The sequence below is a fragment of the Trachinotus anak genome, unplaced genomic scaffold (assembly GCF_046630095.1).
Source record: "Trachinotus anak isolate AG129_WGS33_773 ecotype Australia unplaced genomic scaffold, CSIRO_AGI_Tana_v1 ptg000021l, whole genome shotgun sequence".
Taxonomy (NCBI): domain Eukaryota; kingdom Metazoa; phylum Chordata; class Actinopteri; order Carangiformes; family Carangidae; genus Trachinotus; species Trachinotus anak.
The window spans coordinates 7,853,727-7,915,702 of NW_027273872.1; the positions used below are offsets into that span (position 1 = coordinate 7,853,727).

At 38.5% G+C, this 61,976-nt stretch overlaps 4 protein-coding genes and 1 long non-coding RNA gene across 5 annotated transcripts in view; all 5 read left to right on the forward strand.

The window, feature by feature from the left end:
- Positions 1-568, forward strand: part of LOC139605913 (uncharacterized) — a 2,438-nt gene extending 1,870 nt beyond the window's left edge. Inside the window, exon 3 of the long non-coding RNA XR_011684500.1 lies at positions 459-568. This is a non-coding gene — a long non-coding RNA (uncharacterized lncRNA). The remainder of the gene's footprint in view (positions 1-458) is intronic.
- Positions 569-12,634: 12,066 nt separating this feature from the next.
- Positions 12,635-19,964, forward strand: tmem33 (transmembrane protein 33). The gene is made up of 8 exons (XM_071458006.1): positions 12,635-12,709; positions 14,497-14,564; positions 15,456-15,550; positions 15,675-15,862; positions 17,012-17,079; positions 17,392-17,525; positions 17,908-17,991; positions 18,881-19,964. Exons 2-8 carry the CDS (start codon positions 14,517-14,519, stop codon positions 19,008-19,010), a joined length of 747 nt encoding a protein of 248 aa, XP_071314107.1. The 5' UTR covers positions 12,635-12,709; positions 14,497-14,516; the 3' UTR covers positions 19,011-19,964.
- A 422-nt stretch (positions 19,965-20,386) lies between these two features.
- On the forward strand, positions 20,387-27,714 carry bbs7 (Bardet-Biedl syndrome 7). Its single transcript, XM_071457896.1, has 19 exons — positions 20,387-20,885; positions 21,372-21,437; positions 21,582-21,644; positions 21,750-21,925; positions 22,033-22,219; positions 22,305-22,377; positions 22,476-22,583; positions 22,827-22,957; positions 23,311-23,395; positions 23,646-23,748; positions 23,890-24,082; positions 24,210-24,284; positions 24,386-24,454; positions 24,729-24,868; positions 25,477-25,641; positions 25,864-25,973; positions 26,074-26,177; positions 26,994-27,117; positions 27,232-27,714. Exons 1-19 carry the CDS (start codon positions 20,850-20,852, stop codon positions 27,363-27,365), a joined length of 2,142 nt encoding a protein of 713 aa, XP_071313997.1. The 5' UTR covers positions 20,387-20,849; the 3' UTR covers positions 27,366-27,714.
- A 791-nt stretch (positions 27,715-28,505) lies between these two features.
- Positions 28,506-32,784, forward strand: ccna2 (cyclin A2). The gene is made up of 8 exons (XM_071457897.1): positions 28,506-29,115; positions 29,853-30,114; positions 30,215-30,321; positions 30,496-30,719; positions 30,822-31,026; positions 31,321-31,434; positions 31,835-31,968; positions 32,084-32,784. Exons 1-8 carry the CDS (start codon positions 28,903-28,905, stop codon positions 32,133-32,135), a joined length of 1,311 nt encoding a protein of 436 aa, XP_071313998.1. The 5' UTR covers positions 28,506-28,902; the 3' UTR covers positions 32,136-32,784.
- An 8,995-nt stretch (positions 32,785-41,779) lies between these two features.
- anxa5a (annexin A5a) lies at positions 41,780-60,548 on the forward strand. Its single transcript, XM_071458153.1, has 12 exons — positions 41,780-41,806; positions 45,196-45,280; positions 47,920-48,014; positions 49,995-50,108; positions 52,279-52,369; positions 53,692-53,771; positions 54,135-54,185; positions 55,281-55,374; positions 56,544-56,639; positions 56,864-56,922; positions 57,748-57,870; positions 59,989-60,548. Exons 1-12 carry the CDS (start codon positions 41,780-41,782, stop codon positions 60,046-60,048), a joined length of 975 nt encoding a protein of 324 aa, XP_071314254.1. The 3' UTR covers positions 60,049-60,548.
- Positions 60,549-61,976: the final 1,428 nt, after the last annotated feature.

A 61,976-nucleotide genomic window follows, 5' to 3' on the forward strand; every position in this document is an offset into this window, starting at 1 on the left:
AGTCTGAGTCATGAAAGCACATATAACCATGTTAAAATAATAATTGTAGTAGGCATTTGGCAGCAATAACAAAGCCTTTTATGACAGATCTATATTAATCTTATAAGGCAGAATTTTAGAGGGGTTCAGTGTACAAATAATAGCAAAACTATAAATCCCTAAAGGAATAAAGGAATATTCTGACTGATAAAAGCTGATAAGGTCACTGTAAACTCACTGATGGGTGCCACAGCCACACGAGAAGTTTCTGTGGGAATAAGAGAGGTTTATTTAAACAAACGTCGAACTAAAAAGAGAATTTGTATGGTAAAGCTAACTCTCCTATTTTCTTTTTCATCAAGCCTCAACAGTACCTATCCTATGTCGAATTTCCACTCTAGGCTTAACTTTTTTAATAACGATTTTTTTTTTCTCTTTTTCGCTTTTCTTTTTTTTTTTTGCCCCATCTCTCTGCACAGCCCTGAGCTCTCATCCTGCTCCAGGAGAAATAGGCGGAATCTGATTACAGACCTATTTTACAGCAGACGCCGGGGCGCAATAAAGGGAGAGAGAGCACGGAAACGGGACTCGGCCCATCAATTAGATCTCTATTAGCAGCCAATGCAGACCTCACCTCAGGAAACGCCGGGGCCCTGAAATTAAACAATTCTTCAAGCACGACAAGCCAGTCAACTCTGCTATGTCTTTGAGAAAAAAGGAGGAAGAGGAGGAGGATAAAAAGTATAATAGGAGAAAAGAAATAAAGCCTAATTGTGGTGATAAAAAGGAGCAAAAAGGCCTAAAACTCTTAAGGTCACCACTCATGACCAAGTGCAGACTATAAAGCCTTGTTTTAATCCTGTATAAATGTTGTATTAATATGATATTGGATATTTTGAACATCATAATCGAAACATCTCTATAGGCTGCAGAGACACTGTGAATGACATTAAAACCTGCTAAACCCACGAACAAACTCCAAATATATTGCATTATATTGCTATTGTTGTAATAAAACAATGAATTTTCCTTGTTTTCTTGTGCTATAACCTCCTTCCGGTGCCATTAATCTCCAATTGTTGACCCACTGACCTGAGGCGGGACAAAATGTCAATATTGGATAATTAGCTGCAGCATTAAGGCCAGTTAGAGAGGACACCTTGAGAGGCGTCTGCATGGCCATTAAATCATAATTGCTTTTCAGGAAATTAAAAGTTTTACTTTGTAATTTGTTTAAATTTCATTCCAGGTCTGGTCCAACCAGAGCTGCTGCTAGATGCCGGTTAATTGGGTTTCGGTCAATGGGATGTGGTATTTCCATGTTAACAGGGGTTTATTGGTGAGAAGACGTGCAGGGCTAGTGGATCAGCTTCCAGCAGTCCAGGGCCAAAGACTCCTATATGTTTATGGGTCCTAATCTGGTTTGTTACATCCAGTAACCTGGTAAGAAAGACCAGTATTACTGGGATGATATCTGGCACCAGTAGCTCAATCTCATATCTGTCAGTTGAGAAGGTGCCTTCATGCTCTTGCTGTTACTGTTGATAATTAAAAAGAAAGCAGACAAATACTAATTATTCAGCTAATAGTAGCCAAGCAAGAGAAGTGAGGTCGGGACTTTTCCGTATGGGTTTTACATAATTATAGACGTGTCCACAGAAGGTTCACCTTGCTCTCAAGTCTCACACATTTCCTCGGTTTTTGGGAAAATGCAGTTGGTTTTTCAGTCTAATGTTTCTGGTCGATTCATTTCTGATGATCTGATGCAAGACCACGAGTCCCCTCTCAACAATCTTCGCCTGTTTCTCAGTCCTGTGGCACGTATCTCTCTATTTGCTCAATCAAAGGATGGCCATTTATCATCGAGAAAGACAGCCTCGTATTTTCTACCTTGCCCGCTCGGTTCCAGGACCAAATTCAGCATTTTTATGGAAAACTGCAGTCATTTTGATTGATGAAATCCAAAGATGTCCAAAACAATCCGGGGGATCCCCAACTGTGGCGCACCGGCGGGGTGCTCCAGTGTTGTCATTGTTCCTCAGGAAGAAAGGAGCGCGTCCGGAGAACACCAGGGGAAAAAATCACGATTTTCAGTTCAAAAGGGCCAGAAAAGCAGCATTTCTTTACAGGCAGTGGGAAAGTGGAGGAAAACCTTTTCCACTTGCAGACGAAAACAATACTTGCTTGGCTTTTTTTTTCCCCCTCTTGATGCATTCAGCTATAAAGGCATGGGCTAATAGAAACGGGCCAGAATAATGAATTGATTATTTTACTGTGAGGGCTGATGTTATTTGTGTTCTCGCCTGTGCAGCTGAATGGCTGGTGCGACACATCCCCCTGCATTCATCCGATTTGCGCATATAGGCTCATTGTGTGTCATGTAGCCGCGAAAAGTAAAATAACTATTCCTTCAAACCGATTTCCGACCAGCGCCGCTCGCAGCTTTTATTTACCCGCGATTGTCTTGTTTGCAGTGATTCATAATGTCACTAGAAATGTCACCTGTCTGGCCTAATTGGCACCTTCTGTTATTAATACCGGGAGTGTGGCTCCCTTTTGCACCCGCGGAAATAAGCCTATATTGCGTACTTAATACAGCGTCACCCAAAGGGAGATTCAATAAATCTCCCTTTAACGGCGTTTCCCCTCAAAACTCCTTCAGGCGAGTGGAGGCCGTGTCAAGATTGCGATTGTGCGCCAGTGCTTAGGACCAGCTGCTCCCAGGACAGACAAGCCCTTGTCAATTAGGCGGTGACAAGCAGGTCCTCCAACTGCCTGCAGGCGCTCCACCAGCCAGCAGTGTACAGTCCCCGCAATTAGTATCAATTTCTGTCGAGACCTCCTTGGAGCGCGCAGACACAGGCCGGGTAAATGGCCAAACATTGTCCAAATAACACCAAGAGCCACAAATGACAACGTGTAATGGGCCAGTGTTAACCGCAGTGCGCGCCGCGGAGAAAGAAAAACGTTTGAATTTAGGAAGAGCAGAACATAAACCCAGGATAGTTTCCATAATAAAGGCACCAACCTCAAACCTGTGGCCCCCAAATTGACTTTAATTATCACCGCTCTTTAGGCTACCACAGTTTACCTAAAGCACTAATGGAATAATGATATATTGACTTTATTTAATATTGGATTGAATTATAATCTGGAGCTATACTCAGCACACACGCCCTGTTTACCCTGTTTATGCTGTTATAAATGTTGATAATACATTCTTAAATACTTGTGAATTTCTCACTTTCTAAGAAGCCATCGAGTCTGCAGTTATAATATATAACACATATATATAACGTTAACAAATCATTAATAGATGGTTTGTAGTTGTAACTGTTATAAGAGGTTAATAATTGGATTTTGGGTGCAGATGATCCTAAATTTAGTTCAGATTATCAGACATGGTGATTAAAACCCTTTTATTAACAACATAAAACAACACTGACTTTCATAACTACAGACTTGGGTTCATTAGAAAGTAAAATAAATATGGTACCACTTTCTAATAAAGCACTCTCTCGGCAAAACGTAAAGGTTATAACTGACGTCTTTCTTAATGAATAATAATGCTTTATAGATACGGTATAATGAGCCAATAATACGAACAAATTTGGGGTTGTCAGTTTGTTTCTGCATTCTATTAGGAAATGATGTATTTATAAATAATTATCTTAATCAATAAATGTTCATGGGTTCCCTGCCTGATGTAAATATTAATAGGTCATTAATAGAAGGTTTTACTGTCAAGTTTGCAACTGAAAGTGTTAATAAGGTTAATAAATAGATTCTGGTCCCAATAATCCAACCAGTCAAATGTAGTTTTCCCAGCTTGACAACCCAAAAGTTGTCCTCATTAATGTCTTATAAGTGATATACAAAGCATTAAGTTTTATCAACTATTAAAAACCCATCAGCTGTAACTGTCAAAGCCTTTCTAAGGAGTGCCCTGTTATAAGTGTTACCAGTTTTTGATTTACAGTAACAGCAGCTCAGAGGAATTGGAAGCAAACTAAACGTGGCTCAGTGCTTAGACCAAACATCCATTTTTTGGTCCTATGAGAGAGTAAATAAATGTCAGGCCAGCACTGTCACAACACTGACAACCCATAGAAGGATTGCTCACCAAGCCCCTTTTGTAAATGGTGTCACCGCAAGCAGCTGGTGGTGGCATTCCCGGGCCTTGGACGCTGCCCTTTGGCCCCTGGGGGGTTGGACTCCGGACAGGGCGGTCCAGCCGTCTCCACAGCGCCATGATAGCTCAGGTCAGCGGGGCCAAGTTTCCAGCAGGAGAAGCTGGGGCAAAGTCAGCGAACAAAAACCCTAGAGCTCACCAGGCCAGTGGGATCATTAGTATGAGCGTTTGTTTAACTAATTAGCAAGCTGGGCAGCCAGAGGGAGGCTTGTATAGGCGACATGGACGTCATATATGGCAAAGGTATATGGGCATCCGTCATTCTGCGTCAACAGAGGATGAATGCAGTGTGACTGAAGCGCAGAAATCAAGTGAAGATTGTATAGTGCTGATGTGAAAGCCTCAGCTTAGGGGGCATGAAGGAACACCTCATAATTCATCACATTGGCCAAATTGTGATGCTCTGGCTTTCCCGACATCCCTCTGCTTTCCAACAAATGAAGGAGTCTGCAAAATTTAGAGAACTGACTTCATGGCTTTGTGAACAATAAGTCGTTATTTTCGGGGGAAGATAGTTCCGCAGGGTTCAAAGTACAGGATGGGGACAGGGCAGCTCACTGAAGTTCAAGAACAGTGCAAACAGCACATGCCAACAAAAGGAGCCACAGAGCATTCAGCTGCGGTGGAGCAGAAGAAGCTGGGTGGGAGGGAGGCTGTGTGTCCCGCGTTAAATATGGGAAAGTTTGGGGAACGAGGTCGACAGGTCAAGAAAAGTCAACAAGAGAGCAGTCTTGATGACAGAAGGAATTTAATATCAAAAATACATAAATCTTCAACTGAGGGCAGGCGCATAATGGGCACAATGAAGGCGAGTGTTAGAGTCAACACAGATTTGTTGTTGGTGATTAAATGGATCGGGCCAAGTTGTTAACATTTAACACAAAACGTTGGCACTAGAATAGAGGTTGAGCAGAATGGAAGGGGGTTTCCTGGATGGAGCAGGACAGTCATGACATGTAGAAAGACAGCTCATGTGTTCGGACATATCTGCCGCTTTACCGCGCACATTTTAGGCGTTTGCCGTTATATTAAGATGAAATAAAACCATCTCAAGCCCTGTCTAACTTTGATTTGTGTCACTGAAATATAGCCCATTTGTTGATCATTTCATGCGTTGCTTCGTATGCTTGGCTTTGGCTTTGAGTCTTCCCTACAGCTAAGTGATTTAAAGGGGGCGCTCTTGTTGCGCATTTACGCACGAATTTTACGCATTTTGTGAATCCCAGGGGATCATGGGTAAACCTACTCCAGCTTGTTGAATCGCCCTATCACTGCGTGGATATCTTTCTTCTGGTATACTGTAGAAATGAATCTTCTCATCCTGTAGGAAATAGGCCTACATCTGTCTCCACATCCCCTCTGACTGCGGTGCCACACTGGACGCAGCGCTGAGAACTCTGTCTGACCTTCGCCCTGGCCCCTGCGAAGCCCTGCAAGTTCCCCGGCAGTCGCAAACAACTCTGAATTCCATAATTCTTCACGAAAAGGCACTATTAGGGAAAAATCCTTCCTTTTTGACAATTTAATAGTGCAAACTAATCATCTGGTTGACACGGGCCATTCATCTCCGTACAGACAGACAAAGACAAGGCCTTTTCCATAGGTTCGTCTGGATCCTGCAGTCAGACCAGCCTCTATTTTGAGATCAAGTGCACAATAAAAGCATTGTGACTGCTTAATGGCTATGTTTGTGAAGCCACCCAAAACCCAGTGTATTAAATGCATTTTTTACAAAGAATGAAAAATAGGCCAACGTGGACTAACTGCCGCAGAACTGAGAATAAACCGGTCTCAGTGAGAAGCAGAATGGTACCAAACTTTGTTTGGATACTTAAAGCAATCAAAACATGAAACAAAAGAAAAGATAAAAACTGGTCGCCACAAAATTGCTTAAACCCCCCAAGTTATGAATTCGTTTCTGAATCAATTTAGCGGTGCAGGCATTTTCCAAACATCCTCTTGCGGGAGTAACAAGACAGGGAAATTGATCCGGTGAGACCTCACCTCTCGGTGCGCCTCAATAAAAGAGACATCAGCCTCTCTCGACGACTGTATAATTTTTAATATATATGCAATAAATGTTCAATTTGTTTCCAGAAATGACGGGAAATAATAACGTCAAATTTTAAAGCCATCCATTACAGCCAAACAATGCTCATGCATACTTACTCTAACGCAGAGTGCTTTGATTAATTCACATTTTGATTGTGTTTGATAAAGCAATAAGTTTACAGCGCCTGATTTTGGACCAGTTGGGCGATTTTCCATCCTGGAAAACAAATATGATCGTGGCTGTGTTTTTTGTTTTTATATATTTATATATTTTTATATATATATTTATGTGTGTGTGTGTGTCTGTGTGTTGGACTATCCACACAAATTATCCAAATTATGAATGACATCTAATCATAGATGTGGCTATGTTTCTTTAGCAGTAGTCATCCAAAACTCTAAATCCTCAGTTGCAAAACCTCACCATAACAAATTCATCCATTTCTTGAATAGATAAAATTTGTTCATGCATAAGTAAAACATCAACCTTTAATAGATAAAGATCCTATTATATCTCTGTCCTCAGACAGAGAATCAAAACATTTTATGCTGCTTCTATGTCCTCTCAGTCCTCTGCAGAATCTCACGACAAACACATAATATCACAGATGTACCCTTATGAAAAAGTACAATAATGGCTTATGATATTACCTACATTTAAAATCAATATACTGAAATTATATGGGGTATTTTCACTGTAAACTTACTTTTGAAACACTACAAATGTTTAAGTGATAATTAATATATTAGTGATATAAGATATTTTTCAAGATCCATGGCATAAAAGGTCACAGTCAGTTCAGTTTTAGTGCCACATTAAATGTCCTCAGGAATATGATTGTGTTTTCAGTCTGGTTACTGCTTGTTTGTTCAGATGGAAGTGCAGGTAGCAGGAGGCTGGGGGTCTCAGATCGCTGTAGACCTTGACACAAAGTGCATTAAGTTGGCTGATCTCTCTCAAACCATTTGATTAATTCACTCCCATTCAAACCCAAGCGAGCAAGGAGTGGAGGGACGTGACCAATGACATAATAGGCTCTGTCAAACAGCCTTGCAAAACGCCCAGACCATTTGTGGTGACAATCCTGATGCCATCAGTTCCATTATAGGCCCCCATTCAACCCAGAAACAAACATAGCTTTACTCCAAAAAGGGAAAAGTCAGCTTTCTGGTGGATCCCCTTTGCTTTCTGTCAGTGGTTTTTGGCTTAGGGTTTGATCTGGGCATCAGATTCCCTCCGTGCTTTATAGCATTATAGTAGTGTTTCTTTTTTCTTTATCACCAAACATTAAATAAACAAGTATTAAATACAGACTAAGACCAACATTAGAACATTAGAGTGATTAGATGTTTTTTAGAGTATTATTTATTCACTATAATTTTGAAATGAAAACATTATCAAAATCTTTCCTTTCCCATTTCAAAATAAACAAGACTGCTCCTCTGACAATGCATTCAAAATAACAATACCATGTTTGTGCACTTCTCCTGTTAAGAGAAGGTAATTGTATTAAGATCCAACTCTTTAGATTCCAAAACATGCAGGAAGATCATTTCCTTTGTCCTGTGATCACTCCTGTGATAATTACATCAATCAAAACAAAGAAGAAGAGAATGAGAGGGTTTATATAAAGCTGTCTGTAAGTCTATAAATATGAACTGGAGCCTTTGCTATAAAATGGATGACCTGCATGCTGAGAGGCCAAGAGTACAACCTGCCTGAATCTGGTGACTGCATGACTATAACAGCCATGTTAACAGCCATGTTAGAGAATCAAACCGTCAACCACCTCTGCAACTATCTCCCCAAATAATGCCATGTTTTCCTCAAATCAAGGGAGAACAACTCGCGGTGTCAGTCTCCCACAAGACGGTCAAATAGAGTGGAGTAGCACAGAAAAGAGTCTGCATGTTGAATATTGTTATTGAGTGTTTTACATGTTACAGGGATCAATCGTATAAGAGGAGCAAGTAAGCCTCTCAAAAGATTTTGGAAAATATTGGATGTATAAATATTAAAATACACTTTGCTGTCCCTTTCTGGAAATGTATCCTGGTCTCAAACTTACTGCCACACAAAACCTGATTTGACAAACATACATAGCACCATCCATACAACAGTTACATTACAGTATATACATGTAACAGATCAAACTGCTCCGTGCAGAAATATAATGGATACGACCATGTTTATAACTTTAACCTCACAGACAGATTCCTGTCAGGAGCAACAGCCTGTTTTTTCTCGTTCCTGCAAAATGTATGGCAGACATCAACCTAGTAAAAATATATAAATAAATAAATAAATAAAACTGTTAAATCTGCAAAAAGAAAAAAAAAGAAAAGAAAGAAAAGAAAAGAAAGAAAGAAAGAAAGAAAGAAAGAAAAAGTTGATTGGTTTGTGCAGAAAGCTAATCAGAGCCTTGGCCTCCCTTCTGTGAAAATAATAGTTATGTTATTTGATAGGAAACTAAATAATATTTTTAAGAGGAATTTCAAAGACTTTTATCTGTTTTGCAAATAGTTGTTTTTTTTCACAAAAGGGCAGAAACATTCATGCAAAAGTTGCTTCTACTGATCAGCATCAGCTGAAGAACATTCACACGAAGTCCAGGGTTAAAATAGGTTTTATATATTCCCACATTGTCAGAAAAGAGCAGCTTTGATTTCATTTTTTTTATTCAAGTCCCAAAAAAAACAATAAGAATATATGAAAGTGTCTAAAGACCTTTTTACCCGCTCTAAATGATTCACGCAGCCGCCCATCATGAAATAATCTTGAGCGGGTTTGCGGCTCATGTGAAACGCCTTCTTACACCAGGCAACAAAGAGATAAAAGGCACAAGAAGTCTGTTGATAACTCGCTTTATTGTTTCTTTAACCAGTTTGAGGGAAATCCACCGTGTCCCTCTTTTCCACACTATCAAACCGACTCTTTCTTCCCGTCGTCTTCCTCGCTTGTCCCGATTTCCATCCCCTTCCACACCCTGTTTGTTTTGGCCGAATAGAGCCAGACACTTGGGTACACAGCCATCACAGGCGCTTTCACTCCATTATACACGACGGTTTCTTTCTTTTAGAGGGCTCTGGCTTTGGTCTCTCGCTCACTTCTCTTTCTCTTTTTGAAAACTGTTGACGCAGAAGCTTTACAGAAAGGGATTAGAGGCGGAATAAAGTGCGCTCAGGATGAAAACCTTTCTGTTTACACCGTCAGAAACGTCAGAAAGTGAGAAGCGAAGGGTCGTTTTACATCAGAGGGAAAAATATTACTGCTGTTATTAGGACTATTGTTATAGGTAGGTTATAGTAGTGATAGCAGCGCTGAGAACTTATCAATAATAATAGGTAATAATAATAATAATAATCATGGGTAGGCTAATAATAATATATTTATTATTATCGAGTTTAGTAAAATTTTCAACTTCAACAGTAGAAGTCCATATTACCCGTTCAGTATAATCTAATATACTCTGATATTATTTCTTTTTTAAGTAGCCTGTTATTATAAAATAAACAGTTAATATGCTGTTAATTTTTGTGGTTTTAGGTAGATATGTGACAGCCTGTCGTTTAGGCTGTACTAAGCAGTGTTTGCTGTAGAGCTTGAGTGATGCACAGAGGAGCAGAAACTCTCATAAAATGCTCGGTTTTGCTGGAAGAAGATGAAAACGAGATGGTTTCTCTCATTTGCTTTATTAAACGGATCGACTCTGGCATGAAAAGATATTCATACTACTTATAAGCTATACGGTAAAAAAAAAAAAAAAAAAGAATATATATATATATAGAAATATATTTCTGTCAAATCGTTTCATTTCCAAGAGGCTACAAACTGTATTTTAAGATAAACGGTATTTCAACATGAGTATGAGCTGATCCTTTAAAGCCCCGTCACCAGAACGCTCTGTGGTTCTGGCACTCAGCAGCAACACGGTGACTCTTTTCATTTGGCTTCAGCATCCCTTTCATATTCCTGTAAAAGCCTCTATATTTCTAATTTAGCAGTGCAGGGGATATTTCTCTCTGAAAAGGCACCAGAGCATCGCTCAGCTCCTCCTCAGGAGCCCGGCTAAATTAAAAGTCGGGCAGAAAATGTTGTCTCATTTAAATTCTCACCTTGATCTCTCTGGTGACTGGTAATGGTCCGAGAGGAGCTGACGCTTAAAAAAATCATCAAGCTCTATTCTGACTGTTCGCTACGGTTTGGGAAAGTTCTGTCGAGCCCAGCAAATGAAACGACACAGTAAAGAAAAGAAGAAGAAAAAAACAACAACAGAAAATAGTGACAACTTTTTTTTTTGCAGCAGGCAGAATCATCAATTAAACATAGAAAATGCATGCGAGGCAGGACGCTGCAGCCTTACTTACTCTGTGCTGTGCTGAGTCTCCGCAGCTTAATTACAAGCCCTAATTTCCCATTGCAGATAGTGTCAAAAAATCTGCGACTATTTCTCAGAGATTCCCTTTAACAAGTGGAAACTTAGTGTCCTCCTGCACCATTTTATACATGATGAGCCGTCAGTAATGGGATTATTAAACAAAAACGTTTCAGGCGCTGGCGTTAACCTTTTTTAATGCCTAATTAGGTTTTGCAAAGAAATAATTAGATTCTACAGTGCTTACACTGCCTATATTTTCAAATGGCATCTGCAGCAAACACATCACCCTGCGACACCCGTGCCAATAATCTGCGGATATATGCGCCACAGCAGCAGTCAGATGTAAGATTTTAAAACATGTTGGGACCAAATAAGGTGCACTTAAAGGTAAAATAATTATCTAACGCAGGCAATAGGCCAACCTGCAGCGACATGATCCTCTGGCCAACTGCGCCCTCTTGTGGTACTTTGCCAAATAACAAGTTGAATAAAGCAGAGGATCATTTGAACGAAAACAGGAGCACAGGCGTAAATACTCGACACATCTGCTATTTCAAATCGACACTGAAAACACCTGGAAGCTTAATAACATTCTTCGACTGTGAGAAAGCCTATAAGTTTTAAAAAACTTTAAAAAAAAAAGGAGTCAGAGAGTCGTTTTCTGCACGAGAATTGTGGGCGTTGTCCTTGGCGCAGGCGCACTATGCGGCTGTGGCTGTTCAGACGAGATGCCCACAACACACCGTGAATCTCTACAATAGCATCGACTTTATTGATGTCTGGAAACGGGGTGAAGCTAATGGAGACGTGGTCTGCTGTTCTCTGCAAGAAACGCCCAGTTTCTGTCAATTTTCCTACCGCATGCTGTTGTCCATCACATATTCTGGACCTCAACCTTCAATTTTCCTAACCCTGTTGCATATAAAAGGGGGAAATGTCAGCAATTTGTCAGCAAAAGCAAAGCCTGAGTAACATTTCAGAAGTTTTTCTCCCCCTCTGCTACACTGCAATTTTAGGAAATAAAATATTATAAGCACAGAGGGATGAGAAAACCAAGTCTAAGATCAGGAGATAAGATTATCTAAAAGTGAGACTTAACTTGACTGTCTGTTAAAACTAATACCAAACTGTTAATTAAATACCACATGTTCAAACTCAAGCTGTGACTCGTTCTTTACAGATGGAAGGAGTCACAGGAGACATTATCATTAAAAGTATTTCATTTGAAGGCTTCAGGACATTATACTCAGATGTTTCTGAAAGGCTCTTGTAATTGTTTTATGTGGAAATGATTTGGTCTATTGTGTGTTTGAATTGTGTTTTTCACCAGTTTAAATAAAGAAACTAAACTTAACTACATTCCCGAGAACGGTATGCAGGAAGATGCACAGTGAAGTACCATCATACATACGTAGCCAACATAAACAACAAATATACAACAACATACAGAGTCTATATACAGGTCAGACTGTAAACCGTATATGAGTTTTAAGTAGTACAAGGGTTAATGAGAGTGCAAAAAGTGCTGGAATAAATAGTGCACAAGTAAGAAGTTACTTTATCTAGGCGACAGTACATACTGTAGCTTTTAATGTACACTAGGCTATGTGTATGCAGTACATTTAGTCATCATCATGTTCTTACAAAACTGAATACCATCAGGGAGGAACTTATAAGTACAATAGATAGTTTGGCAACATAGAGGTATTGCACAGGTGTTGCTTTCTAAAATCAAAGGTCTATCACCAAATGCAATGTTTTGTTTTGAAATGTTTTTATTGTTTGTTGTATTGTTTTCAGTTGATTTTTTTAAATTTAATTTTAAATGTCTAACTTTATTGTCTAATGTCATGTTGTAGTCCTGTTGAAAAAACAATATTTTGTATCATTATGATGTTGTGCAGGCGCCCTACATGTCATATATATTTTGGGTAACGATGAGCAGGCCTTGCAGTTCATTTTTTTGTCCGCTAGAGGGAAGTGTTGCCTGTGATATACTACCTAAATTCTCGCGATATGTACCTCTCTTCTCGCTCCAGAAGGTCAGCTGAGCAACAGCCTGTCAGTTGCCCGGCACGCAAAGGAACACTTCGACGCTCTTACCCTGGTAAGATATTCGTTTTATTACTCTTACATATATATATATGTATTACACATATATAGTATGTATTATCAAGTAGGAGTATCAAGTCTGTACGGGCCTCTTTAAACAGCCGAAACAGCTACGTTAAGAAAATAACGACATGGCGAGAGGCTAGGTAGCTAACGTTAGCTTGCATGCTAGTAACGATGGTAACAGAATATTCTAGACCCACCTGCTACTAACGTTAGCTGTTAACGTTAGTATCCATGATATACATAAAAATATATAGAGAGGACTTCACTGGTATATAGTCTGGACTGATCAACTCATACCACTGGAAGGGCGTTAGGTTATCCCATTGCCTTTAAACTAATGTTAATCTTTAATTTACCAAAATTAGCGAAGGCTAGGTGAGCTAATGTTCTTATATCTTCCCATTCAAACAGAGCAAATTGAATCCGCAAGTGTCAAAAACCAGACAATTAATTGTCCTGTGAAAGGTTTTCAACAGTCATACATGTAACTGACAAAAGTGTAATATAATTTCTCCTAGGGAGCAATGTTAGTCTTAAGTGTTGGTTGGCCGCAGCTATGGCCGTTTGGAGATGCTACATCCGTGAAACCTGGAAGTGGGATTATGGTGACAATTGATTGAGCTGCAGGAAGCTGTAAAATCCGGTCAGCACCATCAGACCCGTAGCAAACACTCACTTCTATTGCAGGCCATATAGCTGCTACTGGTATCCCATCAAACTTTCATTCATGTTTTGAGCAGTATGAGCATGAAACAGGAACTAAATTGCAGTTTATGTGTTCTTAGAGAGTTTTACACATAACTTGGGGAACCCGCAGAAAACCTGAAATGATGGTCATAGCTAATATTCTATTAGATCAGTGACTGTGTTGCTCTTTCTGTGTAGTGTTGTCATGATTCAGAAATTCACTTGTTTGGAAAACTACTCAGTCATATTATTATAGAAATTGAGGATGTTGTAATTTGTACAACTACTGCATTAAGAAGTAAAAAATTCACTTCATTGTAAATCTTTACACCACTCTTTAGGTCGTTATTCATAAGATAGGTCCCTCAAGAAAAAGCTCAGAAGATATGGATGTGTGTCTCACCTCTGTAAAACCTCAGAAAACAGAAATGCTATAAAACGCATGAGATATTATATTTAGATTGCAACATAGTGATATGCCATTATAAACTAGATTCATTCTTGATGGCATCAAATCACACTTCTGGCCTTTTTTCTTTCTTTTCACTTTGTGTTATTTTTGTTATTCAGTGTCTCTATTGTGGCTTTTTTTTCAATGTACCTTTGTCATTTTATTCAGGTAAAAAGCAATAATTGTTGTATCGGGAGTTTTTGACACGTATTTCCTGATTACTATCCTTATGTTGTTGTAATGACTGTTCTGCATATTTTGCAATAAAGACAAAAAACTCTTCAAAAGGAAAAAAAATCTTTAATGCCATTTCTTCCTGGTTTGCTCAAGTTAGTTAATATCTTTAAGCAAACTAGTAGTTGTCCATACTAAAAAAATTGCCTAACCTAATTGCTGTCCCCTTATCTAAACTATCAATTCATCATCAAACTTGTTGCTCATTAATCACAAATTGATCACTTATTGCTTTATTATCTCTGTTTAATTATTATCAGCAATACCAGAGATGTCAGAAGTCAGAATCTAAAAACTGTCCAATGAAAGAGACTGGTGGAATGTTTTTGATAGTACTGAACCTAACAAGCATTTAGCTAACTCCTGTTTATATGCTTCATAATGTGACTGTTTATTTTTTACAGAAAGACCCACATTCCCAGAGATGGCTGACACCAACCAACAAAGCCCTCCTCCGCAGCCGGGGCCTGTGGTAAGATGGCTGTCTGAAAACTCCTTGCTGCTGTTTCTCACCTTTAGGGTGCAATCTACTGATCCTACAGTTAAAGATACTCATCACAAGCAGTACTACTCTTCTCAGAAAAAAAGTTGTATAGTGTCCTCTGTGGCTTTCTAAAGTTTAATAAAGTAATGGCTTGAGATTTTTTAACAGAAAGCCTGCATTGCAAATAAGGGGCTGTGGTTGTGGGTGTGGAAAAGACTTAACAACACACAATTAAGTTGTATCACTGAAACTGTAGCTACCAGTGTTTTTGGAGCTTTGCACATCGTAAAAGTCAGGGTATTTGGCCTCTGCTTCATTGATTTTTGACTATGCTGTTTTTAATCTGCCTCTTGCACAGCAACAGGTCACAGTTGTTAAATGAAGCTGAGGTATGTTTTGATTATATGAATTTTAAATATTGGTACATTTACAACCTTTTTTTCATTCCTCAAACTGTCAGTTTATGTCGAATAGCCGTACTTTGGTGATGTCATCTGAGGCAGCAGGTTCTTTGATGAGGTACAGCAGCATCTTATGACCTGACTTCTGATGAACCGGTGGTAAAATTAACTGTGAGATTGAATTAAGTTGTTTTTTAATTTGGCTAGTTTATGCTGAGAGAACCACAGTGAACCGTCAGTGATTCAGTTTTCAGTATACATGAGAAAGCAGACCAGGCTCATCCTGTCATTTCAAATGCCCAAATTCTAAAACAGCGCATCGTACCAGCTTATAGAAATGACCCAGCTCTTTGTCTGGATCACAGTTAACACTGTACATCCTTCACACATGTTGTTATGTCACATTTATAATATTTCCTTTCTACTTTTAGATGCCTGAATCTCTTAAGCTTAATTTTTTTTCCTCTTTCCTCCACAGCAATTTTTAATGACCAACAAGCTGGAAACTGCAATGTGGCTGTCACGGCTCTTCACTGTCTACTGCTCCATAATGTTTATTTTACCAATTTTGGGGTGAGTGCACTCAGTGGCTCTTTGTTAACATACTGACAACTAACATCACTGCACTGCCTTCACCTCATTCTCCTTTCTGTCAGCCTGAGTAGATATAATATTTGTCATTGCTCATGTTTTTCAGACCATATGCAGCAGCAAACTTCTATCAGAGAGCCTTGTTAGCGAACGCCCTCACCAGTGCTCTACGCTTGCATCAAAGGCTTCCACGCTTCCAGCTGAGCAGAGCTTTCCTGGCCCAGGCTCTTCAAGAGGACAGCTGCCATTACCTGCTCTACTCACTCATCCTGGTCAACTCCTACCCCATCACAAGTATCCTTTCACCTTGAAATATACAGAAAAAGATAAATGTATAGTGCTGTTGACAGTAATTCTCCATATTTGGTTAAAATAGCGAAAGCATACTGAATACAAGACAGCTTTTTGTGAGGTTTCCATTGAGTTGATGATGTTTTAAGTTGAGTTCTGATTGGACTGCATGGTTATGTTCCTTTAAATAATAGATGTGCTACTTTATTGCCTCAGATGCAGCTACAATGCTAAATTGCAGTAGTTTGTGGAAGTATTTTGTCATTTTAAAAAATTGTATATTTAATTCTAAGGTTCTCTTCAAATTTGAGCATTTTTTCTTTCTAATTTAATGCTAATTTTCCCGTAAATTTCTATTGTGCTTGTTGTGATTCTTTTTTTCCCCTAGACTGTCTAAGGTTTCTCTTCTGTCCTCTTGGACTGCATTTACAAGCACTTAAGTAACCATGTCACAGTTACATTTATTCAGTGAGCTGATTTTCAACTGTCATGTAAATGAGAAACCTAGTTTAGGGGAGTAGGGGATTAGTGAAACCTGATTTTCCAAGGTAGATTTTTCCTGAAGAACACCAATGTCTTTGCCATGTATATAGGTAACTGGCTAAGTGTACATTGCAGCCAAAGTAGTGTATTTAGAGTAAGTCTGTCCAAAGTCCAACTAAAACTGAGACTAACACAAAGCGGCCTGTATAAGTGTAAAATAAATCACTTTCCATCTCTGGACATTTGACTATTTGTCAGCCAAAAAAAGGTCAGGAAGCAGCCTCTTCTATTACTATACAGCCAAAATTAGTGAGACGTGCTTCCAGAATAAATTAGAGGGGGAGTAATACAGTTAGTGATCTGTAAATGTGTCCAATTACCATAAGCTGATTTCTCTGAGAAACCTGGTCACTGAAGTGCATGAAAATGCACTGACTTTGATAACATGGGTACATTCCATACATTTACTGGTTCCCATTAATATAACAAGACAGTGCATGATGTATTGCATTCAGGGTTTTGTGAGGATTCACCATATAGTAAATGCTTAAGTATCACAAAATCCCATGATTTTGACCGTTAAAACATATCATCATGCTCTAGTAATCAGATTGAACTGTGGGAGGTTTGTGCTGTCATTTCATTTTGATCTTTAACACCTGCATCCAGTGAGTATCTTCCCAGTCTTCCTCTTCTCCTTGCTTCATGCAACTACCTATACAAAGAAAGTCCTTGATGTGAGTATGAAGCAGCAGTCACCTGCTGCAACTTTTAATGTTTATTTATTAAAATGTCTGACAGAAAGCCATTTGCAGAATATTATTTAACACCAAGGTGGGGCATTACCACCAGCCAAATGGTGTTTTAATTATCTACTCCATCAACCAGCTATTGCTCAGGGACCCAAACTCAACCAAAAAATCTAATAAAAACTGATGATTGATAATGTGATTTTACATTTACTTCTCTGTATCAGTATTTCTTGTAAACTCTGCGCCTCACTGAAAACTTAACAACAGCTTTTGTTGTGTTGTTATCTTTCTTTGCAGTCCATGGGCCCCAGCAGCCTGATGTTCATCAGAAACCTCCTGGATAAACTAACAGCTAATCAGCAGAACATCCTGAAGTTCATTGCCTGCAATGAGATCTTCTTGATGCCAGCCACTGTTTTCATGCTCTTCAGGTATTCGCTCATGACTGAAGTCAAAAGTTGTTTATTGTCAGGAGACATTGCAGATCCTTTATCTACCTATACACTCACCAAGCTCTTTATTATTACTAACACTGTGTAGGACCTCCCTTTGTTCTCATAACTCCCTCAGTTCTTTGTGGCATGGATCCCACATTCCTGAGATTCCATGTTGAAATGACTACATCACATGATTACTGCTGATTAGTATTTATTAGTATTTATTATTTACAATATATTTATTTACAACATTTCAAAAAATGCACAACAAATATGGTTTGAGTTTATTATTCTTGTTTATTTTTTTATTGAAATATTGAACAATTCACAATTGTGTAGTGTCAGCTTTGTTTTATTCATGTTACCTTGTCAACAGTGGCCAAGGAAGCTTGCTGCTGCCTTTCATTTACTACCGATTCCTCACTCTCCGCTACACATCCAGAAGAAACCCATATTGCCGGTAAGATGTTTAATGATACAATATTATCACAAAATATTATCATGTAAATGATAATATACAACAAGACAGTCATGATTGCAAGGTCAGCCCAAGCAGTTTGAAGAACATCTAAAACTTTTGAAATAATTTTGTTTCTTTCACTGCTGCTACACTGAGACATTCATCATTTGACACAGAAAAGTTTAAAATTATTGTATAGCAAATCAAAAATAAATTAAAACACCAAAAGGAAAGGTATGTTAAAATAGAATAGAAATGTCACACACGTGGGAACCAATAATTTGGCAGCACTGATATTATCAGTCAACATCAGCTCATCTCAGACAAAGTAGAGCTGTATCAGCATATATTGACCAAAAAGTTAACAGGAAATTTTAGTATGCCAGACATGCTTGAGGTATATCAGAAACTGTGTCACCAGCACATGAGAGTGCATTGTGTATTTTTGAACTGTAAAATCCAATATTGGTCAGCCTTTACTGCATATGTTGTGCATGACAGGGGAAATACTCTGGCATATGAACCCAATAATTCAAAAGGATGAGAAAAAACAAGTAGATAATGTCACCAAAATTATTTATTGGATCAAGGACATCTGCCAGATTATTGAAATCAGGCTTGACTTTAAATTAAACAGTGTGCTACAGGTTATCATTTTTCCCCCCAAATTGATAGCAAACTAAATAGTATTCCAAAACAAATACAATTTAATTTGTTCTTGAAAAAACAGGCAAAAATGTCTTTTTACTGAAATGTAATTTCATTTGAAATGAAATGCACTAGATGTCTCGATTAAGTGATTTTACCTGATATAACAAATGACAAATGTAAGATGAACTTTACTTGGCTGTGAGAGTTGAGTATTAAACATGTCTTCTCTCCACCTCAGCACCTTGTTCACAGAGCTGCGAATTCTTCTGGAACACTTCATCATGAAACCTGCCTGTCCTGCCTTCTTCAGGAGGATGTGCCTCAGCAGTATCGCCTTCATCAGCCGCCTCGCCCCCACGGGGGTCTGATCACACTATGTAAAAGTTTTGTTTTCTTTATATTATGTTTTTCCACCATTTAGGATGTGACTTAAACTCTGATGGGGACAGACAATGCCATCAACAGAAGGAACTGTTTTCTGAATGTCAGCTTTACAGCCTGTGCTCCAACTTCTCTGTATATTTGAGTACAGTTGAAGAGCAGCCAGTAATGCACTGAAGTCTCATGGTGATATTTCTTTTCCCATGTTCCTAATGTGACCTCATTCAAGCAGTGGACACCCCTCACTTTGTTTCGTTCACTGAAAGGAGCACAGTAAACATCAACTGTGTTCGGCTGTTATCGGCTGTTGTTGTACTCTCCTTTATGTCCTTATTTATTCATGAAAATTGCTTATTCTGTGATGAAACATTAACATTCTGAGATTAGTAACTTAAATGAAAATGTTCTTATACATTATTAAAATTGTTCTTTTTTAAATAATCATGTGCTTGAATGGATGGAGATGAGGTTTGTTTGCAGTTTCTACCTAGTCTAATTTCTTTTTTAATGCGCAAAGCATCTGATGTTCTAAGTTGTCTGAATGCCTAACTTTAAATGTATTCTACCATTGCCATCATTTAACAACATGTAAAATCTATGTAGCTATGATGTCAAAATGGGTGTTGAATTGAGAAACAAGATACCTGCTGTATTTTATAGAATATTTTATGGTACCAGCCATTTTTCAGTTTGAAACGAATTGCACAATGCATGTCATGCTTATGAATGCATTCTGGCCTTGTTTCTCAGTTTGAAAACTGTTTTGAATTTGCTTTGTTCATTTCTTTGTTGCTCGTGTAGGTTTCCTGCTTACTGCATGCTATTATTATTATTATTTTTTTTCTGCCATGTTAAATGTGTTTATTTGCCTACAAACAAACCACATTTTTATGACAAGAATAAAATGATCTCTTAATTAAAACAATAAAATATGAAAGTGATGTGTTTTTGTGCTTATTTTTGTTGTGATTACTGTAGTTGTTGATGGCATAATTGTGAACTAATTTGAAAGGGATATGTACCACAGCATCTGCTTTTCATGGACACACAACAATTTCCTTGCTTACAACTATTATAACAATCTACTCAAGATCAATTTACAGGTCCATTTAACGGGCCTCACCAACGGATATAACTATACAGTTTATTTTTTCTTTCCAAAAATGCGTTGTAGGGTACCTGGTGCATATTACAACAAACATGCACTAAGGAATATTAAATGAAACGATACTGAGCATCACTACAAAACGGGAAAAATCAAGGTGTATTTATGGGGAACGAATCAACCAATCAGGCCACAGTTTCAACTTTTGTCATTCAGTCACATCCAATGGTGTGATAGCTTGTTGCGGCTCACGCGTTGCCTTTAGCAACGGGCAACTGCGTTTACCTGGGACTCAAGCAAGCGCTGCATTGACAGTTGGTCATAATACTCGCGTTTAATGAGGTTTCGATGCTACTTTACGACATATAGTGGAGTCGGTTTGATTCAGGTGTTTTTTATTTCGGTAATTTTTTAAACGATCTTTTTCTTCCTTTCAAAGTAGACAGTTGGCGTGCGGATAAATCGTGTTAGCCAATTAGCTTGCTAGCTAACGTTAGCACGACGAGCTAATCCCCTTGCTGTCGATAATCCCAGTCTCTCTCCACTATCATTATTGTCTTGTAATTCGGACGGAAATTTTAGCGACAAGTTGTGTATGTCATACGGCTATGGTGGACTACAGCTAAGGATCCCTGCAGATTTATAGACGTATAACTTACTTGGAAGATTTGCACCAGACTTTCCTCTCCCTCTAAGATAAGATACCCAGTTGAGAAAGAAGATGGAGCTCCACCTAAATCGAATTGATTATATTCAGGTAACAAGAAGTTAAGTCTGCAGTTGGATCAGGTTTATGTTGGTCTTTCAGGAGAAACTGATTTTTGATCATTTGAAATGACTCTGTTACTAGTATTCTGTTGATCTTGTGTTTGTTTGTAAGCATGTAATTTTTTAATGTTCTTATATTGTATTAATTTTTGCTAAAGCTTTTTTTTTCTCTCAGCCAAATGTCTATTGACAGTGACATCTTTTAAATTCCTTCATAAAGCACACTTTTAACGGACAGCCTTTCCAGATTTTATTTATTTATTTTATTTATTTGTTTTTTCCTCCAGTTTTAATCTCCTATTTATTATTCATTTTATCTTACATCACTGAATTGGTTTGATTCTTTTATCTTTTAATTGTAATCCAAAACAGTAAAATGACCTCGGCCCTAAATAAATTCATGTCACTTTCCTCCTCTGTGCAGTAAGTTTTCCTTTCCCTCTGTTTTAATACATGATCTTCTTTCTACTCACAGGTTGGCGTGACCTCTCAGAAAACTATGAGGCTTCTCCCAGCATTGGGAAAAAAGGCAACCCAAAAGGTATAATTAATGTCAGAGCAATACCAGCGCCTAACTACTAACCTCAACTTATTAAAGTTAGTGATGTGTTTGCTTTGTTTTTGTTTTTTTTCAGCTCTTTAATATACAGCCTAATGGTGTTTGATTGATGTCTCTTTCTTTTAGGTTGCTATTGGTGATCATGATGGTATATTGACATGTTTTGGGATGAAGAAGGGCGAAGCAGTGGTGTGTATCTTGGTTAAGATTTTTCTTTCGTAATTGTACAGTGAGTTGGATCTTAAAGTGTTGTATTTCCATTTCTAATGGCAAAAAATTCACTCTCTATTTCAGCCAGTTTTTAAAACACTTCCAGGGCAGAAAATAGCCAGAATGGACCTTGGAGGAGCTGTGGGAACTCCACAGGAGAAGATCTTTGTTTGTTCAGGTTCCCAGGTCCGAGGATTCACCAAGAAAGGCAAACAGTTCCTCACCTTTGAAGCCAACCTCACTGAGACCATTAATGCCATGTATGAGCTGCCTCTGCCCATTTCTACCTACTTACACTGCTTGATTGACTTGTGCAGAGCTGTGTGATTTTTACGTCACTGATTGTTGTTGGTTCCCTCTTTTCCAGGCATGTCTCAGGCGCTGACCTTTTTGTTTGTGCAAGTTACATCTATAACCACTACTGTGACTGCAAGGATCAGGACTACTATCTCTCTGGAGACAAAATCAATGATATCACATGTTTGTCCTCAGAGAACCTGACTCGCCTTGTCCCAGTCTTGGCTTGTCAAGATCGGGTTCTCAGAGTCTTGCAGGTAAACCAAGCTTATATTTGCTGTTCTGATTGTTCTACCTCAAACAATCAGAGACTTATTTTTGACGTGTTGTTTTATTCTGTAGGGATCTGAGCTTGCCTATGAGATTGAAGTCCCTGGCCCTCCATCTGTCTTGGAATTGTACAACAAAGATGGAGGCAAGTGAACTTCTCTGTGTGCTGTGTATCAGAAAGTTAAAACATAAGATTGCTTTATACAGAGCAGATCCAACATGATGTCAGTGATTTCTCTACAGGAGAGGAAATCCTCTATGGAACTACAGATGGTAAAATAGGATTGGTTCAGATCGGTGAGTGCTCAGCCGCAACCAAATGGGAGATTGACAACGACAAAAAGAAAGGAGGTATGTTGTTAATGGGACCATACCAGAGGGCTGCATGTTTTTGCTAATGAGATATAAATCTGTGTTACATTAATGCCAACCATCTTCCACAGCATATGTGAAATTGAAATTAAATTGCAGGATATGGGTAAACCATGATGTGTCCAAGCATTCTCATACAGCGTAGACCAGTATGTTTTCTTATTCTTTATTATTTTGACTCAACCTTTCACAGCACTGTTACTCTTTTCCTGTCCCCATCAGGAATTCTCTGCATTGACACTTATGACATTATTGGAGACGGAGTGAATGACATTCTGGTGGGCAGAGATGATGGGACGGTAGAGGTTTATGGTTTCGACAGCTCCAGTGAGCCCACATTACGTTTTGATCATGTAGGTTTATGCCTGGCACATTTAATCAAAACTGAAATGTTCACTGACTCCAGTTTTTCATTCCAATAATTTGAATTTTTCCAAAAATTACTAATACTACTATTAATAACTCTCCATCCATTGAGATCACAACTTTTATTACAGCTTCAGATTTTTTCAGTATCATACAGCTGTAGATAGCGTGCAGTAGCATACCTGCTGTTTAGCTTAACAGCAGAAAAAACAAGTGTGTATATCTGTGCAGTACTTTCCTAGTACCAGATACAGAACAAGTCCATTGTCTTTTTCAGTATTACATGAAATATATTGATCAAAGCCCTCACTCACTGACAGCCATGGTTTCTTCCCTTCAGATACTATCAGAGAGCGTGACTTCCATCCAGGGTGGCTGCGTGGGGAAAGAATCTTATGATGAGGTCTTAACTGCCACTTACACAGGTTAGGCAAAAAAATAAATTCAAAACAATATGCTTACTGTTTCCAGATTTCTCTCAGAGAAGAATATGTGTCTGTTGTCCTGCCTGTCCAACTGTCTGTCTATCTGCATGACTCCATTCTTGATTGAGAGACAATTTCTTGGACTGTCTGATATGTAGTATGTGTTACTTAAAACCCAGCAGTTAATGTTAAAATACGAAGTAATTGACATACACAGCATATTCTGAGTAACTGCCATGGCCTCCTCCAGGATGGGTGACTGGTTTGACCACTGAGCCCCAGAAGGCTGAGGCCGGTCCCGGAGACGAGGTCAGGATGAGTAAAGAGACCCAGTCTAAAGTAGAAGCACTCAGGTATCATCAAAAAACCTCTTCCTTCAACTATACAGTATGCTCTTGTTCCTGTCATGTGTTTGACTTTCTATATATGCAATAGTTAAGGAAAACATTTCAAAACAAATCCATTCCTCAGGTCAGTATATGGTTCATTTTCAGGGCAGAGCTGGAGCAGCTGCAGGTCAAAGTCTTGCAGGGACGAGAGCAATACCAGCAGACCTCTCAGTCGAGCACAGCCGTCTCTGCTGTACCCGTCTTCAGCATTAATGACAAGTTCAATCTCTGTCAGGATGATGCCAGCTACAGCCTCACACTAGAGGTGCAGACTGCCATCGACAATCTGCTGCTCCAGGTAAACAAGCAATAAGTCCCTATTGTTACGATCCCTGGTGACAGGTAAACTTAAAGACTTAAAGCCAATGTTGCAGATGTAAACATGCAAAATGTAAGATTAACTTAAAGTTGAATCTCCTATGCAGAGTGATGTCCCCATAGACCTGCTGGATGTGGACAAAAACTCAGCTGTTGTCAGTTTCAGTGAATGTGACTCAGAGGTGAGCTGACTCTTTCTACACAGAACAAACACACTGTGCAAATACAGTAAAGTCTCAAACCTGCTGCTGCCGGAGGCTTCACTCTCATCCCCTGTTTGCAGCAGCCGAATGGGAACTTCCTCCTGGCCACCTACAGATGTCAGGCTAACACCACCAGACTTGAGCTCAAGGTAACAAGTGCATAAAAACTTCAGGGCCTCACTTTTAATAATGCATATGTCATAGTGGGCCATCTTTTTGTGTCATTACGAGTGCTTGAGGAGACAGACAGTACTCAGCTGTGTATTATGATAGTTGCACCACCACTTTACCCATAATCACATCAGAAACTTTCATGTAGATGCTGCATATTTAATTGCCTTTAGTTGACTTGCTTCCATTATTCGTGGTAGGATGTACTGTGAAAAGATAATGTGTTTCGTCTATAATAATCTGTTTTCATAGGTGAGGTCCATTGAGGGACAATATGGCACCCTGCAGGCCTACATTACCCCCAGACTGCAACCCAAGACCTGCCAGGTCCGCCAGTACCAGGTCAAACCTCTGTCCCTCCACCAGCGCACACACAGCATAGACCAAGACAGGTAAAGACCGCAACTTAACTGTCTGATGGAGTGAAGATACAAATCAATTAGATGAAGACTAGAATTAGGTAATCTAATCATACCTTGAAGTTGTCATTCTTGTGTTTTTCAAAACTCCAGTGCAAAGGTTTGGATAGTTTGATGCTGTGAATCAGGTTCCAGACTTTTCAAACACTTCCCACATCACTGATTTGTTGATTTATGAGTGAAGTGACATGAAATGGTAATTTGGTCTGATTATCAAGTTGCTGGAATGATGGATAAGTCTGAATTAAGAGCCACAAGATCATTAATTATAACAAACAAAACTAATATATTGCATGATGTTATACTAAAAATAGTATTTGAATCATAACATTTCATTAAAGAAGCTAAAACTTTTAAAGGTCTCACACCAAACCCTGGACTATTTCAAAGAGTCCTTTAATAATGAATGCCAACAGGTTGCGTTTTTTGTTTTGTTTTGTTTGTTTAATCATTTAACATAACAATGCCGTAGTAGTGTCATATAAGTTATCTTTAAGTTTTTTTACTCCTGATTTTGACGTTACAAAAAATTTTTGTCTATCTCTTACTTCCCTCTGTCTCTACCTCTGTCTGTCTAACAGGCCAATGAATAGGCTCAGTCTGGTGGGACAGTTCAGTTTTGCAGAGATCCACTCCTGGGTTGTCTTCTGTTTGCCAGAAGTGCCTGAGAAAACACCAGCAGGAGACAGCATCACTTTTTATTTCCATAACACTTTCCTTGGCACACAGCTTGAAGCCAACTACTGGTAAACACAAGCACACAGTAGAAAGCATTGCATACACAGTAAAGGTGTAGAAAGAATGAGATAACTGACAAGCGGTTATAACATTTCTTATCCTGCCCTGAGTCTTAAAATGTTTTATTTATATTTTACATAATGTTTCCACAGTTCCTTTAAAATGTTCAGTGGTGACTTGTGTTATATTTACTTGGACCAAACATGCCTTTTCTGTATTTGTAATTTTAGCAAAGGAGAGGGTCACTTCAGGTCAGACAACATCTCAACCATCTCCATACTAAGTGATGTCCTTTCTAAAGAAGCTACCAAGAGGAAAATCAATCTCAACATTTCATATGGTTGGTGAATTGTTAATGTATTTCAGTGTTTGTTTCACTCATTGATCAATAGTATTAAATCTTGCTCAAATTGCCTTTTGTTTGATTATTTATCTTCCAGATATCAACGATGACTCTGTGAGCCACACCCTTAAAATGATCCATCCAAAGCTGGAGTACCAGTTGTTGCTGGCCAGAAAGGTTCAGCTTATTGATGCTCTTAAAGTAAGCATTGGTTCAATTTTAAATGTACCAAAAGCTGAAATGTACAGAAAGACTTAAACAGCACCTGGTGCTATCCTCTGTGAGTCTGGTGTTTCTTTTTTCTGCAAATAACTAGACAAACTTAAATAAACATCGGGTCAGGCACTCAGAGTGAGAATTAATCCATGTGTCCTAAATCAATACTACATGCTAATTCTAAATATATTGAGGATGGTGTGTGTTCAAACTAGACAAAAAGTCGTTTTAAGGTCCCATATTGCAGAGAGTGGTCAGTCTGTTCCTGAGTTTGCCAGCTAGAGGACGTGTCAGGAAGCCATTATATAATTGCGCAGTCTTTCCAAGGAAAGTAACATTAGAGATCAGTGGCTAAGGTTTATATTTATATAATACCCGAGTAATTTAGTCAGAATTTGATTGTCTGTTCAGCTAATTTCAGCACTAACTGACCATTGCCATTTACATTTACTGGTAAGTTTTATCAAGCTACGGTAGTAGGCTACGATCTGTTACCTGTGGTTGGGCTGGCTGTGCATCACTCAGAAAACAGTCAGCTAATCAGAATAAAAGCTCAAAGACCTATGCAAAATGCCCTGTTGTTGAGAAGTGGGAGAGAGGAGATGTAAAACTATATTGTGATGATTTTTGGTACTTAAAACCACAATTGTATGTTCTTCTGAATGTCAAAAAATTAATAATGAAACATTGGAGAAGTGGAAAATATGAAACCTTTAATGTGATCACATACAGCTAAATCATCACTGCTTCATTGCTTATGTTATGTTTGACTTACCTCACCACCACTTCTCTTTTTGGCAGGAGCTTCAGGTTCATGAGGGCAATGCTGACTTCCTCATCCCAGAGTATCGCAACATCCTGGATGAGTCTGCTAATCTCCTCGAGGAGTACAAAAAGCAGCCAGCGCACCTTGAGAGGCTTTATGGTACGGTATCTAGTCACTTTTAACTTTCTCCAACTCTCTCATCCAGAGCCTTTAAGTATTAGCTTAATGGTTGTGATGGTAACATTTTATTTTATTTTTTTTTCTTTCCTGTAGGAATGATCACAGATCTCTTCATTGACAAATTCAAGTTCAAAGGCCAGAATGTGAAAACCAAGGTGTCCTCGTTACTGGAGATACTCGATAATTATGACTTAAATTCTCTGTTAGACTTTTTCAATGAGGCGTGATGTCATCCAGTTGAGAGGATAGATTTATTTATTTACTTGTCTTTGAGGGTCTTTATTTGTGCTATTTTTGTATTGTAAATACAAAGATTCTGTTTTATGATAGTTGATACAAGTGTCACAATGTCATGTTGTCCTACTGTCATTTAGATACTGTTTGTCCTAACTATCATGTACAATGTTTAAATATTGATGTTTTTTGATAGCATCTAAAAACAAAGGTGGTGATTAATAAACCTCTAGAAGGTTACCAGGATGGTGCAGGTTTTTCTTTCTATTAGCTGCTTGGGTTGAGGTTTGAAATTTTAGTTACCAAGTGTAAACCATATAAAAGCATGTGATGTGTTGTTTTGTTTTGCTTTGTTTTTTATCATAAGATTGTCAATTACCCCTCTTAAAATCAAAATTATATCTTATTTATAACCATTGTAAAATTCATCATTCAGGAGGTTGTTACTGGTCTGAATTTCCAGGGCCTGATATGTATTACTTATTCATCTGTACCATAGATTTCTGTAGATTTTCCCCACCCCCACCAACTCAGCAACAGCACAAATAATAACAAACAACACACCCAGTCAATGTTCTGCAACAAAAACAAAAGCTATTTTCTTGTAAGACAAAAAAGCAATACAAAGCACAAAAAAGAGAGTTCACACCAGCTAGTCCCCAAAAACATATACTACCAACTAACTGAATAAATTCCTTTCATTTTCTCTTAATCAGCCGATCATCTTTTCTCATACAAATATGCGATAGACAGAAGAATTTGATAGACAGTGATGCATCATGCAGTACGTGATTTACAAGAAAATATACATTATTGTGAAATTAGTCATTCTGCAAAATGAGCACATTTACCAAGTATATATTGATGTCTGTACTTTTACTTATTAGAATTGTGAATGCTGGACTTTCTACAGTGTGTTGTTGCAACGTCTACTTAATTATCTGAGCACTTCCTCCACCGCTGGGTCGATAGAAGGACGTAAATTTACACTAGCCAGGTGTTTGTATTGTTTGTGCTGTTTGATTTGCACACGGGCAACTATCACAGTCAAACCGGTTTTGAATTTATAATTAAGCGAACTGCACCTTTCCGGTTCCCGTACATCTTAAACGTCACTCTCTGTCTGGACTGTGATTGGTCCATTTCAATCCTCGCGGGCTACTTGAACTGAGAGAAAGCAGGGTCTGAATCTAGTCTAAATGGACCGCGGCTAGTAGCTCCCCTTGTTTGCAGGTTGGTGACTATTTCGAAACTTTTACGAGTATGGCGACTTAAAAATCACATTTTTTTCACCCACATTGTAGATATTGACCCGCCGGCCGTGCGAGTTTTGTTTGTGTCACTGCACTTCCAGGTGCCGTTGCCATCTCAACATCTCAGTTTTGATTGTAAACGTTTCTGTAACCTTCTCAGCAAGGTAGCAGCTAATGCTAGTTTCCATTTAACCTTAAGTCTTGCAAGACATTTAGACTTAATTTTTCACGTGTGAGAAGCGCAAAACGAGAAACTAGTGAGCGATACGGGGGTAACATGTCAGGAGCTAACAAAGGGCAGGGAAGCGCGGCTACCGAGTATCCCAACCAAGAAAATATGCTGTCAAGACTGAGAGGCTCAACGAAACCCCGAGCGGCTGCAAACGAAAATCAAGAAAACCTTCCGCCGAAACAAGCTGCCGCCAGAACCGTCCTGGGAGTCCTGCAGAACAACCAGCGGAGTAAAGCCCAGAACCAGCGCGGCACAAAGGTTGGTTTGGGGTAGCGATGATGCTAAGTGGCTCGCCTAGCTCTAGCTAGTGATGGCTAATGATGACTGCATGAACAGGTCACAATGAGGTGCCGTTGCAGGTTTTGGAGGCAACATGTATCGTCTATCACCACGCTAGTTAATAATACCCTCATGTTTAGATAAGGTGGCTTTGCTGCCACTTTTAACCTTTTTTATATCTTTACAAATCTACAGATATATTTAAATGTAACTACAGCTGCCCCTGGTACTCAGGTTGTCCGCCATTTTAAAGTCACCTTAGTGCTACAGTATTTACTTTATTGCTGACTTTAATGGCTTGTTGTATGTAAGAAGGTTGATTCATAAAATTTCAGAAAGTGGTAAAATGCCCTTTATAATTTGACTAACTCTAAGATGTATTCAAATGTCATTGGTCCAACCACCAGTTCAAAACCCAGAGATGCTCAGTCTGTGATCACACATGACATATGTGGATGCTTACACTTATCAGTGGTAACATTAAGACATGGGTTTTTTAAAAAAAAAAAAAAAAAGCAGCAGATTCAAGTCTTAAATGTATCTTGTGGAATAATTGCTGTCTTAATACAACTGCCTCTTGGTTACTTGAAAGCTGCCACTATCGTATCACAATGCTTATAGTGGCAGCTTTTCTTAACTTCTAACTGTACTGCTGTATTGCTACAAAATGCCTCATGGGACATTCAATCTAAACTGCCCTTGTTTTTCACTTCCAGGAGTCATCACAGCCCTTGTCTTGTAAAAATGAAGATTTTAGCAAAAGCTGTTTCGAGAAGCCCTCTGCCAAGCAGCCCTCTTTCCAGATCCATGTGGATGAGCCTGATGGCGCCTGCTCAAAGAATCCACAGCAGGTGGTCGAAGCTGTCAAAGTAAAGCCCATCGCTGAAGACTCTCCACTGACCATCAACAATGCTGTGGCACGGCTCAGACAGCCCCTCGCCACCCTTGATATACCATCAGCGATGGATGTCAGCTTCGGTGGGTTGTGAAATGCACATGAAATCACCAACAGAAACTGACCACTAGTATTTGGTTTGATATTGGGCTGTGCGCTAAATGTAAAACTTTCTTTGATCAGACTCTCCCATGGACATGTCTGTGGTTGAGGGGGAGGAGAAACCCGTCAATGTAAACGAGGTCCCAGAATATGCTGCTGAAATCCACACGTACCTGAGGGAAATGGAGGTGAGATTTCAAGTGGAAATGCTATTGTATCTTGACTTAACTAAACTGCATTTGTGTCTCTAGACCTTAGATCATTCCCTTGGTTAGGTTATGCCAAGTTTTCCATTAGACTGTATTTAAAATGCAGTTTCTGAACTTGGCTGCACATGGTTTCTAACAGTTGTTGCCCAATAGGTAAAAACGAGGCCTAAAGCGGGCTACATGAAAAAGCAACCAGACATCACCAACAGCATGAGGGCCATCCTGGTGGACTGGCTGGTTGAGGTTGGAGAAGAGTACAAGCTCCAGAACGAGACACTTTATCTGGCCGTAAACTATATTGACCGCTTCCTCTCCTCAATGTCCGTACTGAGGGGGAAGCTTCAGCTCGTTGGGACTGCTGCTATGCTGCTGGCTTCGTATGTGTTCATTTTAAATTTATTTAGTGTTCAGATTACATATTGGTATCCAAGATGTGCTTTTCATCTGTGTAATGTGACTTTTTTAATCTTCAAATACAGGAAGTTTGAAGAAATCTACCCCCCTGAGGTGGCAGAGTTCGTTTACATCACAGATGACACCTACACCAAGAAGCAAGTGTTAAGAATGGAGCATCTGGTGCTTAAAGTGCTCTCGTTTGATCTGGCAGCACCAACCATCAACCAGTTTCTCACCCAGTACTTCCTCCATCAGTCTGTTACCAAACAGATTGAGAGTTTGGCAATGGTGAGCATGCAGCTGTTAAACTTTTTATACATTTGGCTAAGATGTTGGGAACCTGGTGCCAGGATGACAGATCATCTATAATCTTTCTCTTAACCAGAGAATCTGACCAGTGTACTGTATCTACAAATTACATGCAGCTCAGTATTTTGTGTGTGTGCAAAAAATATACATACACACACACACACACACACACACACAAAATACTGAGCTGCATGTAATTTGTAGATACAGTACACTGTATCTGTATACAGTATATATTTAAAAAAAAAAATCACTTTTTTCCTCCCACCTCAGTACCTTGGAGAGCTCAGTCTGATTGATTCAGATCCTTTCTTGAAGTACCTGCCATCACAGACAGCTGCTGCAGCCTACATCCTGGCCAACAACACAGTGACTGGAGGCTCATGGGTGAGTTTTGGGTGGAGTAGTAAGGTTATCTAGTAGAATAGAGCTACCTGCTAATCAAAGTTGCAACTCTTTTGAGCCAACACTTGACAAATGCTAAACATTCTTTGGTTCAGCTTTTGAAATGTGAATGTCTTGTGCTTGATTTTGCAATGATAGTAAATTTTGTTTTCCATAGCATTTGAAGGCAATGGAGCTGTTAGTGGCCTGAGAAGCTGAAAATTTTCACTTAATCAATTTTAAACAATTCAACAAGATTCAGTTGCAGCTTTTTTTTTTTTCTCCCCACCCTCCTAAGGATGTTTGCAAGCTTTTGTTAGGACTATAACATGTTTGAGTGGAAACAAGTGGAGTTCTGTCATGTGTGCAAACATGCAAGATGACTCTAGTTTTATCATCACAGCCTAAGTCCTTGGCAGAGATGTCTGGCTACACTCTGGAGGATCTGATGCCATGTGTTGAGGATCTGCACCGAACATACCTCAATGCTGCTCAGCATGCCCAGCAGTCTGTCCAGGAAAAGTACAAGGGCCCCAAGTAAGTACACTACTTAGAAACTAAAGATGTGATCACTGTTTTTGTAAGTGCTGTAATCTTGGTGGCTTTAACAAGTGTACTAAGTGACCTTAACACTGCCTTTTGTGTTTCCTAGGTACCTTAATGTTTCCTGCATTGACGCTCCAACTAAATTGCTGCTGAACTGAGTCCTTCCCTTGTCCATGTAGAGTTGTGCCCCATGTCAGTCTTAACTTTTTTTTTTTTTTTTTTTTTTTTTTTTTTTTCTTCTTCTTAAATGATGCGTGCCAGTTTATATAACATGGCCTGCTCTTCTTGGAGTAGTGCTTAATGTTCAGAGTTTTTAATGTTTGTTTGTTTTTTTGTTTTTTTTTTTTGTTTTTTGTTTTTTTGTTTTTTTTTTTTAATACCTAATCCTGACATTCATGCCAGATGCTACAGTTGTTGGTTAATCAAGCAGTTTTAATGTTGACTTTTAATCAGACAAATGTAGAGGTCTTTATCGCCTATGTAAACATGATGCTTTGATCTGCAGTGTCACCAACTCCAGTAGACCTGTAAATATACTCAAACTCAACCTTAATGTTGTCTTTTACTTTTTTTTTTTTTTTTTTTTTTTTTTTTTTTTTGTGGGTTGAGTTTGTTCTAAGCAGTTATTGCATGTTATAACTCCAAGAGGTGTAACCTTCAAATATCTGGCCTCATGAGATGCAGATTTTAAAGTATTGTCATGGAGTCAGCTGTCTCATTACATTAGTGCCTTGGAAATACAGTTTTTCAAGGCATCTTCGCACTGTAAAATATGGCTCTTGTAAATAAAATTCAATTAAAGACTTCCTTTCTGCATCTTTTTGGGCACATTGGCCTCATGGGGGCAGCAGAGGACCAGTTTTGGTCCATAGTTCTTCAAATGCATGATGACTTGGAAATAAAGTTTTGTGGAACAAAATGGTCTAGAAAACTAGTTTTTAAACGGGTGAACGCATCTGACTTGCCTAGATGGGGTCACAGTGGGTTTAAATGGTTCAGCTTTGTTAATTTCAAGCCTGTGATGGCTTATTGATCCAAGGGGCCTCACCATATGTGCATCTAATTACTGGGCATGAGGTTTTATGAGGCTGTGGTTGAACACTGAAGGCTAAACCCCTAAAAAGAAATCCTGTCCTTGGGCTGCAACTTTCTATTGGTTATGAACTTCAATTTCAGGTGCTGTAGTTTGATGTGTTGCATGACAGGTCTATTTTGTATACTCGAGGATATAAAGGGAGTGTACACATAAAAGCAACAGTTTAACACTATACAATTCAACAGCATCCCAAAGCAGCCTCTAAAATTACAGACCTGGGACGGTTTCAACTAAAACTGAACATATGTCATGGAAGGATTTATTATTATACTTGGTAAAAGTGTAAAAATACTGAAGCATGAGTTAAGATTAAGGGAGACTTTAAAGATTCTTGATTTTCATAGTTGACTATGATACTATGAATTGTTAAAGCCAATTATCACTGTTTTAATAAAGACATACAACAAAGGTTGCCCTTTTTGTCTACACATTTATCAGTTTGCAAATGACAGAATAGGATCAATGTTTTGTACTCATTCATCAGTGATTTTTATTTATTTTTTTTCCTGTGGAAGTGAAGTAAAGGCAGCCAATGGCGTTGAAGGCATCTCCCCATCTCCCCCCCCCCCCCTCATGATAAATTGGGAGGCTGGCTTTGCGTGAGGAGTCTGACAGCACAGGGGAAGCAGAGCCCAGCTGCAGAGAGATTTCCACCATTTCATTTCAGGAGAATGGACAGCTCCAAGACCATGCACAGACGCTCAACAGGTTTGCTTTATCACTGACAGCACACACTTGCGTCTAACTGGAGGAATAAACCATGGAAGCTGATGGGAATTCTATAACATAACCACAGCAGTTGGATACCTGCTTGAACAATGGCTCCTACAGCTACAGCACAGCATCTGTCTAACCCCTGAGAAGATCCAAGTGTGGGAAGAGAGCATTTTTGGAAGAGGTGGAGAGGGTGGGTTGCTTCCTAAACCCATGCCTGCCCCAAGAAAATTTTTGGTGGCGTCCACCTCGCTGCCCCTGGCACTTGGCTGGGGCTGGAACTTAAGCTTGTACGTGGGGATGCTCCTTGGGCTCCTGGTACTGATGATGCTTCTTCTCTGGATGCTTCTAAAGCAGCTCAGGAACTCCGTGGCAAAATCTGTGCTGCAGCCTGTCCGCTCTTTCAGACAGCCTTGCTTTGAACAGAGGTTTCAGCAAGTGTTGTGAAAAAAAAAAATGGCCAAAACACAGGACTGAGGCTTGTTGGAGTGCTTGAATGTGCTTTTGCAGATTCATGTAAGAAAATGACTTTAATATATGGTTTGTTATGGACGCAAGTGCTTATATTCCCTCACAAAATAATAAAAATGTATATTCTTATTTATAGAAACCATTGTCTATTCTTTAAGCAGCTTTATTTGTTGCTCCAGCATTTTCTTGGTCAGACAAGCAAAACAGGGAGTCTCATCTATGCTCTTTTTAGTAATTAAAAATACTATTAGAGCTATATCCTTTCACCTCTCAGATGAATTTACACAGCCAAGCTCAAACATCTAAATTGGTGAGTAAAAGCACAAGCCAAGATTAAATCTGCATCTCGATTCATGCTGATTAAAGCAATGCATTCAGGAGGGCAATTTGCACTCCTCTCATCTCACTGGAGAACTGGAAGGAGGAATATTGAGGATATGCCGCAGATGAAAAATACGAAAGGACCTGTGTGCCACTTGGTTCCTCAACTCCTGTCTCCATGTCAGGGGACAATATAAATGGGGCCCTTGAGGCAAAAGGTCGATATCAACTGCAAGAGCCCATATGCTTAACACTGATATTTCTCAGGTACTTAGAAGCGGTCGCACAACACAGGCAGGGACATTTGTTGCATGTGGAAAGATCGCACTCTTTGTTCAGTGTGACTTGGTAAATCTAACTCTTAATACGTTTTAGTTTTGTTCTTCAATCATCAGTCACAGGTGGCACGACTGCGTTTGATTGAATAGTCTGAGAAGAATCAATAGCCTCTTAGCCCTGAAGGGAGCATGTTAATTACACCTCGACAGCTGATTTCCTTATACAGCAACACAACAGTGGTTCAGACTGAGTGCTTGTACGTGATCCCTCTGCTATGTTAATATTACTCAAAAGCTGGAAATGTGGATATGTTCCTGCACAGGAAGAAACCATTGGATTTAATCAAAACTGTGAAGTTAACAATAAAAAATTATTATTATTATTATTATTATTATTATTATTATTACTACTACTATTATCTTCTTTTTTTTTTGAGGGGGGGGAGTTGTTTTCTGCCAAGAGTTATAGCAGCCCAGTCAGCTTTGCTCGGCATAAAGACTGAAAATAGGGTCAAACAGCACCTCTAAAGCTCACTGACTAACATGTGACATCTCCTTTGTTTAATCTTAACAAGTGTTAAGTGTTAAAAACTGGTCTTATGAATTTTGTTACCTTTCAACAGGGGCAGGCTAGGTGCTTCCTGGTCTTCATTTGAAGCAAAGCTAACTGGATGCTGGCTCAAGTTTCAGATGTAGTGTAAATGCATGACAGTGATATCGATGTTATCATCTAACTCTCAGCATATTTTAAAAAAATATTCAAACTATTCCTGTAAATATTTTCTCTCAGACACTTAATTGTCTGAAAATACTTCACAATGTATAGACTATATAGAACCCAGTGAATTTTTAGAGATTCTACCTCAATATTTCAAACACTTTGCTTGCCTGCTCCCTTAAGCAAGAGACCTGTAGATTAATGATAGATCCCATTACTGCATGTCCTCTGGCGCTGCGCTGTCATCTGTGACCTCACTATTATCGTGCCCCCTAAATAAAGCATAATATCTTTAAATGCAGCACATGTGCAAGTTAAGACAGAAAAAAAATACCTATAAACTAAACATGATGAGTCACAACAATGCCCTTTGCATTTCAGCTGGGTTTCCTCTGCAGACTGTGAGTCAAGACAGGATAAAAATTCCTGATGGGAAGTGGTGAGAGATTTTTTAGAGTGAGACTAGTAGAAAGGAGCTTTCAGATACTAAAATATAAATCAAGGTAAACTATGCCTCTGAGCAAGAGAAGAAAATAGGGGGAAAACACTTCACATAGGAGATTAACTGTGATGTTGCTAAATTAATATTTTATGATGGAAATATTTCGTTTCAATTTGTAATTTGGACACAGAATTTGCTATGAAAACCATTTAATGTTGCTTTGAAAATTATGTTTTCTAAAATGCTTATTACCAGATCTACCTCTAGCTTTAAAATTCTGCTTTTCATCTTTGATATAAAGTAGCTTATTTTTTTTTGGTAGCATGCAGTAAAGACATTGTTACTTCAGTTTCATTGTGTATTTGTTGTTAGGCTATATGATCATTTGAGTAATTTCAAATTTATCTGGGAGACACAATTCAATCTACAACTTGTTGTTTTTACACTTTGGCTTTGTATGCATTAAACGAACAACACAGCATTTTGTGTACTGCTGTAGTTGTGGTAACTGGTGGATTAGTTTTGAACAGTATAGATCTGGGAATCAGCATTTTAGATACAGTGGGGTCCATTCAAGTGGATGGAAAACTAGCCTCAGACTTTTAGACTGTAGGCCTGCTGTATCTATAAATTTCAAAGCAACATTAAATTGCCTTCATAGAGACCAAATGATGTGTCCAAATTACATGTGAATGAGTAGTTAGCTGTTCAGAGTAGTAGGCCTATCAATAGTCTCATCTAACTCTCAGCAAAAAAGCAAGTAAGTAAATTTTCGTAAATTTAACCCATTCATGTAGTCGGTTAATCTGGGTATGATCGTAGCTTCACACAGAGGTTGTATATTTGTTCCTTAATGGATATTAATCTAAAGTAGCTTTGTTCAACTGTTTATTCGCTGATATTGAAACCTAACTTTGTTGTCAGTTATGTTTTGAACTAATGCTATCTGACATTAGGTGTCTCCAATCTTGAAAATAGTTTCCCATCTGAATTTGAAGTCCATTCAAAATGGCCACAGTGGCACACCTGTAGTCCCTTTTGTCAGTAAGAAATCAATCTGAATTTCAGTCTCAAGCTACAAAACATTGACAGATACTTACTAGAAAAGGCAGATGTTATTCTCAAACTGCCAAAGATATTATGATGTGATATTTGTAGACACTCTTAAAAGATCCAAGAGCCCAGGTAACTTTTGTTGAAATGAAGCCATCGCCGTTTGATAAGAGCTTCCCTCAGCACAGAGGAAAATAGCAAACAGAGCTGATCAGTGGTGTCTGGGGAGACTCTTTGATTGATGACAGAGGGTATTGTCTGTCAGTCAGCACCTGACAAATTGTCCACAGCTCTGTATACCTGGCTGTCCCTCGGCGCTCTCCTCATGAATGAAAATCTCACACTGATTTAGTTTTGAAACTGACAACTCATGGATAATAGTAGGAAGTGAAAGCAATAGTCAGCAGTTTGCAGGCTCACTGACTTGGCTTATATCATTTAGAGGCATTTCATAGCTATTGCTTTCTTGATATCAAACAAATGTATTTTGAGATTCAGGATTCATTGTTTACCTTGGAAAGCTGACAGTTGACAGAAAGTTGCAGTTGACAAAACAAGGTCCGTTCAGGAGCTGTTCTGGAGCTTTAGATTATATTGCATGATCTTCCTCAGCAGATGAGTTTGCCCAGATATCATGGAATTGCAGATGTTTTTTTTAATTTATTACAGTCTCAGTGTATATACCATATAGCATGAAAAAGTAAATGTTTCCCTATCTCCTTAGTTAATCCATCAAGTACATTCAGGACAAACTGCTACATTCATGCACAGAACACTTTGTCAGTCTTTACATAAACTTCATCAAAATTAAGTATAATTGAAATTATTTTGAAATTCTATTTGTTTTTTATGTGCCATGCAGGGTGTGTATTGATTTAATACAAAATATGTAAAAAACTAATAAAATCCCTGACAGCCTTAGCTGTAGGCTACTTTGTGTTCACAAGTAAATGTTAGCATGCTAACACGCTAAACTAAGATAGTAAACATTGTAAACATTAGTACTTCACATCAGCATGTTATATTGTCACTGTGTAAATGTGTTACGAGCCCACTGTATTTCACAGTTGAGCTGGATATTCTGTCTGGGGAGAATTTCAACACTTTGCAAGGCAAGCAATTTGTGACTTGTGTTAATTTGGTGTATGAATTATTTATGGTGTCTGTAAGGGGCCAGTATAATGTTTTTCTACAGCCAAATGGTTCTGTCAAAATTGTTAAAACAGTGTCTGAAATTTTAGGTTTGGGTTGTACTTTAACATTTTACCCTTTGGCTCTAGCATCCCAATTAGGGTATTCATTAAAATTTAAATGCAATTAAAACTGTAACAATTAGTTGATTAATTGATTAGTTAGTTGACTGACAGAAAATTAACTTACAACTATTTTGATCATTTAATACTTGTTTTAATATCTTTTAAAGGAAAAGTGGCAAACCTTCTCTGGTTCCAGTTTCTGGAATGTGAGGATCCAATGTTTCGTCATCTACAACAGTTAACTAAATATCTTTGGGTTTTGGACTGTTGGTCAGACAAAACAAGCCATCTGAAGACATAAACTTGGATTCTGGTAAATTGCAACAGGCATTTTTTACCATTTTCTGTCATCCATTCATACTGTGTAGACCAAACGATTAATTCAGAAAATAATTGGCAGATTAATGATAATGAAAATAATCCTTATGCAGCAAATAACAGATGAATCAAACACACTTTTTTTTTGTTTGTTTTCCATATTTCACCATGTGGAAAACAGTAAAACCAAACATAAAAGTGATTGTCAGCTTTTAACTTGCTGTTACATCAACTACATACAACTTTATGTGTAAGGAACAAAATATATTTGGATAGTAGGAAGCAGTTACATACATTATCTCAAGTGCTTAAACTGAAGCACAATAAAACTCTTGATCAAAGTATCCTATTTGAGCTTTTATAGATTCGTGATATTGAATATCCAAAGCATTATCCATTCAGCATGCTTGGGATTGATGCTGGTGGACTAAAAGACTGCTCAATTAGATGGGAGAAATATCTCCATTTAATCTGTTAAGTTTGTTATTAGCTGCTAGTACACTTGTTTATTTGTGATTAAAGGAAATTGGCTCCGCATCAGTCTGGGAGGCTGTGAGATGAAAACAGCGAGCTTCCGTAACTTGATCACAGCTGATATGGTGTTCACACTCTTATCCTCTCACAAGTGCTCACTTTAATTAAGGCTTGCAGGGATGAGGACAGCAATGATGATATGTGAGCTGCATCCATGGTGCTTCGCTCTGCTGATCCCTCTGCTCCTATCAGGCATCAAGCCTCTCCGGTTTGTCTCCTGTTCAGCATAACACACATTTACCTCTGATTAACTATGCTGGAAAACATGCTGTCCTGAGAAATGTAGAGCATGGAACATAAAATGAATGATAGAGATCAAAAGGGAAGGGGCACCTAATTAAAAATTACATGTTAGATGATTTATTATTTGAAAAGAAGGACAAGGACAACCTCTCTCACAGACTGATTCATAACATTTCGCTAATTATGGACCAATGTTGTTAATCACATCAAGACATTTGCTCATAAAATATCATTGAGGCTCAGTGATGAAAATGAACATAGTACATTTACCAAGATACTATTTTGAGCTACTTCTTGGGAAATATTGATTACAGACTTTACAAATAAAACATGTGATAAGCTTTTCAAATATGATGCATTATTATGGATTAAACTAAGCAACAGACCATGAAATATATTAAATTAGCTCCATCTTAACCAAATACAACAGTGAAATGACACTTAATCATGAATGAATGATCAAATTACATGATATAAAACAGTTGAATGTGAGATGGTCGTTTATCCAACTACCAAGGTATTAATATTCTGTAACCCCCTCAATAATGGATCCTTTTACAGCGAAAACATCACCATTTTTGCAACCAATACCTCTAGCTTTAGAGAACAGCATAAATTTGGTTTTAAGTGCATTACAAGTTGAAGATCGCTAAGTACAGTTTGGAGATTTGCAGATTTTCCACAGCGAGCTGAGCAATACAATATAATATTGTATGATCAGCATTCAGATGTGCATAGCAGTTTGTTAAAGATTAAATAATATTATTAATAAGATGGAAGCACAGTGCTTTTTCTCATTCAAGGCATTGACCATTTACAACCAAATTGATGGCAGAAACAGTGCTGTGCATCAGTGGGGAACCGTCAGGGCCTTCTAGGGCTGCAGAGGAGGCAAACATATTAGAATGTAAATATTATACTTCATCTCTTTCAGTTCTAATTTGTAAGTCTAATTTTATAGTTATTTTCTTCGTATTTTAATTTTTGCTTCATTCTCTATCACATTTGCGTAAAAAATGGAAGGGTTACTGTCCTAAAACCATGACTTATCCAGTCAGATTTCCATTTTTTGTAGTTGTAGTTGTTGTCTGTAGGCAGAGAGAAGGTTTTCTGGCTCACTCATTGGTGAGGAGATCATAATCGGGTAATCAGGTATATCTGAATCAGTGTGGTGCCGTCGGGGCACGCAAGGTTAAAGTTAAAAGTATCAGAACAATACTGAAGTGTAAGCCATATCTCTCCCTATATCTGATCTCAGAACAGCTTTCTTTCCCATAAAGCATCTGTTGCCTATTTGCACCGTGTAGCTTACTGCCCACTTATGGTGGCAGCAGGCTGTTGCCCCTGCAAGCTAGTTTGACTTCCAGCCGTTGAAGCTATCGTTTGTCGTTTTCTTGGGTGTGACCCTGTCCCGTTGACAAAGGCTGGAGCTTGTCAAGCGCAGAGGATATTTGACTGGTGATTAGCTATTAAAAAAAATGACATAGAATATGCTTGTCTATCCATAAAAGACACTGCATGTATCTGATCTGAATGATATACCAGTTAATGATGTGTTGCATGTCAATACTGACAAAAGGTTAAGCATGTATGTCTGCATTTGTGTTTCTACGCTGCTTTGCATGAGCTTTAAACTGGTCGCCAGCAACCAGGTGGGTTTTAAGATGCTTAGAACCCTCAGTCTTTTTGGCTCCCTCTATTTAACTTTCATGTAGAAAAATAGTGAAAAACAACAGAATTATTGGAGTTACATGTGGATTGTCACAGGGAAGTGAAGAGTGAAGTGAAGTCAAAGGGGGTGGGGTGTTAGTCGGTGTTCAGTTGAAGGCCCTGCTCTAATAATGACAATGACTTTGGAGGAAGGATTGTTTTTGGCATATGGACTGCTGTGCAAGTACATAACATTAATGTTAATCTGTTAACTGTAACACCAAATGTTTGCTCTCCTATTGCAGACGAATATTGAAAAATAGTTTCAACTCGTCCTGCAGGTGGAAAGACAGAGGTAAGAGGAAAACAGACTGCCTACAAACTTAAGAAAACGCGTGGGAACGCTTAATAGTCTGAGCAGTGAGATTAGCTATCCAACTAATTTTAGTCATATATTTCCAGGCAATAACCAGTGACAGCTGAAGCTGCAAGAGAAGCTAATGAAGAGAGAGATGTGGGACAACAGCCAGCAAAGCAACTAGGAACGAGTAAGGGCAGAAGCAAGAGGTGAGGTTGAGAGCAAACACAGAGATAGAGCTGTATATGTTATTTATTTGTCCCAAAGCACATGGCAATTAAAATATTTTCAGTGGGGCACCTTATATACAGTATTGTATACAGTATATATAATGATATTCCCACGGCCCCATGACAGTGTTGCAGTTAGAGCCACGGGTGGGTGGCGGTGATGCTGAAGTGGATTTGATGAGGGGCCCATCCTAATGACTGCCCTGATTGGTCCCCATGCAAGAGGACAACATGAGCAGTTTTCCAAGCTCTGGGAACAACAAGTAACAATTCCATTGCTGGCTTGTAAGTATTATTTCTGTGCTGTATTGCTATTTTTACTTGAGTAAAAGATCGAAACTCTTCTTCAACCACTCAAATATACATCCTGTATTTATTTTGTATTTTTAATTGAGAATTTCAGGAAATGAATGTTCTTTGGAAAAGGCTCTACATCAGGTTGAATGCTAACAGAGATAACAAAATGTGACGGGGTGGGTGTGTGTGCCCTATGAGTTTTATTTTTCATCTTTACAGTTAATACTGATCCAGAATTATCATATGCAAAGAAACAACACCTAATCTAAAATTTTTGGGGACTGATCGTTAACTTTTGTGCAAACATTATTTTCATAAACTATAATTTAATATGTGAGAAGTGCTAATGGAAAATATCATATAATCTTAAAACAATAAAATCCACCAACTATAAAAACATTATTTGGTGTCTTCTGGACAGTTTAACCTTTGTCACTCTTTTGAAAGTCACACAAAGGTGACTGGATACATGAGGTCACGGTCTCCTGTTTGACTGACAGCAAGTGAAAGATAACACTGCATGTGGATGAGGAAGTGTGTCCTGTCAGCTTTCCCCGGTGACACTGCAGCGTCAGGGAGTGCCAGGAGGAGTTTTAGTTTTAGGGGCAGAAGATAGAACGGTCCACCTGAGCCACAGATCACCTGTGAGGAGAACAAAGACACACACCTGGTGGTAAGAACAAACACTAATTACTGTTTTTTATTTATCTGTATTGATTCTGAACTTCACACATTTTCAAAATGATTTTTAATTATTTCATTCTCTTTACATTGTTTACAATGCTTATCTTCCATCAGCAAAAAGGATGGTGAGTTTTATTTTCTGTTAAATGAAATGTCCTCAAAACGTGGTGAATCCTGTGAGAATTGTGTTTCGGTTTTGTACAAAACAGTTAAATTTAAGACCAGTGTGTTCTAGCCACAGCACCAGAACTAACCCATATGTTTGTGTGATGAAGTGTGTCTCGACTCTTGAAAGGTCACTGCCTCTTCAAGTCACAGCGGAACCCGCACTGCATGATCAGTCTTAAACAATACACATCACAAACAGCTGTCAGCACAATCCCCTGATTTGCATGCAACCTTTTTACTTTTACTTTCCATAAATGTAACTGAATTGTCATCACACTGAATCCTCATTTTTCTCCTTTGCACTTGCTGTGAAGACTTGATGTGTGCAGATACCCTGACTCTGAGACGATCGTTAATTCGCAGACAGGACTCTCTGAGAAGATGCACTCATTAGTAAAACATTAGTACAACTGGTGCAGTGCACTCACTCAGTGGCAGGAAAAGAGAAGGGGCAGCTTCATTTGATATCCTTGATTTGATTTTATCCTCTCCAGCTTGTTAAGAGACCTGAGACTGTCTGATGAGGATAAGTTGATTTAAGGAGTAAAGCGATGGCAAGAACTCAGCTTCAGTTGATGACAGTGGTCTAATTTGTGCCATATCGCATTACCATGTGCATGGAAACTACAGGTACAAGTGTCTACTGTATCCCTACCGTGTTCCAATTTCCTCAAAGGATATCTGAGAGACAATGCTCCCTGATGCCACTTTGGCTGACTGCTGCACTTTGTCAAAAGTTGAAAATGATTTTGAGATCAACATTGACTCGAACCACTGATTTAAGATGCCTCCATTGTGTTAATTAGGTTCACTTCACATTTGTTGACCACTGACTGTGAGAGTCGATAAAAGAGGAATTACTGGTGCACGCTGTAGAAAGACCAGACTTTAGACCATCAGGAATAAATCTAAATCTGAAGCCGTGGGTATGCTGCATTGACGTCACATGAAAGTTACCATATTTACCAGTTTCCCACACGTCAATATCCAAATCATAATCACAACTGGGAAACTCTGGTTTTTATGAGATGATAATATAATAACAGTAGATGAAAAGCAAATCTGAGATATTTATATTAAAAGCTTTGGCCTGCTGGTGGTACAAAGTCCAAAGGCACTGAGATTCATCCTCTGGGGAGCATGAATGTCTGTATAATCCATCAGTCCATCCAGTTGTTTGACGGTGGACTAATGAACCTTTCCATCCACTGAACCACAGGATAAATGTGGAGAGAGCCACGTTGACAGTGTGGCATTTGATAGCTGACATTGATGTCTTTGTAGAAGAAAGTTAAATGTTGGAATAAATGAAAGGATATTTAAATGAACTATACGTGCTGATTCACTTCCGAGTAATGAATGGGAGTTTAGAAATATATAGTGAGTGATTTTACTGAAAAATCTAAAGAAAAAAATAGTGTATTTATCTCCAAAGAGAGACAGCATTCACATTAAAACTAAGTTTCATGATAGACAAAGGCAGGATCAAGATCGTGACACTTCGGAGAAAACATCCTCATGTTGGCAGAAGAGATTGTTCTCTTGAATACATCATAACACACAAGCTAGTCTGTGTTTGAAAACAGATGACCAACAAAAGAAATGATGAACAGAAACCTTGACTGAGAGGCAGGGGGGGAGACAATATTCTTTCACTCCTCACACCTGCGTAAGAGTGTGAAACTAGGCTGCAGCTGAGACAGATGTTTTATTGCTTTTTCTTCAAATGACATTTTCCCTGGAGAGCAATTTGGGCAACACCAAGTGAGAGGCAGCACAATTTTTAAATGATCAACATCACACAAAGCACCAGCCAGACTTGATTTAGGTAATACTTCCTGGACTGGCCTTTAGCAATATTTCCATAGTGCAGCAACCGAAAGTCATTTACAGCAATTTCCAGTATAAATTTTTTATGCCCATAAAATGAAACATTCACAGTATTTCTGCAGGGGAATTGCTTGAAACATCATACGGCCCATCAGAAAGCTGCAAAACTCTCAGCTGAAATGGTATTTTCCCAATTTAAGTGGGTTTAATTTACTGCTTTTAAATTGAGAATTAATTTGCAAATAATATAATTTGCCAAAGAGAATATGCAGTTCTTTGTTTTTGGTTTCGTGTTGTTCTGGCCATCAAGAAACATCAACAGTGAAAGGCATGAACAGGCTATAAAATTCAGTGACAGCCCAGTATTGGCCTAAGCAAACCAACATGTATTACTTACGATCTTTTAACGTAAACACCAATGTGAAGAACTGGTCAAGTGGAATTGGCACTGGTTGTGCAAAACACGGAAATACTTGCACGTTAAAACAGTGTATTCTCAAAAACAGGGGAATCTGTTGTTAATAACCTAAAACATCTGCGTTGCTCTCTTTCCACAGGCGTACAGAGGCAGCGTGAGACCGTTCGTCAACTTCAATGCCAAACATGACGCTGAGATCCTCCGTAAGGCCATGAAAGGAATTGGTCAGTTTTCTCAAAATGAATGTCTTGTCCAACTGCTGTTTACTTTTCCCACTCTCACTCAGCATGTTATACCGCTATAATCTACTACGTTATACTGTTTTTCATATAAGTAAGAAAAAAAAACGAAATCCTGTGAACGGTGAAAAGCTTTTTGTCAATTAGGTTATGTGGTGGGCAGATGGCTGTGAGAGAAGTGCCTTCACCTTCTGCAGGGTTTATTTTAAAGTGATAGTTTGGGGTATTTGACGTGGGGTTGAGTTGAGGCACTTATTTATAGTCAGTTTATTACCTGCAGTAGATTTGGATCAGCAGGCTTCCAGTTTAGACAAGCAGGTGGGAGCACTGCACTGCTGTGGATGGGGTCCTCAAAAAAACAAAAAAAGTTTTAGCCACAGAAAAAAACGAATAATGATTTATATGTACGCTTTATTTTGAATATTTCGACTGCTTTATCTACCATCAACCATTGAACTCTTACACACAAGTGCACCCCGACTGAGTCAAACAGCCGATCTGTGGAGTAACACAGTGAGCTTGTGCATAGTAATATACAGTAGTTCAGCCGTTCACAAACCCTCAACACCATATCACTTTGTCACATTTAAGCTACTTTAGGTTTATTTGCATGTGCCCACAATGCAAATAATGCAAATATTTATCAGTGTGTATTATTGGCAAATACAGTAATGGTTGTTTAAAAGAAATAGAATTAGAAACATTTTTACCATGCAGTTTAGTGTTTGGTTTGCTTCTCTCTAAATTCAGTACGACAATAAAACACAGTAACGACACAGCTATCAGGAAAGCTTTACCACATTCTTTTCTTAACGTGTGCAGTCCTCTGGCACATGGAAATAATTGTGTTTTCCTAGCGTGTTTAGTCTAATTAGAGGATAAGTGAGTTTGACCAAGTTTGAAACTTAAACTGGATAAGAAAACATCCAAACATAGATCATAGTGCTAAGTTGTGTCCACAAAAGGTTCTGCAAAAAGGCAGTAATGAGCACTCACTGTGCCATCACATGGAGACAAATAAAAAAAAGCAGAAGCAGAGGGTGGGCTGGTGAAAAATCCGAAATGGTTATAATAGTTTCAAATCTTTGTAAATAAATAAATAAATAAAGTGATAATGCAGGAAATATATACAGGTGATACTAAACAAAGGGAAATGACCTATTTTAAGTAAAGTGAAGGTTCACTGGGTATATAGGAGTTTGCTCCAGTTTGGGCCTAATATTCCAACATTTTTCGTTCATGTTATCAAATCAAGAATCACAGGGTTGTCTCACAAGAAAACAGACCTAAGCTTAACTTTTGTTTATAATGTTATAATGTCAATCAGCAGCGCATTTTGTTGGGCAACACACACCATTTGGGTGTGCTACCTGTAGCAGCACAGCTTCTTGATTGTGTGTGTGAGTTTTGCTGTTTTCAGTCTGAATATAGCTCGAAATGTAGATTCACATTTTTTAAAGTGACTCTTAAAAGAATGCTCACATGTACCCATATGTACAAATAAACAGTTGTTGGCGGCTGTGATCACTGCCGTTCACACTCGCCATGAAGAGCTCTCTGATTTTAATCGAAGGTTAAAGCCTTCGAATTGCCAACATCCTAAATTTAAGCATGTGTGCTTAACTTAACATGAATGTCGGTGGCATAATAACAGCACAATCCAGCTAAAACAAACTAAATGTTAACCTCTGTGAACCGAGTGGGCATTTTCAAGAGATGAATAATATTAATATTTCTAAAATGTAAGCGTCTTGTGTCACGCAGTCTTTGTCTTGGCTGAAAGCTGTTCATCTTAATATGGATGAATTTTTAATAGTTTGGCCCTTGATCTCATTTTCTTTTCTCGTGTGACCTAATTTTAATTGCAGAGATACACAATTAGAAACTGCAATCAAAACATCCTTCTGCAGTCATTAGTGTGAATCAATGGGCCCGATGACAATCACTGAATTAAAGGTGGACTAAAGGTGTATTACGACTGATGCGTCCCCTGCGACAACTCCACTGACCACCAGCACCTTTTCTTCCCCTCTATCTCCTACTCTTACTTTTTGTCAGTTTAGCACTCTCACAATTTAATGTGCAATTAAACCAAAGGTAACTGGAGGAGAGCAATGATGACCCGAGCAGACCTCTGTCTATAGTCTTGCAGTCATTACAGATAAGCGAAGCTTTGTGCTGTAATTACCTTGGAAAAATTAACCATTTTGATCCTTCAGTGAAAATACAACGTGCTGGTCTTAAACTTGTTTGTCCATCTGAGCTGTTTTCTCAGAGGTGCTGGTGCTTTTCAGAAACTATTGATTACAAGATCATGGGACTCGTCAATGCTTTTGAATCCTGATCTCCTGCATTAAGAGGTTGGCTCCTCATATGGGAGTATATCGCCAGCTGTCAATTATCTTCGATCAGATTTGGCTAGGTAGAAAACTCCTGCTAGATGTTGGGTGTCAACAGAATAATGCTTTATTAGCTCTTTGCTTATGAAAAAATGAAGAATTTAGATTTTTTTTTGTCCTTATCTACAGTCTAATGGGTTTGTGTGCTGGCAGGTTTTTAATGAAGCTCACAGAGCAGCTGTCTGTGTGTTTAAGTATTTAATGCCAACTTGATTTCTTGAACAGGTACGGATGAAGATGTCATCCTCATGCTCCTGACGGCACACAGCAACGATCAACGCCAGCAAATTAAGGCAGCATACAAAAAGGCCTACGGAAAGGTAAGCTGAGCCACCGGGAATGTAACAGAGAGCTGATGACAACCAGCAGTCACGTGGATGGATGGTTACGGGTCAGGTCAGCATCTGTATGCTCCTCACCCGCCAACAAGAACCTGAGTGACACACAGATATCTGCTTAAGTGTACTTATTCAAGTTTATTCATTTTTCTATTATCTTCTTATTATTTTCTTAGAGGGTAAGGCTGGTGATATTCTTTATTTTCATGAAAAGACCAGAACCAACAATCTATCAGTCCGGCTCACAATACTTTCCTACTTTCCTACCCTGGCACTCAGCCACAAGATTATTGGTTCCTGCTGAATATGTTAAGAAAGTCCACACGTGCAGACATAGTAAACAGTTTCCTAACACAGCTGGGCATTGTAGTTTCTGGCAAATATTTATTCAAAAAGGAGTAAATTGTGCTGTATTAGGGGCTATTTTCTGCCATGGATTAATACACATTTGGAGGGGCCCGGCCTCTAGGTTGGGAACCATTGGACTGTACTAGCTTTATATAAAGTAGTTAAAAGTAGCACCACCGTGAGCAGCTACAACAGTAAAATGGTAATATAATTTATCACTCACAGGTGCCATTTGTCTGCAGAATGAACCGAGGCAGGAAGATCAATTTCCCACAGTCTCCATGGACCAGAGCACAGTACAGTCAGTTACACCATACAGACATTTTACCGTCCCCTGTCCTTAATGTTCTATCACACTATCAAGTTATTATGTGACCACCTGTGGATTGAATGCAGGAACTTAATTTGCTTTCTGTGGAGGTTATTGAAAAGCATTCTGGCAAATGTAATTGCTTCCTGAAGTAGAAATAGATGATGCAGTTTGGGCGATACAAGGTGCATCAGAAAATCACAACAGTCACAGAATGAGCCTATTTGCTTTTATCGCTAGTTCAGTGCACTTTTATGACATGTCATAAAATGAAATAATTGCAAGAACACATCCTTAAACTGCTCATTTGCAGTAACATCAGAAACAGAACCGGTGCTGGAAAGTTGAGACAAAAACTGATATGCAACGGAGTAACAGTCATATCTGTTAGGAGTGCATGCTCCTGTTTCTCTGTCCAGCTCTCATTTTCCACACACACTGTATGTCTGTCGGCTGTTGGCTCTGTAATGCACCTTCTGACTATTCTTTGGGAAGCCAATTTGACTTTGATAGATGTAAAAAACTAAATAGGAAAATGGAAGAGATGGATTGTGGTTGTTAGACCTGGTCTGTATATTGATGAGCAGTGGCCAAGCACATTAGATCATAGGATCCCTTGGGTATTTTGTATACGCAAATACATACACAAACACACAACCAAATATAGACACACACATACACACACACACACACACACACACACAGAAATATGCTATTACTCATTCTTCACCAATTCAGGTCATGTTTGCCGCAGTGCCCAAATACGAGAGTCACTGCACACAAAAATCAATTTAGATGAAGCTATATGTGCTTAATACTGTATGTTCTGTCTGATGAGTTGATAGTTTAAAGAAATATTGTTTCTGCAGGTCATCTGCCCTTATTATCCTCTTTCCTCTAAAAATCTCAGCAGTGCAGTGAAATTTCACATATCTTCCTTCTCTTTGAAACAAGGAAGAGGAAAGATCTCTTCTTGTTTTCAGTCAGTCTAATACAAAGTTTAGATAAGAAAAGCTAACATTGCATCTCATGTTAACAAACATCTGAGGATCGTAAGTATAATTTAGCATTTAGCAGTTGTCCCTTTTCTGGTCAATATGCTGATGTGATTTTGTTTTTTTCATTGGATTCATTATTGCTCTTGAATATGAAGGCTGTAGGTATGAACTGACTCACAACACCAGTCCAGTCTCTCTGGTGTCTTAAATGTTACAGCATTTATATGAAGTGAAAAGTTAAGTTCTATACAAACACAATTATGATTGTTTTTGTTCCTGTTGTCATTAATTATTATTTGACCACAGGACTTGGTCAGCACACTGAAATCTGAGCTCGGTGGGCTGCTCGAGAGTCTGATTGTGGCCTTGATGACCCCCCCTGTATCGTATGATGCCTCTCAACTGCACAAGGCTCTCAAGGTAACTAATGAAAGTTTACTCAGATTGCAGGTCTCGTATGCAAACGAGTTGAAACCCTCAGACGAAACAGTTTATTTTGTGATGTTTTTGCACAAATGTAACAACATTTAATGTTGAAACTTTTAGCTGAGCAATAGACTTTTCTCAAAGCAAACATTTCAACCTGTCATTGCCATAAAAACAATTGTGAGATAATAATGACTATTGACTTGCCAATAAACCAGCAGGCACTATACCAGCGCTAGAACACGGGAACTCAGCCATTATTGATGCTATTAGTTAAACCTGTAATTGACAAATTTAAATGTCTGCATTTAGTGTCTGTATTTCAGTGGGTTTTCTTACAAAGGTTTTGTTCTCAGCCTTTCTATTTATAATGTATATAAATGGGCACCTACTACTATATGGCAGGATGGATAAAGCACCACTATAAATTTTATGTTGACATTTAACTTATGTAAAATGTGGAAGGAGAACTATCACCAGACTATGCTCTACTTAGTTTTGCAGCTTATTTTTAGCTCATATTTTTGGTGTTAGAGTGAGCAAATTTACTGTATGGTTCAGTCTAACCACTCTCATGTACCCTCACCAACAGTCAGTTTCTTCCAGCAAAAAAAAGAAAGGAAAAAAAATGCAGATAAACCTACTTTATGCTACCTGTCCACAGAGCTAAAAGTAAAGTGAAAATCGCACTTAAATTTCCCTGGTGTCCAGAAACATGGCCCTAAATGAAAGCTAACGTTGCTAATGTCTGCTGGATGTGGATGGAAGTCATTTACAAACACGGCAGCCACAACAGTTTTTGTCAGGTGATGATATCAGGCTGTGGTTTGTCAGCTTGATACGGAGCTCTTCTTTTCCCAGGTGGCCAAAATAATCACATACACAATTTCCAATCTGAGGACTTCATCATTTTGGAAAATATAAAATGATTATTTTATATTTAAGCATTCAACAGCTCCAGCTGCTCATTAGACTTTGACATCTTGCAAATGACGAAGATAATGCTCAGGGTTGAAAATTGAGAACAAAGGCGAGGACACATACCAATCAATTTGAGGCACAAAAGACTTGTGTTCTAATTTTTTTTAAAAAAAGCAACATAAACAGGGTTTTTGTTGTTGTTTTTTTGTGTTTTTTTACAACCGAATCAAAACAAGAATGTCTCAAGGCATTACATTACAGCGCTGTTAAGAAACATATTTCTATCTTATTGAACAAAATTGGCTGACAGTACAAGTATTGGGCTGTTACATTCAATGTCAGGTTGGAAGTTATACAAAAGAGGACCTTCTCTAAGCTGCATTACCATGTGACCAAGACGCTCAGTGTAATGAAAATCATCTTTCATGTGGTGTCATTTTCCTAAATTAGCTAAGCGTAGCCCTGTCTCTGTATCTGCTTCAAATCTATTTAAGGAGGTTAAGGATGCTGTTTTTCACTAGAGCTACTCTGGAGATACTCTCTCATCTCACTGTCTTTAGAGAGGTGGGACTGACAGTTTTCAGTTCTCAGTAACACATAGGAGGTGGCATTGTGTATTATATTTCCTCACATCCATGTTGTGCTCTTATGTGACTCAAATAACATCTTTTCTTTTTCTGAGGTATTACATGCTCCTACTTTTTATGTCACACTCAAGGCTCATAAAGTTTGGAGGAAATTAGGTTTTAGCTAACTCCTGAATTGTCCTAAAGATTACAGTGGAAAATTTTTTTGTTCTCATTATTCTTTAAACACATTCACATTTACATTACCAGTGCAAATGAAATGTTCAATCAAAGTCAAGGCAAAGCATTGAGGACTTGGCCTCGATTTCCCCATCACACCTACTGCTCCATTTGTTTGGTATGTCAGACATTTTTTGCTGAAGGTTAATTACAGCAAAGAGAGGAGAACCTCAGAGCTAACTCTCTTTAGCACTGATCCCATCCATCCTTTACTTGCGTACCTCCACGATGAAACAAACTGTGCTTCTTATTTTATTCAACTATTTTTACCATTTTCTTTAAGCGTTTTTTAAATTTATTTCTTTTTTGATCACACATCAACAAACCATCATATATAGATAAACTAATAAAAGATAAGGTACCTATGAGAACAAGCTGCCACTAAAATGCATGTTGTTTCACACTGAGTTAATCCACATTCTGTGTTTGGTTCCCAGGGCGCCGGGACTGATGACGAAGTGCTGATTGAGATCCTGGCCTCCAGGACTGGCGAACAGATTAAAGAAATCATCAAAGTGTACAAGAAAGGTGACTGTGAAAGAGAGACACAAAAGCAGATTGCATGTTTACTGTGATTGTTATTGGTAAAATGGTTTTCATTTCCCTCTAGGAAGACACAAAAGCTTTTTTTTTTCAGATATGACACCCGTATTGATGGCACAACACCATTTGTCTAAACCGTGACGTCACTTCTGGAAAATAAAACAGTTTTCTGATTCGACACCACTTTGGTTAAGGTTGAATTAGGTTCAGAAACAAAAGTGACTTGCTGTGTTACTACTACATGGATAAGATTGAGTGTACTTTGTAATCAGAGTTAAAATGATAGTTACTTGGTTAAGGTTCAGATGTGATCGCAGTCATGGTTAACTAATGCTGATTCTAAACATAAACAAGGGAAACAAAGGTCTCCTGCATCGCAGTCTGTTTTTTTTGTCAGTAAGTTTTATAAGACACACAGTATTTCCTCCATCCTCTACAGGGGTTATCACTTGTACGTAAACAAGTCTCTTTTGTGGCATTTGCTTAAACAACTGATGCTAAAGTCTCTGACAAAATGAGTTCTCAAAACCAAGGTACCGGTGTGTGATTTGACTGAAAATTGTCTAATCTTTTTTTTCACTTGAGTTAGTTTTTTTAAAAACTTGTTCACCTGTACATAATTTTAAAGTTAAGTATCTCTGAATGGTAAACAAGAGTTTCCTGGTGGACAAGAGTCTGGAGAGACTATGTAATAGCAACATCCCAGATCTGAGTTTGGCTTTTTAGCATGTCGCTATGTTAAGTATATTTTAGACCAACTTTTTGTGAGGTCTTAAGTCATAAGTTCTTATAGTACAGAAGAAAACGAGATGAACCCAATGATTGCAGTGGTTTTAAAGGCTTTTTTGTATAGATTTCTAATACCGACAATATTTTCCCTAGAGTAGAAGATGAACAGAACGTCTGTGTCAGAGCACAACCTATTTACAGCACACACCATGGTGCTGCTCCCTCTGCTTTCCAACTGTAATATCTGTTCTGTCATCGGAGTAATGAGTGCAACGCAACTCTCTTAACACCTCTCATACTTAAATGCATCACTACAAGAATTTCTCTAATATACTAGCCTTAAACCACAATGAAAAATAGTATGTGACAACAAAGGCCCAAAGGCAAAGACGCCAGTTTATTTGATCTGGACAAAAGAGAAGGCCACTCTGTCTGTTGGCCAACTAATCAAATCTCTGCTGTCAGAGATCCTGCTGCAAAGCAGAGGACGGCCCACTAGGGTCGATTGCAACCATTAATGCCTGTTGTGAGCAAGAAGCGTAAACAATCTTCTGCCCCTCTTCTCTTCTTTCCTCCAGAGTTCGGCAGCAAGCTGGAGAAAGATGTCTGCGGTGACACCTCAGGGCACTATCAGAAACTACTGGTGATCCTGCTCCAGGTACAGAGAGGGGCTGCTGGAAAGACTTATGTTTCCTTTCCTGATAATGAGAACCTCTGGCGATACCATTACAAACTCATGGGGTTAAGGTGTGGGCTGGGAAAGGGAAGGAGGGACGGGGATGAAACCACAATACACTACAGTTGGTTTCTCAGATGTGTTTTGGTTTGCGCACGGAAACGTAATCTTCATGCTTGTGGGGCACTTGGTGGATAATGTAATCTTCAGGGGTTACCTGGGTTGAGGAGGGTGTCAGCTCACTGTGCTTCCACACACACTGACCTACTTTTGCTTTCTGTTTGTCCACCTGTCCATCTGTCTTTTTACCTGTCTGTCTGGCTGACCATTTGTCCGGCTGTTCAGGGCAGCAGGGAGGAGGGAGTAGACGAGGGTAAGATCGAGAAAGACGCTAAGGTAAGAAGCAAGAACATGAGAAAAACATGCATCTTCTAATCTTCATACATTTTCTAACAATTTTAACAAGTCATTTTATTTACTAGGGCTCCATGTTACACGATAAACCCTGTGCCACAAAGACGATGTTAGTATTTGTGGAATCATTCCTCTCTAACAAGAACTTTGACATTTAAACATTTCTGCAAACCCCTGATTAAATATGTTGAATATGGATGTGAATTCTACAAAGGGTCATAGGCAGGTCACTCCTCAAAATTGTGGTAAAATGTCTGCAGTGAGGCTGTCTTTCTCTGTTTACACCGACTGCATTACTGCCTTGAAATTAATGTGTTAATTGAAGAAAGTCAAAGCGCAACATCCAGCTGTTTTAAAAAGCGAAAACAGGAAAAATCCTATGTATGTGACCGATGTACTGCATAGCAGATTTATCTTAATTTCACTATCGTCTTTCAAATGTCGGTGTGCCGAGGATTTGATCGTGTTTGCAAGCTGCTCCCCAAAGTGCAGTGAAGCTAAAGGCCAAGAAAGCTTTGGACGAGTCTTCTCAGAAGAACAGTCAATAGCATAAATTCATTAACCTTCAGGAGTGGAACATCGTATTTCTTAGAAATCATTCCTCGTTACCAATATGTAGCTGTGAACTGGGATCCAACACAGATACATTGAGTGGTCCTACATGTATCTAAATGTACAATATGTGTTCATAATACCAGTCCTGCTTGACTCACAGTAACACAACTGTGATATTAAACTGCTGTGTTATCAAATAAGCAGGAATAAAGATTGCAGAATTCCTGAAAATAAGAAATGTATCTTATGAATGGACCATTATTTCTTTATTTAATCATTAAATATGAAGTATCTGATCATGATCTCAGAGGTTTTGGAGAACAGACCTGAAATCCAGAAATTCTGTCTAAAGCAAAGACAAACTGAGGGGAAACAAAGTTTCCTGTGCTGTTTTGGCACAGAACAAGGTCTTACATCAGCGCTGTCAATTCTGCTCCGTCTGTGCCTTCCAATAAGTCATGTCACACACAAGGTGGCTGTGTGTGTGAGTGTTACTGTACAAGTGTGTATTTGCCCTTACAGGACTTGTATGCTGCTGGTGAGGGCAAGTTTGGCACAGACGAGGACAAATTTGTCACAATTCTTGGCAACAGGAGTGCAGAGCATCTCAGAAAAGGTGAGTTTGTTTGTGCGAGTGCATTTGAATGTTGAGAATGTTGTTACTCACCTGCTGAAGAGAGCAAAACCAAAAGTTGCAAACAACATAACCTCATCTTCATGATATCCTTTTTTTTCAGCTAAATATTTCAGACAACATTTAAAAAGCCACTTACTTCCACTAAATGTTAGAATGAGCAGTATTAGTGATTTAAACAACTCGGTCTCACTGGCACTGACAAATACACCAGGGAAATTATCTCAAGAAGAAGAATACATCCAGGAATTACACTTGATTCTTTTTTCACACAACAAATAACCAGCAAGAAAGGTGACAACAACAACATAAAACTTACAGAGAACATGACAAAAAAGTAAAGAACACCAGAGTTTGTAGTGAGAGTGTGATAAACAACAACCACGAGCTCAGCAGCAGTCCTGAGGGCCAAAATTGCTTCCTGCCATGAGAGGTCAGAGAGGAAAATGGCAAGAATTGTTGAAGCTGGTCCTGACTGAGCACAGGAATCAATGAAAAATAAAAGGGGAGGGACTCGAGCAGCAAAAAACATCTGATTGCCTGATGGGCTGAGATGAAGCTAAAGTGGGAATGTGATCACCAAAAGGAGTCTGTACTGAGTGGCCATTAGGGTTACAATAATAAACTTTATTTAGACGCAGGATTCCCACGGGTCCTTGATATCCTTGAAAGTTGAATTTGGGAAGAAAAAAATCAAGGCCTTGAAAGTTTTTGAAAATAGACATAAATAGATGTGGATCTCTCATTTTGAAAGAGCAATGCAGAGTCCAGCAGTTCAATTATTTTGTAGTTTAGGCACATACATACTCACCCACACCACTGAAAGTGCTTGAATTTATATAATCTGTGCAAAAATAGAAATTGAAGTGTAATTTGTAATAGTGTCTGATCCACAAATGGCAAAGTATAATGTGATGGTTATGCTTTGGTGACAATGGTGTGCTTAATAAAATGGATTGGGTATAATAATATCCATCAATAAATAAAAAAATACTATGCAATGAATAAAATATACAAAACACAAAAAAGGTAAAAAGCCATAAGTTGCCCTGAAGTCATGTTGAAAATAGCTCAATCTTTTTAATACTGGAGTGGGTTTATTCCGATGCTAAGACAACAAAGTGTCACTGCGGTTGTTTTGCTCTCTCTAGTGTTCGACGCCTACAAGAAGCTCTCCGGCTCTGATATAGAGGACAGCATTAAAGGAGAGACCACTGGGAACTTGGAGAACTTGCTGCTAGCTGTTGGTAAAACCCATGATTTATCTGGATGACACTTGACTGATCATAAACAGGAGACAAAGAGAAGTGATGCCATTTTTTTCTGATGTCTTTGTTAAAATGAAATACAGCAGAACATAACACTTGGCAGAAAAAAAGCCAATACAGATATCAGATTTACATGACAAACATTCAGTTTCACACAAAATTGTCAGTGCATTGTGTTTTTGTTTTTTTTTTTACCTCCACAGTAAAATGCGCCAGGAGCATCCCAGATTATTTTGCTGAAGGCCTGTATAAATCTATGAGGGTAGGCATCTGTGTCTCCTCTGTGTGTGTGTGTGTGTGTGTGTGTGTGCGTGAGTGTGTTTTGTTCTAATGGTTAAGAGTCCATGTGTAAGGTCTTATTCTAAAATGAGACAGCCAGTACCGAGAATGCAAAACAAACACATAAATACTCTTACAAAATGATTTCTATCAGGGAAAACAACAACCACCTCTACATGTTGACCATCTTCAGTATTTTACATATTGCTCATTTTCCACTCTGAAGGTCAATTTATCTATACAGTTTATTTCTTACTTAGAGTATTTTAAAGAGGTATTCATCCTCAGCCATGAGTCTGTCTGGGAGTCTTTTACCAAGGTAAAATGTGACAAAAGAGTTATCAACTTCTATTCCAAAAAAATTACAATATTTCTTTTTCAGTAATCTCCTGGAATAAATAAAGGGCAAAATTTTCTTTTTTTTACTACACTGCCTCCAACAGCCATCCTGTCCCTGATAATAACTTTCAATGTTGGAGTCACAAGATATGGTATTATATTCTCCCAACAGAGCTCTCTCCAAGACCCGGGGTTGGTCGTCTTAGTCTGGCTTTTCCATATATTAATCCAGGCCAGATTCTTCCTTCCATTTGTGTCTACCACTCTCATGTTTGTACACCAAATGTAAAGCAACAGCTAGCAGCTGGTTAGCTTAGCTTTACATTAAGACTGAATACAGAGGGTCGGAGCTAGCCTGTCTCTGTCCAAAGGTAACAAAATCCACTTATGAAAAAAAGTATAAAGAACAATACTTTATGGTTTTATAGACTGTTAACCACAACTGATGAATTTGTTTTTTATTGTTTAGCGTGCTGGAACCGATGACGACACCCTGATGAGGATAATGGTGTCGAGGAGCGAGGTGGACATGTTGGACATAAGAGCCAGCTTCAAAGAGATGTATGGAGCATCTCTGTACACCACCATCCAGGTACTGCTCACTCAAACACAAAGCTTTTTTATCAGCCTTCCCCAATAAGATGTGATGTAATTCTCTTTACATTTTTCCACCTGATGTTCTGCTAAATGTTTCCATCCATCCCTCTGTGGGCCTTTGAAGCACCAGATGGGTGCACTATGGTTCTGCTGCATGTCAGTGCTGTGATGAAATGGAGATTAGTGATTTTCTTTAAATGCCTTGATCAGCGTGATGAGACTACTTCACTGCATTTCCCACCAGCCGAAGTGAATTAATCTATTATCCTGGGGGCCAGATGTTCCGACAGAGAAGAGTTATTGCCATTCTCTATTGGAAAATGCCAAATGGCCAATATTGAATAGATAAATAACACTTGATGAAAAAATCTTTCAATAAACGCAGTAAAATATTCTAATGAACCAATATATATTATTACAGGTTTAGCAGAGTTCACATTTATTTTATTACAGCTATCATTATTTCAAATTGTTGGATTTTTCAATGTAGGCAGTAGGTATTAATATTTTATGGTGTTATTTTTTCCCAGTGACACCATTTCATTTCACTTTCATGACTTTTCATCGTAAAAGCATTTGATTTGTCAAACACAGATGTAACTAATAACATTAATAAAAAGCTGATGTCCAATTAGATATTGCATTTTTATGGTCCTGGTATTATGCATGATCACACATGTTCACTGTCATGACTCACAAACGCTTCAAAATAGACTGGACTTGTTATTAATATTACACCTTTCTGTTATAATGACAGCATGTTCATGTCATATAGGAGTTACTGTAATTAGCAGTTTGCTTGCAGCCTAATTTCCATTCAAATCAACATCCATTTCATTGTTACGTCAGGGAAACCTGGATTTTAATTATACTAAAGTACCTGAAAAAGCAAACAAATATGAACACATGTTAGCCAAAGTCCTCCATGCAAGGCAATTAAGTGTAATTTAAATGATTGTCATGGATATAGTCTAATATTGTCAATGCAGAGTCATTTTTTTAACCTTTTACATGATTGAGTCTACAATTTTACAGCTGCCTTGAGATCTGTGGTGATGTGAACACTCACAAGTTGCAGCCATTTGAAACTTTCCCACCACTACCTTCCCTCCCATGAGGTGTAAACATGGCCCAAGACAAAATATATGCGGTGACCAGGTTTATTGTTTTAATATTCCTGCCTCGTCACCTTTCTACCATATTACATCTCTCCAGGCTCCTGACAGACTCCACACCTGAGACACACACAGCAAGCAGAGAGAAAGAAACCACTCTTTTTGCTCTTTATGTGTGTCATTGTTCAGGCTGTTGTTATGAGCTGCTAAGTGAAAGGATGTCTTTAAATCAGCCTCTGAGTTGTAATTCAGCTTTAAGTCTGACATGTAGATAATTTCTTGTAGCTAGAAATTTCCCACTTGGCAAAAAGAACGACATAAAGTCTCAACAAACCAGTGGCAGTTGCATGTACAGAAAATCAGAATGAACTCTGACACAAACGTAGGGAGTACTGGAAGACCAGCAGGGTAACCATCTTGGATTAATAATTAAATGTACATAAATTATACATTTATAATTTATACATAAATTAAAAATCAAAGCTCACAGTCCAGGCTAGCTAGTTAGCTAACTGGCTAACCATGTAGCATCTCTTACCCCATTGAGCTAAGTAAAAGGATGAGCTTACTATTGTATCATGTCAGCACTGATACTCATCTATCACTGCTATCATTGCATGGCAGCAATGATAGATGACAATAGAAGCAATTCGGAGTTCAGTGTCTTGCTCAAGGGCAACTCAACATGTGGAGAGGAGGAGCAGGAGATCCAGCCACCCGAGCGACAACTGCCCACATGTCATCAAAAGTGACAGTGTGATATACAGCGTCACTGGAGAAAATACCGCGAGGAAACATGAATAGGGCTGCAGGTAACAATAACAAGGAAGAAAATTAAATGGAAAGGACAGAGGCGGTGCTGATGTAAATATATGAAAGATGTCCTTACTGTATGTGCAGACTGAACAGAATTAGTGAGGGAGTTCTGAATTTTATAAGACTAATAAAATTCTTCTTAATGATGTCGTTTTGTTGTTTTTTGTTTTTTGTTTTTGCAGGAGGACACAAGTGGAGACTACCAGAAGGCTTTGCTCTACCTCTGTGGTGGGAATGATTAATGCTGTGTTATGGTGTGTTAAGCAGCACTGATATGAGCAGCCATGGTGCTGTGGGACAAAGCTACATGTGATATGAGGTTGTCCAGAGTTGTTGACTCTCCTGACTTAAGCTTGTTATTGATTGAATTAGTGTGAATTACCCGCCTGTCATTTTGACTTATGACATTATCTACTGAATTAACAGAAGTTGGAGTGCATTCACTTAAAAGTTAGCTATTTTTTGTTTTTTCTTAGACATAATTTAAACAAAACAAACAACAAATAGCTGTTTCATAAAGGTGCAGTTTTGATTTTGATGTGGAGAATAATTCATTTGAAATAAATGTTTTTGCTTCGGTCATTTGGCCCTTTCCTGTCAAATTCACAGTGCTGGCAGTTGTTGACCTCATTTGTGCACAGTACTCTCAGCATGTGTTAAATGCATCTTAGAAAATACAATACTGCTGCTGAATTATTAAACCCTACATGCTCTCCTGCTCTCATTAATTACAAATGAACTGCTGATCCAGACTTAAATTACAGTGCAGCTGTCTGTCATCAATAAGTAATAGGACACTATTAGACATTTGTTGATTCATACAAAGACATCTACTGCCTCCATGTCTTTCTGCATGGAAGGGCCTGGTGTCAAATTAACTGGGTCTTTAGATCAGTGGATGGGAAATTACTTCACTTTGCTGGAGTAGTACCACAGGATGGCAGCAGAGTTTAAAATCAACAGCCTGTTTCTCTTCACTGTTTACTCTTGCCATTTTAAAAGCTGTCAAGATGCACCCTAAAATAAGACATTCCACTTGTAAACATGAAGTGAAACAAAACCATAAAAACTCATATTGAGGTTAGAGTTCTCCATTACATCATCAGGAAAATAACTTCAAAACATCAAAATTGAAAGAATTAAGGTTTCATATATGAAGAGTTCATGAAGTACAATATGCATATTTCAGGCAACAGTGTATAACATTAGAGCTGAAACAATCAGTAAATTTATCAATTAACTGATTAGTCAATAAGCTAAAAAATATGTAATTTTTCATGTAAAACTTATAACTATTTCCTCGTTCCAGCTTCTTAAATGTGATAATGTGTTGCTTTTTCCTTTAAATCATTGGAAAAGTTTTAGTTTTTCCAATTATTTGTTCCATTCTATCTCTATGACTCTTGCACAATGTAGAGACTGCACCAGTTTCTCTAACTACATGCAAGGCAGGATGATCTTTGAAGGGAGCACACCACTGTGAACACCGAGCTTGTTTACCTACTACACTCACAGTGTTGTAAATGGAAATCTAAGGTTAAGGTTATCCTAATTATCACTTAAGCGTACAGCAGGCCTATATGTCAGAAGGTGAACCTAAGTGATGATTTGTAGGTATCTCTGTGGTTCACAAACCCTCATTATGTTTAATAAACTCTCATCTGCCAGATGTTATGTTCAAAAACCACCTGAAGGTTCAAGTTGAAAATGTTTTCATGTATTGGCATGCTTTTTCCTGAGAGGCTCCCCCTCTGTCTGCAGATATGAATTCACTCCAGTTCGCCTCCAAATGACTTGCAAATTGATGTAACCTTTACGCTATAGTTACAGCCATTCATGTATGGAGCCATAATTGCATTTCTGTTGCAGCCTGAGCTTTTAATTGCACTTGTGCTTCTATATTATTTTGTTGCAGATATGATGTGGCTCAGAATGAGAATGATGAATGTACATATTGTTAACAGAATAACTCTGAAGACTCAGTATGAACAGGCAGATTAGTATTGATGGTATTTTTTTTAGGAATGTTTTGAAGAAACCTTTAGAATAAAATGTTTGCAATCAAAAATTACAATACAATAAAACCAGAGAAAAAAAGTCCATATGACTCAGTTTTTAGAGGAAAACTCAAAATTAGGGAGGAATTGGTTTTTATTTTGGTTATGCATGT

Coding starts and splice junctions, on each gene's coding strand:
- tmem33 (XM_071458006.1), top strand. CDS start 14,517: ATGGCTGACACCAACCAACAAAGCCCTCCTCCGCAGCCGGGGCCTGTG. Junction 15,551..15,674: donor TTTATTTTACCAATTTTGGG/GTGAGTGCACTC, acceptor CATGTTTTTCAG/ACCATATGCAGCAGCAAACT. Junction 15,863..17,011: donor CAACTCCTACCCCATCACAA/GTATCCTTTCAC, acceptor ACCTGCATCCAG/TGAGTATCTTCCCAGTCTTC.
- bbs7 (XM_071457896.1), top strand. CDS start 20,850: ATGGAGCTCCACCTAAATCGAATTGATTATATTCAG. Junction 21,438..21,581: donor GAAAAAAGGCAACCCAAAAG/GTATAATTAATG, acceptor TCTTTCTTTTAG/GTTGCTATTGGTGATCATGA. Junction 26,178..26,993: donor AGCTTATTGATGCTCTTAAA/GTAAGCATTGGT, acceptor TCTTTTTGGCAG/GAGCTTCAGGTTCATGAGGG.
- ccna2 (XM_071457897.1), top strand. CDS start 28,903: ATGTCAGGAGCTAACAAAGGGCAGGGAAGCGCGGCTACCGAGTATCCC. Junction 29,116..29,852: donor AGAACCAGCGCGGCACAAAG/GTTGGTTTGGGG, acceptor TTTCACTTCCAG/GAGTCATCACAGCCCTTGTC. Junction 30,115..30,214: donor AGCGATGGATGTCAGCTTCG/GTGGGTTGTGAA, acceptor TTCTTTGATCAG/ACTCTCCCATGGACATGTCT.
- anxa5a (XM_071458153.1), top strand. CDS start 41,780: ATGACAGTGTTGCAGTTAGAGCCACGG. Junction 50,109..52,278: donor AACTGCACAAGGCTCTCAAG/GTAACTAATGAA, acceptor TTTGGTTCCCAG/GGCGCCGGGACTGATGACGA. Junction 52,370..53,691: donor CATCAAAGTGTACAAGAAAG/GTGACTGTGAAA, acceptor TCTTTCCTCCAG/AGTTCGGCAGCAAGCTGGAG.